The 72,089-nt window shown below is 49.4% G+C and overlaps 1 long non-coding RNA gene and 1 pseudogene across 2 annotated transcripts; both read left to right on the top strand.

Moving 5' to 3' along the window:
- The first annotated feature begins 32,708 nt into the window (after positions 1–32,708).
- On the top strand, positions 32,709–55,144 carry LOC125513459 (uncharacterized; annotated as a pseudogene). The gene is made up of 4 exons (XR_015608169.1): positions 32,709–32,955; positions 38,142–38,327; positions 38,411–38,494; positions 54,007–55,144. The product of XR_015608169.1 is annotated as an uncharacterized LOC125513459 (transcript).
- A 2,262-nt stretch (positions 55,145–57,406) lies between these two features.
- Positions 57,407–58,985, top strand: LOC125517492 (uncharacterized). The gene is made up of 2 exons (XR_007287624.2): positions 57,407–58,271; positions 58,355–58,985. It is a non-coding gene; the product is annotated as an uncharacterized LOC125517492 (long non-coding RNA).
- The last annotated feature ends 13,104 nt before the right edge of the window (positions 58,986–72,089 follow it).

Genomic DNA, 72,089 nt, shown 5'->3' on the forward strand with positions numbered 1-72,089 from the left:
ACATGACAGTTGTATTAGTACTACAAAATTTCTCGTTCATTTAAAACACCATCCGTTGCCACTTTACTCCAAATTCGTCTTTCACAGCTAATAAAAAATATGTACAACATCACACACAGTTGTTTTCTAGGAACCATTTGCAATGAAAATATCTGGGTCATTTTAAGTCTCCCTCCTTAGGCTTCGCCGGCTTCGCCGGCTCGTTTGCTCTAGTGCCAGCAACCCCCGAATCCACGAATCCCAATCCCCATTCCTGCACCCCCTTCTTGCAAAGATGACACCGTGGAAATGCTTCATGAAGGCCCGTACGATGGTCGCGTCCCCCCCCAAGCGTCGCCGCCTGCACCGAGAGCGCGATCGCCTACACCGAGAGTGTCGCCGCATCTGCATTGAGCACAGCCGCTTCCGCCAAGAGGGCGTCTGCGGCAGCCGACAGGGCAGCCGCGGCAGCCGAGATGGCTGCAGCTACTGCTGCGACGATGGCTGCAAACGCCGAGAGCACTCGAGCTGTCATCCATGCCGTCGATGTCGCCCTGGCCCGGGTCAAGGCCATCCATGCCAAGATCGAGGATGCACATGCCAAGATATTCCAGGCCACCCCGTACTCCAGCATGCAACCCACGTCTGAAAAGGCGGCGGTGGCCATGGAGCACCTGCTTCCTCATGAGGTCGCCGAGCGGGAGCTAGAGATGCAGGAGGCGGCAGAGATCGAGGAGCGCCGGGAGGAGGAGTTGCGCGTGGCCGAGGTCGAGGTAGAGAAGAGTCTGTCCGTCGAGGAATCAGCGGTGGAGTACCAACGCAAGCTCTGGCGCAGCCACTACTACGAGTACTACAACCTTGAGGGCGGCACCAAGGACGAGGACGCGGTCGAGTTCAGCAAGGGGGGCGCGGAGTCCACCAACGGCGGCATGTCACCAGGACAAGTCATCGACGTCTCATCTCACACCGGCGATGCATAGGCTGGCACGGCGGTGGATTTGTTAAAATTACACAACAAGCGGATAACACCAGGGACCTAGCAGCTCGCCCACTTGTTTTTTTAGTTTCAGAGATGGAGCTCAACTACGCGCTGTGCGGGGGCTGTGGCCCGTCTAGCCGACGCTTACGCTTTTATTTAAGCACATGACGAGCCTAGTTGATATCTTTTTTCTTTCTGAAAATGGCTAGCCCAGTTCTTTTTCTTTGGAGAACACCAAAACTGAGGCCTACTTGCATTTCTCAGCCCTCCTGGGCAGCAAAACTTTCAAGACAAGGAGGGAGGGATGTAAAGTAGTAAGAAATGGGCTTCCCAAGAAAATGGGCTATAAGTTGTAAGAAATGGGCTGTAAATTTTTAAACCAAAGCCAACCGGCAATTGCATTAACATATTTTTTCTGGATTTCTCTACTCTCTACTCTTATAAAAACCAAAGCCAACTAGCAATTACATTAAAAGATCGTCTTTTCTCCCACAAGATAAACTACTCATACAAATGCATCTTCATGTTCCGTGCAATGCACGGGCATCTTGCTAGTTAAGATTTTAAATTTCATTCATTTTTTTGCGGAGAATTGTTTTTTGAATTTTATTTTGATATAATTTTTTAAAAAATATTTTTAACGCGACTCAAAATTTCGTGATTAAAAGAGTTCGGACCCCACAGAAATATGAAAAATTTCGTCGAATTTTTTAGTAGTGCCCAGAATATATGGTCTGTAATGCTAATAAAAAGAATATGGGCTTCGAATATCCTTAAGAATTAGCAAATGGGCTGTAAATTATTGAAAATAATGGCTAATGGGCTATATGTTGTTTTCCACACATTTGGAGGCTGACTTCTGGGCCTACTAGGTTGACGATGATGATGTCCTAATTTTTTTAACGCATACGCAAGGCTTTGTTAACTTAGTCAATACAGAGCAGTGACTATTGGATGTCCATCCAACGGCCGCCGTGCTTCTTCAATCTCTGATCTTCCTACTCCAGCCGCCCAAACCAGCGCTGGCGGGACTGCCTGCTCCCTCCTCACGTGGCTGGTTGTGCTGCCGCCAGGCCATCCCTCTACCCACCCGCACATCCAGTTATTTTCCGGTGACGTCAGCCTCACCCCGCAGCCGACCAGTCAGCACTCGTACACCCCTCAGCGTGGGCATCCACTGCGGTGGCTTTGACAGCTCTGGGTCGTTCCCTTCTTGGGCCCCGCCATCGTCCACCGCGTTTGTGCTCTCGGCGAAGTGAGGTCAACATGGTCAACAAACAACAGCCATCGGAAGAGGCTAACAGTAGGGGTCCACGGAAGGAAATGCCTCCTTATTACGCACAAAATAATGATTCCTCCACCTGACAGCTGGGACCCATGGAAGGGCCTCTGTATTTCTTGAAAAAACGTTCCCCCCACTGTCAGCTCGGACCCACCAGCTATATCTTCGCACACAAGGAAGTGTTTCCTTATTACGCACAAAAAATGTATACTCCCCCTGCTAGCTGGGACCCACCATTGTGGGAGGCTGACTTGTGGGCCTCTAAGATGACGGGGACGGAGGGCTTTGTCAACTTAGTCAATATGAACGATTCTAGCTCCAGTGACCGCGCGATGTCCATCAAACGGCCATAGTGCTTCTTCAACCTCTGGTCTTCTCGCTCCAGCCACCCAAACAAGTGTCGGCCGCGACGCCGGCTCCTACCTCCCGTGTCCGGTTGTGCTGCCACCGCTGGACATGCCATCCCTCTATACTCACCCACACCTCCTGTTATTCTCCGGCGACGGCAGCCTCACACCGTAGCCGAAGCGGTCAACCCACGCACTCCCCTCCGCATGGGCATCCACTGCCGCATCTTCCCCGGCTCCGCGCCGTCCCCTTCCTAGGCCTCGTCGTCGTCCACCGTCCTGGTGCTCTCGGCGCGGCATGGTCAATGTGATCGACAAATGACTTCCGTCGGAAGAGTACTATACGTGGATAGGCTGACAGCTGGGTCCATGGCCGCAGCAAGGAAATGCCTCCTTATTAGGCGCAAAATAATGATTCCTCCACTTGACAGCAGGGACCCACCAGACGGGCCACCGTATTTCGCAAAAAAAAATGTTTCCCCCTGACTACTGGGACCCAACAGCTACATCTTCGCACGCAAGGAAGTATGTCCACATTACGGGCAAAAAAATGATTTGCCCCCCTGACTGCTCGGACCCACCAGCTACATCTTCGCACGCAAAGTAGTGCCTGACAGTCGGGACCCACCTGGTCAAAGCATACGCAGCGTTATCATTCTGGTGGCGAACGTGTACGTACATACTGGTCGATCGGTCTGCCTTCAAGCTACAGCGATGAACCATGGCTGTGTAAGGAAGGGCACGTGTCATAGTAGAGGCGCGCACGTAGCATGTACACGTACGTACAGCGGCCAGGCTACAAGAAAGGAAATACGGCCACATACGTACATACGGGCAGGGTCTTGAACGCCTACTCATGCATATATATATGGCCGGCCAGGGCTTGTGTACATGGAGAGGCAACGGACGGCAGCAACGGCGTCCTATTCATCGGGCAGCGACCGACTGGGTCAGAACAGAGAAACAGCGTCAAGTTCATCGGGAGGCAACCGACTGGGTCGGAATATGTCGTGTTCATCGGGAGCCAACCGGCTTGGACGAAATAGGCGATGGAAACGAGGCCTGGCGTACCGCAAAAAGAAGGAAACGGCCTTGTGTTCAACCGGCCACAGTCGAAACGGGATCCTGTTCATCGGGAGGGGTCTGGCGTACCGCAAAACGGAGGAAACATACCTCATATGGTCGAAACGGGGTCCTGTTAATCGGGAGGGTTGTGGCATACCGCAAAATAGAGGAAACAGACTTGTGTTGGAGCGCTACGGTCGAAACGGGGTCCTGTTCATCGGGAGGGGTGTGGCGTACCGCAAAACGGGACTCCACGGGACACTGTTCATCTCCACCATCGACCTCCTCCTGCCTCCACGGGCTACTATTCATCCACCGTCGACCTCCTCCAGCCTCCACGTGCGACTGTTCATCCACGGGCTCCTGTTCATCCAGCCTCCACCGCACGATCCTCCACCGGCTACTGTTCAACCAGCCTTCTCCACAGGGTCCTGTTCAACCACCCCTCCATGGGCTACTGTTCACCCTCCACCGGCTACTGTTCAACCAGCCCTCCACTGGCTACTGTTCATCCAGCCCTCCATGGGTTCCTATTCATCCACCGGCTCGATCGATCGGGGTACTGTTCATCCAGCGGCAACGGCCTCTACTACCATGGGGTCCTGTTCATCCAACCCCCCACCAGGAACTATACATCCAAACCCCCTCAACAACGCTCACTGTTCATCAAGGGAAGGAGGCAGCAGTGTTCGATCGGCTTCAGTTAGCAGCAGTAGCGAAGGAATCACTCGGGTTCAGTTAACAGCAAGGGATCGATCGATCGCTCGGGTTCAGTAATGTGTAGCCTGCAGTGCAATCGCTCGGGTTCAGTTAGAGCCTAACGCCTCGCTCGGGTTCAGTTAGAGCCCAATGCCTCGCACACATGCATGTACATACAAGACAAACGCGCATCGCTCGGCCCCCGACCACCCACCATAACCGGGAACTCCCCGATATTTTCCGCGCCCTCGCTTCTACCACGGTTTTTTCCATTATGGACGGCCCAAAGAATGTCATGCAGCTGCGTCTCCGGGCCGCCCAGGAGGAAAGCCCATTTTCTGTCATGATTTTTTGTCATAGAAGTAGGACCCCACCACATCTATGATGATACCAGGTTTGTCACAATTATCGTCATAGAAGTGTCATAAGTATGACAGGAAAAAGTTCGTTCGGCCTAAAATGTCACGGATGTGTCTTTTTTTTGTACTGACACAAGCTAGGATCAATATATTATCTGCTTGCCGGTTTGACCATAATGAACACTATCTTGCAGCATACTCTGTTGCCCAAGTCTGGAGATCACAGGATGATACATGGTCACTCCATCAATTTGCTTCATTTGTTTGACATTCCTGATAAGTTCAAAGTCATGAGCTTGATTGTTGAGACAATAAAGAGGACAATAGCCGACCAGAAGAGGTCTTGTGGATATGCCCCACACATCCACATGTTGATCAACTCCAAGGTGGGAACTAGGACATATCTGCTTGATAGAGAGCATCTACCGTTGAGGCCAGATTTTGAGGACAACGAGGTTGTCATGGATGCATCCCATCCTACATGTGCTGAGGCCCAGGCGAAGATTGAGAAAGCAAAGGCTGCAAAAGCAGCAAATGCAGAAGTGCTTCAAATGCTCTAGTGGTGAATCTCAAGACCAAGCAAGATCAACTCAGTTATCTGCTTGAGGACACCGTGAGGACTAAGAAGAGCTCAGCCACCTTGACTCGGAATCTGGAAACCTTAGAGAGGATAATTGAGAGCAAGATGTATGACCTAGATGTGAAGGTCACAGAGATTCAGACCATTGTGGAGAAGCTTCGAGATGATGTCGAGGATGATGATGATAGACCCACTACAAATATATTCCAGTCAGTGCCAAAGGCACAGAGGTCAGCTAGAGTACTAGTTGCAGACATGAGGCCAGCTCACTTTGCTCCTACCACCACAGCTCTAGTTGCTCCTCTAGTATCCACTCGTCCAGCTCCACAGACTTCAGCAGAAGCATTTGCAGACGTAGTCATCTCAACGCCATCTATACAAACCGGAGGTACAAGCCAAAAGACCCCTTTAGGAGCTCCTGGAGATCGTGCCTAGAGTGCCGCATAGCACTATATATTTTTGAACTTTGTGCCAAAGGGGGGGAAAGTGTATAGATCATAGGCTTCGAGGGAGAGTGCCTTTTGCCTTTTGTTGGTTTTATTTGCCTTGCTACTTGCTACTTTGGTTGTTTGGTTGTTGATTCCTATGCTACAATTTGTGTTATGCTCATGAGATACTTATGTGATCATGTGTTTGATCATAATATGCTTAATGTGTTCTTGCATGATCATATCCATGAATGTTTGTGTATGATCAATCACTTGTATCTTTGGTGATGATGCATGTTATTTAATTCTTATCATTTTGAGCACTCCACAAAGATGTATGTGACATGGAAGAGTGACCCATGATCCCAATCGATTGTGCATTTGCATTCAAACGCAAATTTTAAACAATGCACATAAGCGATGATGTATTTCATTCATATTATCATTTGTCGAAGCTTTGGTCTATATATTGTCGTCATTACTTTTACTACTATTGCCTTTTGCTACCGTTATCACTACTATCATATTACTTTGCTAGTAAACACTTTGCTGCAGATATTAAGTTTCCAGGTGTGGTTGAATTGACAACTCAGCTGCTAATACTTGAGAATATTCTTTGGCTCCCCTTATGTCGAATCAATAAATTTGGGTTGAATACTTTACCCTCTAAAACTGTTGTGATCCCCTATACTTGTGTTTTATCAAGACTATTTTCTGGCGCCGTTGCCGGGGAGCATAGCTCTATTCTTTGAGTCACTTGGGATATATATCTGCTTATCATTATGAAGAACTTGAGAGATCCAAAAACCAAGATCTATCCCTCAACTACGAGTGGAGGTAAGGAACTGCCATCTAGCTCTGCACTTGATTCACCTTCTGTTATGAGTAAGCTTGCGACACCTACACCTGCTTCTGCTATTCGTTCTGATATGTCGCATGTTATTGATGATGCCACTTCTGCTATGCATGATACTTATGATGAAACTACTTCTATGCCTGATACTACTGTGCCACTTAGTGATTTCCTTGATGAACAAATTGCTAGGGCTAGAGAAATTGAAAATATTGAATCTGATGATACTGATGAAAGTGATGATGAAGAACCACTTGTTATTCCTAAGGGTTACGTTTTTAATCAAGAAGCTTCTTTCGCTATTTTAGCTTGAGAAAATAGAAATGAACTCAAAAGGTTATTAGCTAAATGGAGTAAGCAATCTCTAAGTGCTAGAATGAAACCTGACCCTACTTTTGCTACTTCACCTATCTGTGCTACTGATAAGGATTATGAATTCTCTGTTGATCATGATATAATTACTTTGGTTGAATCTGATCCTTTTCATGGTTATGAATCTGAAACTGTTGTGGCACATCTTACTAAATTAAATGATATAGCCACCCTGTTCACTAAAGATGAGAGAACTCGCTACTTTTATATCCTTAAAATATTTCCGTTCTCATTAAAGGGTGATGCTAAGATATGGTTTAATTCTCTTGAACCTGGTTGTGTGCGTAGTCCCCAGGATATGATTTATTACTTCTCTGCTAAATATTTCCCTGCTCATAAGAAACAAGCTGCTTTAAGGGACATATATAATTTTGTGCAAATCGAAGAAGAGAGTCTCCCACAAGCTTGGGGGAGGCTTCTCCAATTACTTAATGCTTTGCCTGATCATCCTCTTAAGAAAAATGAAATACTTGATATCTTCTATAATGGACTAACCGATGCTTCCAGAGATTACCTGGATAGTTCTGCTGGTTCTGTTTTCAGAGAAAGAACACCGGATGAAGCTGAAATTTTATTGAACAATATGTTGACAAATGAAAATAATTGGACACCTCCTAAGCCAATTCCTGAGCATATTCCTAAACCAACTCCGAAGAAGAAGGGTATTCTATTTCTTGGTCCTAAAGATATGCAAGAGGCAAAAAAATCTATGAAAGAAAAAGGTATTAAAGCTGAAGATGTTAAGAATTTACCTCCTATTGAAGAAATACATGGTCTTAATCTACCGCCTGTTGAAGAAACATACAATCCAAATCCATTACCTATTGAAGAAACTCGTGGTCTTGATAACCCGACGCAGGTAGTAAAGGTAAATTCTCTCTATAGATATGATAAAGCTGAAATCCCATTTACTAAATTTGCTAGCCCATGCTTAGATGAGTTTGATAAATTTATGGCTAAGCAAGAAGATTTTAATGCTTATTTTGGTAGACAATTGAAAAATAATCCAAATATGCTTGAACACTTGGGTGATTATATGGCTAATGTTAAAGGTGAACTTAAACCTATTAGTAAACATACTTCTATGGTTACCACTCAAGTAGAACAAGTACTTAAAGCTCAAAATGATTTGCTCAATGAATTAAATAGTAAAAATAATGATTATGCTGTTAGAGTGGCTACTAGAACTAGTAGAATGACTCGGGAACCTTTGTATCCTGAAGGCCACCCTAAGAGAATTGAGCAAGATTCTCACAGAAATAATATAGATGCACCTAGTTCTTCCAAAAAGAAGAAAAAGAAAAATGATAGGACTTTGCCTGCTTCTAGTGATCCTATTATTGAAACACCTGAGAATCCAAATGATATTTCTATTTCTGATGCTGAAACTCAATCTGGTAATGAACCTGAAACTAGTGATAATACTAATAATAAGGTTCATAATGATGCTCAACCTAGTAATGATAATGATATAGAAATTAAACCTGTTGTTGATCTTGATAACCCACAATCAAAGAATCAATGTTATGATAAGAAAGACTTTGTTGCTAGAAAACATGGTAAAGAAAGAGAGCCTTGGGTTCAGAAACCCATGCCTTTTCCTCCCAAGCCATCCAAGAAAAAGGATGATGAGGATTTTGAGCGCTTTGCTGAAATGATTAGACCTATCTTTTTGGGTATGCGATTAACTGATATGCTCAAAACAAATCCTTATGCTAAGTACGTGAAAGATATCATTACTAATAAAAGAAAGATACCGGAAGCTGAAATTTCCACCATGCTTGCTAATTATACCTTTAAGGGTGGAATACCAAAGAAACTTGGAGATCCCGGTGTACCCACTATACCATGCTCCATTAAAAGAAATTATGTTAAAACTGCTTTATGTGATCTCGGAGCCGGTGTTAGTGTTATGCCTCTCTCTTTATATCGTAGACTTGATTTGAATAAGTTGACACCTACTGAAATATCTTTGCAAATGGCTAATAAATCAACTACTATACCTGTAGGTATTTGTGAGGATGTGTCTGTTGTAGTGGCAAACGTTACTACTTTAACAGACTTTGTTATTCTTGATATTCCCGAGGAAGATAGTATGTCTATTATTCTTGGAAGACCCTTTTTGAATACTGCAGGGGCTGTTATTGATTGCACTAAGGGAAATGTTACTTTTCATGTTAATGGCAATGAGCATACGGTACACTTTCCGAGGAAACAACCTCAAGTTCATAGTATCAACTCTATTGGAAAAATTCCATCGATTATATTTGGAGGTTTTGAATTTCCTCTTCCTACTGTCAAGAAGAAATATGATATTCTTATTATTGGGGATGTGCATATCCCCGTTGAGGTAACATAGTGTTATTCGAAATTTCTCCGGTTCCATGTTATTCGGAATGAGTTCGTTAACAAGACTTGATCAACCTTGTTAGTGGATTCCTTTTGATGATCATGAGATGGATGAAACTAGAAGGCACAACCTTATGTACCCCATTTTTACTTTTCTGTCTGTTATCTGATTATCCGTGCAATATAAAAATACCTTGAAAATAAAAGTTCTCCAAATGCCCTGAAATTTAAATATGATTTTTTCTAGAATATTTTAGAATATTTGGCACTAAGAACACAGCAGGGGGGTCAACCACCTGCCCACGAGGGTGGAGGGAGCGCCCTACCCCCATGGGCGTGCCCCCTGCCTCATGGGCCCACGGTGGCCCTCCTCCACTTATTCCTGCACCCACACACTTCATCTTCCTCCCACAAACACGAATATCCAGCTCAAGCACGAGTTCTAGCTCATCTTGCTGCCATTTTCGATCTCCTTGCTCAAAGCACCTCTCACAAAACTGCTTGGGGAGATTGTTCCTTGGTATGTGACTCCTCCATTGGTCCAATTAGTTTTTGTTATAGTGCTTTATTCATTGCAAAAAAATTCTACTTAGGTGACCCTGTTCTTGAGCTTGCATGTCAAATTTATATGGTCGAAAGTAGTTTTGATGCATGATATAGGCCCTAGGCACTTGTAGGAGTAGTTGCTATCAATATTATTGAGTTTGGTTTACTTTTATTTTGAAGTTACTAAAAATTTCAGAATTTTTCAGAGGAAGAAAAATGCTTAGGAAAATGTTCCAAGGTGGTTCCTCAAGGAAGCAAGGACCCAGGCTTGCAATGCGTGATGCTGACGAAGAGCCACCAAGAAACACTCCAGTTCGTCCTTGTGAATGGCCTTCTGAGAACTTTATGGATCGAGCAGGAATTAAAGAAGAATTTAACGCGTATTTGCGTAACGCTGATCTTGTGAGCTTCGAGGAAGAGAAGTGCAGTCAGTATCACAATCTCACTAGTTCCTTTGTGAGGAGGTTTGAATTTTCAACTTCACATAATTCTCCAACTGTCCTGTTTGATCTTTATGATAAATCTTACACTATGGACTTAGAGGATTTTACCACTGCATGCAAACTTCCACAATGGGGTAGTATAAGGGATCCTCGCAAATCTGAATTTAGAGATTTTCTTGCTAGCATAACTGTGGGAGAATCTAGAGATATTACACAAGCCACCATAGGGAGCATTCACTTTCCTGCTATACATTATTTTGCTCTCTTCATAGGTAGATGCATCAATGGTAAAGATGAGGCATGTCACATGTGTGTCCCTGACCTCAGTATTCTTAGGAGTGCTGTGTTAGGAGACCAATCATATAATTTGGGAGCCATTGTTGCACGTAGGTTGCACCTTAATAGATATAATGGAGATTTCTTTGGAGGAATTTATGCAACCCGCATAGCTAATTTTCTTGGTATAGACATACGCGAAGATGATATTGAATTACCACCTGCTTATTTAGATTTTAATGCTATGGTTCACCACCAGTTTGTTGAGAGGAACGAATCACCTCTCCAGTATCGACTAATCTTTGACAGACGCCGTGATGTCCGTATTACTCTCCCTGCTCCTGCCTTCTTTGATTATCAGGCAAGAGGAAGATATACTATTAGCAGAGAGGAGGCAGATGAGTACGAGAGGAGAGAGGAGGCCGCTCGTCGCCACGCCGCAGCTCAGCAGGCGATAGCCACTGCATCGCAGTACGACCCCAACTACTATTATGGATATCCGCCAGGCCAGCCGTGGCCATAGACCAACTTAGGCAAAAAGCCTAAGCTTGGGGGAGTACGTATTTCCCACCGACATTACATTCATGTTCACACACTCATTGCTAGATGTCGGTGCTCATACTTTTTCATTGTATCATCCATGCTAGTTTATTTTCCTTTTTATGCTTTCTTCTTGTGTGTTTAATAAACCATAAGAAAACCCAAAAAAATAGTTGTAGCTTTTAGCTAGTTTTAATTTACATGCTTGTAGTAGTAATTAAAAAGAAAACCCAAAAATATTTCATGTTCTTCTTTTGCTTGTTGGGAGCTTTCCCGTTGTCGGCGTTCTGGGAACGGGGGTCCCCAGACTTGCCTGCCTGCGGCCTGTGGCGTGGCTCGAAAGGGGGCCCAGCACGGCCCATCTTCATCAACACAAGACTCAAGACCCTCGCGAGGGGCCAAGCCTTGCGGGGCGGACGACACGGACCTTCCTCAGGCACGGCCTCGTCAGGCTGGCTCGCGAGGAGGCAGAGAGATCAAGGCAGGGTACCTCGCGAGGTGCCCGTGACGTGAGCCATGACGACTCAGGGCGCCAGGCGGGTGCCAGCCCGTGCAGCGTCCTCCTTTCCTCTTTGATGCAAAGGGCGCAAGCGCAGCCGCGGAGTACCGAGGCATCAGGCAAAGGCTGCCATTTCGGTGCAACAAGACCAAGACCAAGAGGACTACGAGACGGAGGTCACCGTGGAGCCCAAGACGGCGTCATCACCAGAGCTTTACGCAGGCGAAGACTGTTTTTGTCAGGATAGTTGATACTTGTTGTCCCCCTTCAAATTAGCCCGCCATTGTTGGATCCCTTCCTGCTCAATATTTGGGAAGAGGACCAGGGCCTCTATAAATAGGACCAGCCGCCCACAGAGCAAAGGGTCGACCGGCCGGCAAGTAAGAGTTGGGTAGTGAGAGAGAGAGAGAAAGGGAAAGGTGGCTGAACTCCTCCCAGCAGTTCATCGCCCCGTCCAAGAACAGACCCTCGCGAGGCTGTTCTTCCTTGTATTGTTCATCATCATCAGCCCCAAGAGGCAATCCACCCACCACACACTGGAGTAGGGTATTACACCACAACGGTGGCCCGAACCAGTATAAACCTTGTGTCTCTTGTGCAGTTCTTTCGGTAGTCTAGATCTTTGCGAGACGGAGAGGTAGAAGGCGTAATCTCCGCGCGCACCCCAGTGTTCGAACCTTAAGGGTCTGCCGGAACCCGAAATCCGACATTTGGCGCGCCAGGTAGGGGTGCACCAGAATTCGTCTTCCACCGCCCCGTTCTCCTCCTACCGTCGCATCCATATCCGACGCCCGTCGGGCCCGCGCCGAGCGCCGGGCCGCCATCGCTTCCCGCGTTGCCCAGACGGCGCCCGTCGGCGGACGTCCTCGTCGTTCCCCGTCGCCCGCCATCAACGCTGCCACCGGCCCGGCGGGGGGCGAACAGCAGGCGTCGTCTCAGCATCCATCCGTGCGGCAAGACGGCCGTACCGCCACTCCATCGCTCACACCAGCTGTTTCTTCATCCCGCGTGCTCCGCGCACCCTTGGAGGCTCGAGCTGCGCTCGTCGCGGCAAACGAGCTCCTGCGCTACCATCCCGTCGATGACGTCTACGAAGAGTGGCTCAACCGCGTCGCCGAGCTCGTCCGCGCCGCGGGGGGCTCTCCCGCGCCGTCCGTTCCGCCGCGCCGCACCCCGCCCCGCGCGGGCAACGAAGCTCCGGGGGCGTACCAGCCGCCTCCTCTCCAAGAAGATGCCATGGCTCCAAGGCGCGTGGCCCCTGGGCAGAACCCGCTCCGTCAGGTGCCAGCGCAGCAAGAACGGAGCTGCCAAGAAGTCCCTCGCCCGCAAGGAGCTGCCCGGGCGCTCCCTGCTCCGGCTCCGGCACGCCAAGACCCCGCGCTGCTCCTAGCTGCAGTGCGTGGGGACCCTCAAGACCGAGCTCTCCACCAGCCGAAGCCTTTCGTGGCCACTGCAGGCTGCCGTGCCTACACCACCGAGCTGCATAGCGTCGCGTAGCCCGGCAAGTTCAAGCCAGACCTGCCTCCTCGTTACGATGGCACGACTGACCCTACCGAGTTCCTCCAGCTCTATGAGCTGGGCATCGAAGCTGCCAGCGGGGATGAGAAGGTCATGGCGAACTGGTTTCCCATGGCGCTCAAGGAAGGAGCTCGCACCTGGCTCCTGAATCTGGCTCCAGGCACGATCTCTTCCTGGGACCAGATGCGCACCCGCTCCATCGCCAACTTCCAAGGTACTCGCAACCGGCCACCTGCCGTGAGCGACATGCACCGCATCAAGCAACAACCTGGAGAGACCCTGCAAAAGTACATCCAGCGCTTCAACAGCGGGCGCCTCAAGATCCCCAAGGTGTCTGAGGAGGCCATCATCTCGGCCTTCTCCGTTGGTGTGCGCAACGTTAAGATGAAGGAGGAGTTGGCGATGCATGAAGACCTGTGCACCTCCCTGGAGCTGTTCAACTTGGCGACCAAGTGCGCCAGGGCTGAGGAGGGACGCCTCTCCCTCCTCGAGCTGCCTGCCGCAGACCCAGAAGAGAAGAAGCCCAAGGCCAAGGACGTGAAGCGCAAGGGGGCTGTCATGCTCGCGGCAGAACCAGACACCAAGCGGGCCAAAGATCTGCCTGAGTCCTCCCGGGGCGGCCAGTACTATGTGTACCACGACCTCCACACCCACAACACCAACGAATGCCAAGAACTCCGTGCCGTGCGAGAAGGAAGGATCGGCTGTCGTCCCGAACGCGCCGATCGGGGCTACGGCCGAGGAGCAGGAAGAAACGCAGGACGCTGGGCAGACCACGGCCCGCACCAAGGGTGGCGCGATCAACCTCGCGAGGATCGCTGGCGAGACCTGCCTCGCGAGGGGGACTGGAGAGATCAGCCTCGTGAGAATCGCCCACAGGGCCACGCAGGCCTCCCTCCACTACCGCCTCAGCCAAGGAGAAACGAGGACCGCCATCAAGACGAGGGGGCCGGGGGCTTCCAGGAGCCTCGCGCCATCGCCTGCATCCTAGGCGGAGCTCAAGCCCCAGCCTCCCAACGCATCTTCAAGCAGTTTGCCCGCGAAGTGAACGCAGCCCTCCCCAGGCTTGAAGCAACGCGTCCTCTCAGGTGGTCGGCGTGCGCCATCACATTCAGCTCAGCGGATCAACTCAAGTGTGCGGCCACAGCCGGAGTCCTCCCGATGCTTTGCTCCCCAGTCATCAGCAATGTACTGGTCACCAAGACCCTCATCGATGGTGGGGCAGGGCTCAACGTCCTATCCGTGGAAACATTCAACAATCTCCAAGTGCCTTACGACCAGCTTCAGCCAACCAAGCCCTTCTCCGGAATCACCGATGGCTCCACAGTCCCGATTGGGCAGGTCTGCCTCCCTGTCACCTTCGAGGCACGCGACAACTACCGCACCAAGCTCATCGACTTCGACGTCGCCCACATCCGCCTGCTGTACAACGCCATCCTCGGGTACCCAGCGCTGGCCAAGTTCATGGCCGTGACTCACCATGGCTACAACGTCCTCAAGATGCTAGGAAGTGGCGGAGTCATCACGGTGCCCTGTGAAGAGAAGGATGCGGTGTGTTCCCTGGAGCGAGCCTTTCAGGCCGCATCACTGGAAGACCCGGATCGCGGAAGCAGGAGGCTTCCCGAGACCACCCCCAAGAAGAAGAAGACATCGTCCGGACCAGCCCCTCGGGAGGCGGGCCCCTCAGGGCCCGCATCTGCCCAGGGGGAACCTCCTTCCATCGCATAGGAAAGCACGCCCGGTGCCCTCCTCAGGCAGGGCTTGGGGGCTCTCCCTTGGAGGGCCACCGACCTGGCCAGGGTCACGAGGGAGGCGCTTGGGCACCACATGGAGGCGTATTTCGAAGCACGTTTCCCTCACGAAGGAGCAAGGCAAGGAAGGTCAGACCCGCAGGAGTTCGTCGACAAGGCCATTCAAGAACTACAGGAATCAAGAATCATGAGAGGTTGCCACCGTCTACCGGCTGTGGCTCCCCATCCGGGCGAGGATGGTGGGCTGCGCGTCTGCATCGATGTACCAGGGCTCAACCAAGCCACCACGATGGGGCGCCTCTGGCCCTCGCAAGTGGGGCGCTGCGGGGGCCCGCCCCACAGCTACGTTCGCATGCCTTACGGCTTGCCGAGCGCGGCTACAACGCGCCAGCGCCTCATGAGGGGCATCATGGAGGCTCAAGAAGACGGGCGTTCCGCAGCCTTGGCGGAGGTGGAGATGATTCGCGAAGAGCTACCAGTGCCTCCGGAGCCTCCCGAGGCCCCTGGGCCTGGGGGCTCGTGAGGATCGGCTTCCACGGCCTGCCGAGTCTGCTGCACCAACACCCCTTCGCCTTCGACACCCGTAGGTGACATCTTACAAGTTTCATTTCCAGCTGGGAGCGCCCTCCGCGGGCTGCATCGTTCCCAAGCCGCGTGGGTCCGTCCCTGCGGTATGTATCCCTTTTATTTCATGACGTTAGCTTGCTTTGTTGGGGGCGCCCCTCGGGCTACATCATCCCCAAGTCGCTCGGGCCAGGCCCAGCGGCATGTATCTCCCATGCGTTTATTTCCGGCTATGCATTCGCCCGTCATGCTTGATTACTTGATGTCTGTCCACGGCACCTCTTCTTCTCCATGTCGACCACTTGCACATTAAAGGGGGGTGCCTGAGCATCGCGACTCAGGGCTCTTACTGGCTCTCCAGCCCTCACCCTCTGGCCATGTCCACGGCATCGCGACCTGGCATACCAGCGACGGCTGAGACAAGCTCGAGGGCCGGGACCCGAGGACGTAGAGTGCCGGCATCTAACCAAATTTGCAGGAACACAGCACAAGATAAGGCCCAGTGCCAGGCGCAACCCGCCTAGAGGTAGGGCCCCGTGAGTCCCGTGCTGGCTCACGGGTGCCCAGATACACCTCACCTAGCCCTACCGTGCCGGCCACGTGTCAGGGCGGGGCTGTACACGCCCCGGGGGCTCCTCCCAGAGGGGGGCCCCCTCCCACGTACCAGTGGAAGCACCATGCTCCGCGCTGGCTGACAACACTGCCGAGGAGCGGCTATGCCCGTACACATGCAGAAGCGCTATGCTCCGCGCTGGTGATAAACAACTGAGGGTGGCCCCCGGGCCGCATCAACCTTAGGGAGCCCAGAGCTCAGTGTCTAGCCTCATCGCAACGCCTCCCCTCGGGAGCGCCGCGCGAGGGGGCTGGGCACGGGGGCTGCGCCTGGGTCACGCCCAGACGTACGCCACCCAGCCAGGCCCCTCGGGCCTGGTTCGCCGCGCGTCTCTCCCCAAGCAGAGCCAAGGTACGAAGGCCGTTTGAGCGTCAAGGGGGACCCTTGAGCATCGCGATTCAGGGGCCTAACTGGTCCCGTAGCCCCTCACTCCCTAGTTCCGAAAGGCTAGCGCTGGGTGAGGCACGCGCGGGGCCGGGCTCTGCAGACGTAGAATGGTGGTCCCACTTGCATCTCACCTCATCACTTGCTGTTTGCGCGTCAAGGGGGACTCCTGAGCATCGCGACTCAGGAGCCTAACTAGCTCCATAGCCCCTCACTCCTTTGGTCCCGTCCTGGTTTCCGGTCGGGGCTAATGCTGGGTGAGGTACGCGCGGAGTCGGGCTCTGCAGACGTAGAACGGAAGATCCACCTACATCACACCTCCCTACTTGTTATTTGTGCGCCAAGGGGGACTCCTGAGCATCACGACTCAGGAGCCTAACTGTCTCCGTAGCCCCTCACTCCTTTGGTCCCGTCCTGGTTTCTGGTCGGGGCTAATGCTGGGTGAGGTACGCACGGGGCTGGGCTCTGCCGGCGTAGAACACAAGCAAGTAGGGAAGAAAAGCATAAAATTCAAGGAACTTAAAAGCAAATATTACAGTCCATACTGTCGTCTCAATACCAAACGCGAACTTAAACGCCTCCCCGAGGCATGATGCATGTGCAGGAATTAAAAGCAGGACAGGAGCAGCAGCGGAGTCATTTGGCGGCGACAGAGCAGCGCGGGTGGCCCCGCTTCATGGAGCATCAGGACCGGAAGCATCCTGCTTCGACTTGGTACTAAAGACCCAGAACTTCCCCAGCAGAGCCTCAGCACGACCCTTCACGGCCTCGGCAGCGGCGGCAGTGCCCTCGCCGCTTACTGGCTCCAATAGGCTGCCAAGGTTGGCGCTGGGATCGCGAAGGTAGATGTGGGTGAAGACCCACGTCAGCGCAGCAGAAGACAGGACACGCGCCTCGGCCTCGGCCGTGGGGCCAAGACCAAGGGTGACATCCTCAAGAGCACGAACCAGGAAGGGAAGCAGCTTGGCAGGGCCGTCCTCGTCGCCGGCCAGCGGGCTCTCGAGGCCACTGGCGTAGAGCATCTTCAGTGAAGCACGGGCCTTCTTCTCCACGTCTGCGAAGGCCACGCGATCCTCGGCAAGAACCTGGGCCTTCTTGTCCAGCTCGACCTTCGTCGCCTCCAACTCCTCCCCCAGCGCACCCAGGCGGTCGCGGCGCTTCTTGAGCTTGGCCTCCCGGCCCTCGATGGCCACCTCGCGAGCCTTCATGCCTTCTTCCTGCTCCTAGCGAAGACAAACCTCTTTCGCGAGCTGATCCCGCAGGCCTTGCAGCTCGTCCTCCTGCGCCTTGCAACGATTGCGGGCTTCAACCACCTCCCCCAGGGCTGCGTCACGAGCAGCCTTCGTCTCAAGGACAGCCTGCCTCTCCTCGTCGCAGGCCGTCGAGGCTTGAACCAGTGCCGCCCGGATCGAGGCGTCGGAGCGAATCCACCCTGAAGCTAGCTCCAAGCGCCCGGCCACCAGGCGAGGGTCGGCAAGAAGATCCTGCGGCAGCCGGTCCAGACCAGCAACAGCACGCTCTAGGACGGCAGGAGAAGTTGGAGAAACAACAGTCGGCGAAACGGGGAAGAAGGCGGCGACGGCAAGATCACAGCGTCCTGAGGTGGAGCCTGCTGCGCCCCAGCAGCCGTGGTGGCGGCAGTGGGCAAAGGCATCACAGGAGTCACTTGGGCCATGGGGGCTGAGCTCGCCCCAGCCAGCTCAGCCAGGCCTCACGAGGACAACCAGGCGGGAGAAGCCCGCGTGCCACGGTCACCCTCCTCCACAGGCGTAGGCGCTGCCGCGGATGGAGCCTCAGGAGCCCCCTTCGGCTTCTTCGCCGCGGGCGCCAGCCTATCAAGAAATGCGAACATCAAGCCTCGGCAGCGGAACAAGAAATAAAGACAAGGGTCAAGCACTTACGGGTCATCGCCGGTGAGCTCGGGCAGCCTCCGGCCAAACTTGAAGCCTGACAGCCGGCTGGAAGGGTCAACCTCGGAAGCAGAAGGCGCGTATGCAGACTGCCTCGGGGCAGGGGCAGACCCGCGGGAGATCAGCCCGGACCTGTCCTTCTTTGGGATCAGGGGCAGGCTCCCGCCGACCTGCTCATCTCCGTCCTCGTCATCATCGCTCAAAGAAAGGCGGAGACCGCGGGGCCTGCGCCGGGAGGAGGGGGCCCTCGACTCTCCGTCGGTCGCCTCGGAGTCAGGCCCCTTTTCCCGCTCCTCTTCGTCTTCCTCTTTGCTGGAGTCGCCGGAGGGCACGTCCACCAGCCCCTCGGAAGCCGCCACGGGCACGAGCCCATCCCCGTTGAAAACGGGCATGGACTCCACCACCTGCTCCCAGTCGTCGCGAAGGAACAAGGGCTTGGGAGCGCCCTCCAGCCTTGCCACCTCGCCCCCAACCAGAGATTGGAGGACCGCGGCCAAATCTTCGTCGCCCAAGGCCGCGGGGCTCGGATAAGGCCTCCACATCGGAGGTGAGTACTGCCGGAGTGGAGCCAGCTGGTGCTCCAGGAACTCCCTCAGCAGCGACGCACCGGTCAGCTTCGCCGCCGCCGTGCTGACCGGCCTCAGGTCTGCGTCCATCTTCTCCAACACCAGTTTCGCGCGGGGGTCCGTGAGCTCCGCTCGGCACCAGTCGCTGGAGCTCGCGGGCTGCTCCGCGGGCAAGATCAACCTTGGGTGGACGCGCCCGGCATCTACCAAGACCCACTTGCTCCTGAAGCCCTCAATCCTCTTCCCGGGATTCGAGATGGCAATGGTGCCGCCATACGCAACGAAGCTCGCGCACGCGGAAGGAGAACCGCGAGAGACCCGGAGGGAGAAGTAGTGGCGCAGCAAGGCCACTGAAGGCTGCACCCCTACGTGGGCCTCGCAGTAATAAGCGAAGATCGCCAGGAGAAGGACGGAGTTGGGGTGGAGATGCAGAGCTTGCAAGTTGTAATGGCGGAGGACAGAGAAGAAAAACTCGGAGAAGGGAGGCACCAGGCCCGCAGCAATGGAGCTTACAAAGAGAGGATAGAAGGTGCTCCCTCGACCCTCAGGGGTGGCGGAGCCGGCCTTGAACACCTGCGCCCCATTGATGCCCTGTGCCGCCGCCATCTGGCATAGCTGGGCAAGGCTCGCCTTGGACACGCTCGGCGAGTCCAGAGCAGGTAAGTACCAAGCTTCGGCCGGAGACTGACGAGGCGCCATGGCTTCCTAGGTCACGCAGCCGGAGTAGATCTGGAAATTTGGAGGAAGAAGGGGGAGGCGTAAGAAAGGGGATCTGAGCAGCAACCGGAGAAAGCAAAGGGCAAAGTCTGGGCGGATGCCGTTCCTCTATCTACCTGCGCGGTTGCAGGAGCAGTTGCGTCCCATCAACCACCACGCGACGCCCAAGGCCGCAGGCTGTTAGGGCCCGCAGCGCTTCGTCCTTACCCTTTCGCCTCTCGGCACGGCCAAGCCCGGGCACGCCTTGGGCCCGGGGGCTACTGTCGGCGTTCTGGGAACGGGGGTCCCCAGACTTGCCTGCCTGCGGCGTGGCTCGAAAGGGGGCCCAGCACGGCCCATCTTCATCAACATAAGACTCAAGACCCTCGCGAGGGGCCAAGCCTCGCGGGGCGGACGCCACGGACCTTCCTCAGGCACGGCCTCGTCAGGCTGGCTCGCGAGGAGGCAGAGAGATCAAGGCAGGGTACCTCGCGAGGTGCCCGTGACGTGAGCCATGACGACTCAGGGCGCCAGGCGGGTGCCAGCCCGTGCAGCGTCCTCCTTTCCTCTTTGGTGCAAAGGGCGCAAGTGCAGCCGCGGAGTACCGAGGCATCAGGCAAAGGCTGCCATTTCGGTGCAACAAGACCAAGACCAAGAGGACTACGAGACGGAGGTCACCGTGGAGCCCAAGACGGCGTCATCACCAGAGCTTTACGCAGGCGAAGACTGTTTTTGTCAGGATAGTTGATACTTGTTGTCCCCCTTCAAATTAGCCCGCCATTGTTGGATCCCTTCCTGCTCAATATTTGGGAAGAGGACCAGGGCCTCTATAAATAGGACCAGCCGCCCACAGAGCAAAGGGTCGACCGGCCGGCAAGTAAGAGTTGGGTAGTGAGAGAGAGAGAGAAAGGGAAAGGTGGCTGAACTCCTCCCAGCAGTTCATCGCCCCGTCCAAGAACAGACCCTCGCGAGGCTGTTCTTCCTTGTATTGTTCATCATCATCAGCCCCAAGAGGCAATCCACCCACCACACACTGGAGTAGGGTATTACACCACAACGGTGGCCCGAACCAGTATAAACCTTGTGTCTCTTGTGCAGTTCTTTCGGTAGTCTAGATCTTTGCGAGACAGAGAGGTAGAAGGCGTAATCTCTGCGCGCACCCCAGTGTTCGAACCTTAAGGGTCTGCCGGAACCCGAAATCCGACACCCGTGTAAATAGTTTTATCTCTTTTCTTTTCTTTGGGGGTCGATAGGAGAAGACCATAATTAAAGTGTTGAAGTGGCTCTTATATGCATTATTGTTGATCTAACAAAAGAACCCATATAGCCTTGTCTTCTCCTGTTTATTGAATGCTTGCAGATTCTAGCTTAGTCCAATGCACGTGCACTATTATTATTATTCACACTATTCGGTCGTGCAAGTGAAAGGCAATTATGATGATATATGATGGACTGGTTGAGATGAGAAAAGCTGGTATGAACTCGACCTCTTTTGTTTTTGTAAATATGATTAGTTCATCGTTCCTGATTCAGCCTATTATGAATAAACATGCTTGCAATGACAACTAGAGATCATAGTTCCTTGTGCCATGCTTGATCAGCTATGAGTTATAATGGTTTACCTTGCGTGCCAACGTGCTATTGAAATGGTTATGATGTGGTATGATAGGGTGGTATCCTCCTCTGAATGATTTAATTGACTTGACTTGGCACATGTTCATGCAAGTAGTTGAAACAAAATCAACATAGCCTTCACGATATTTATGTTCATGGTGGATTATATCCTACTCATGCTTGCATTCGGTGTTGATTAATTTTAATGCATGTTCATGACTGTTGTCGCTCTCTAGCTGGTCGCTTCCCAGTCTTTTGCTAGCCTTCACTTGTACTAAGAGGGAATACTTCTTGTGCATCCAATTCCTTAAACCCCAAAGTTATTCCACATGAGTCCACTATACCTACCTATATACGGTATCTACCTGCCGTTCCAAGTAAATTTGTATGTGCCAACCTCTAAACCTTCAAATAAATATCCTGTTTTGTATGCCCGAATAGCTCATGTATCAACTAGGGTTGTCTGTATCTTCCATGTTAGGCGGGTTATTCTCAAGAGGAGTGGACTCTGCTCCTCACTCACGAGATAAATGGTTGGTCACCGGGATGCCCAGTCCCATGCTTTATGCAAACTAAATCAAAATAATTGCAAACAAAACTCCCACTGGGACTCTTGTTAGTTGGAGGCACTCGTTGTTTCGAGCAAGCCATGGATTGATGCTTGTTGGTGGAAGGGGGAGTATAAACTTTACCATTCTGTTTGGGAACCGCCTATAATGTGTGTAGCATGGAAGATATCGCCATCTCTTGGTTGTTATGTTGACAATGAAAGTATACTGCTCAAAATATTATTCACCCCTGTTTCAAAACCGAGCTCTGGCACCTCTACAAATCTCTGCTTCCCTCTGCGAGGGGCCTATCTATTTACTTTTATGCTGAGTCATCATCCTCTTATTAAAAAGCACCAGTTGGAGAGCACCACTGTCATTCGCATTCATTATTGTTAGTTTACATTGAGTATGACTTGACTGGATCTCTTTTACCATGAATTACAATGTCTATTCAGTCCTTGGTCTTTAAAGGTGCTCTGCATTTATGTTTTGCGGTCTCAGAAAGGGCTAGCGAGATACCATCCTGTTATATCATATTATGATTGTTTTGAGAAAGTGTTGTCATCCGAGATTTATTATTATGGCTCGCTAGTTGATTATGCTATTGATATGAGTAAACTTGAGACCTATGCGTTATTGCAAATGTGGTTAGTTATAATCTTTGCTGAAAACTTGAATGCTGGCTTTACATATTTACAACAACAAGAGCAAACAGATTTTGTAAAAGTTTTTCTTTATCACTTTCAGTTTGTCAACTGAATTGCTTGAGGACAAGCAAAGGTTTAAGCTTGGGGGAGTTGATACGTCTCCAATGTATCTACTTTTCCAAACACTTTTGCCCTTGTTTTGGACTCTAACTTGCATGATTTGAATGGAACTAACCCGGACTGACGCTGTTTTCAGCAGAATTACCATGGTGTTATTTATGTGTAGGAGCAAACGTTCTCGGAATGACCTGAAACTTCACGGGGCTACTTTTCAGAAAATAAGAAAAATACTTGCAAAAGATGGAGGCCAGGGGGGCCACCACCTTGCCACGAGGGTGGGGGCGCGCCTGCCCCCCTAGGGCGCCCCCCACCTCGTGGGCCCCCTGTTGCGTCTTCGACTCCAACTCCACCTCCATATATTGAGTTTCAATGAGAAAAAAATCAGGGAGAAGAAATCATCGCGTTTTACGATATGGAGCCGCCGCCAAGCCCTAAAACCTCTCGGGAGGGCTGATCTGGAGTCCGTTCGGGGCTCCGGAGAGGGGAATCCGTCGCCATCATCATCATCAACCATCCTCCGTCACCAATTTCATGATGCTCACCGCCGTGCGTGAGTAATTCCATCATAGGCTTGCTGGACGGTGATGGGTTGGATGGGATCTATCATGTAATCGAGTTAGTTTTGCTAGGGTTTGATCCCTAGTGTCCACTATGTTCTGAGATTGATGTTGCTATGACTTTGCTATGCTTAATGCTTGTCAATAGGGCCCGAGTGCCATGATTTCATATCTGAACCTATTATGTTTTCATCAATATATGAGTGTTCTTGATCCTATCTTGCAAGTCTATAGTCACCTATTATGTGTTATGATCCGTTAACCCTGAAGTGACAATAATCGGGATACTTACCAGTGATGACCGTAGTTTGAGGAGTTCATGTATTCACTATGTGCTAATGCTTTGTTCCGGTTCTCTATTAAAAGGAGGCCTTAATATCCCTTAGTTTCCGTAAGGACCCCGTTGCCACGGGAGGGTAGGACAAAAGATGTCATGCAAGTTCTTTTCCATAAGCACGTATGACTATGTTTGGAATACATGCCTACATTATATCAAGGAACTGGAGCTAGTTCTGTGTCACCCTGGGTTATGACTGTTACATGATGAACCGCATCCGGCATAATTCTCCATCACTGATCCATTGCCTACGAGCTTTCCATATATTGTTCTTCGCCTATTTACTTTTCCGTTGCTATTGCTATCATCACTACAAAATACCAAAAACATTACTTTTACTACTGTTGCCTTTTGCTACCGCTATCACTACTATCATATTACTTTGCTACTAAACACTTTGCTACAGATATTAAGTTTCCAGGTGTGGTTGAATTAACAACTCAGCTGCTACTACTTGAGAATATTCTTTGGCTCCCCTTGTGTCAAATCAATAAATTTGGGTTGAATACTTTACCCTCGAAAACTGTTGCGATCCCCTATACTTGTGGGTTATCATGCAACTAATCCCAGGGTGGTTTTGGTAATTCATAACAACATATAGCTCATTGAACTAACATCCATTCAAGTTTAATATTTCAGAGAGTTCAATGAATGGCATGGCATGGACTAGAGATGTGGACCCCTCAAAATGCTAAGGACACATATTGGCAAAAGCTCAAGACTCTTCATTTATATTTTAGTGATCCAAGATCACATTGAGTCCATAGGAAAGCCAATATTATAAGAAGGGGATGAGGTGTTGCTTAATGGCTTGCTTGCTCAAAATGCTTAGTGATATTGCTCCAAAGCCCTCAACCACTTTCTCATTCCAAATATGTCCAAAACCCAAAGTCAAACTCGGCCCCATCGATATTTCCTATCCGGCGGAACTGAGTTCATTTGACATAGCCACTACCATAAACCCTAACAGTTCGGTCACACCGATACGGATCTTGGTCTCACCGAGATGGCCTTTCCAAGTCTCTGTTGCCTGTTGCAATTATTTTGGTCTCACCGAAATTGCGATCGGTCACACCGAGTTGGCTTGACATCTTCTATGTTGCCTTATTGCTTCACTTCGGTCTCACTAGTAGATGCAATCGGTGCCACCAAGTTGATGTTTTCCCTAAGCCCTAGCACATCGGTTCTACCGAGTTGTTTAGTCGGTCCCACCGAGTTGTTTAGTCATGATTTTTTGTCATAGAAGTAGGACCCCACCACATCTATGATGATACTAGGTTTTGTCACAATTATCATCATAGAAGTGTCATAAGTATGACAGGAAAAAATTCGTTCGGCCCAAAATGTCACGGATGTGTCTTTTTTTTGTCCTGGCACAAGCTAGGATCAATATATTATCTGCTTGCCGGTTTGACCACAATGAACACTATCTTGCGGCATACTCTGTTGCCCAAGTCTGGAGATCACATGATGATACGTGGTCACTCCATCAACTTGCTTCATTTGTTTGACATTCCTCGTAAGTTCAAAGTCATGAGCTTGATTGTTGAGACAGTAAAGAGGACAGTAGACGACCAGAAGAGGTCTTGTGGATATGCCCCACACATCTAGATGTTGATCAACTCCAAGGTGGGAACTGGGACATATCTGCTTGATAGAGAGCATCTACCGCTGAGGCCAGATTTTAAGGACAACGAGGTTGTCATGGATGCATCCCATCCTACATGTGCTGAGGCCCAGGCGAAGATTGAGAAAGCAAAGGCTGCAAAAGCAGCAAAGGCAGCAAGTGCTCCAAATGCTCTAGTGGTGAATCTCAAGACCAAGCAAAATCAACTCAGTTATCTGCTTGAAGCCACCGTGAGGACTGAGAAGAGCTTGGACACCTTGACTCGGAATCTGGAAAGCTTAGAGAGGATAATTGAGAGCAAGATGTATGACCTAGATGTGAAGGTCACAGAGAATCAGACCATTATGGAGAAGCTTCGAGATGATGTCGAGGATGATGATGATAGACCCACTACAAATATATTCCAGTCAGTGCCAAGGGCACAGAGGTCAGCTACAGTACTAGTTGCAGACATGAGGCCAGCTCACTCTGCTCCTACCACCACAGCTCTAGTTGCTCCTCTAGTATCCACTCATCCAGCTCCACAGACTTCAGCAGAAGCATTTGCAGACGTAGTCATCTCAACGCCATCTACGCAAACTAGATCTACAAGCCAAAAGACCCCTTTAGGAGCTCCCGGAGATCGTGCCTAGAGTGCCGCATAGCACTATATATTTTCGAACTTTGTGCCAAAGGGGGAGAAAGTGTATAGATCATAGGCTTCGAGAGAGAGTGCCTTTTGCCTTTTGTTGGTTTTATTTGCCTTGCTACTTGCTACTTTGGTTGTTTGGTTGTTGATTCCTATGCTACAATTTGTGTTATGCTCATGAGATACTTATGTGATCATGTGTTTGATCATAATATTCTTAATGTGTTCTTGCATGATCATATCCATGAATGTTTGTGTATGATCAATCACTTGTATCTTTGGTGATGATGCATGTTATTTAATTCTTATCATTTTGAGCGCTCCACAAAGATGTATGTGACATGGAAGAGTGACCCATGATCCTAATCGATTATGCATTTGCATTCAAACGCAAATTTTAAACAATGCACACATTTATGGGGGGCTCTTTCTTATCACATAAGCGATGATGTATTTCATTCATATTATCATTTGTCGAAGATTTGGTCTATATGTTGTCGTCAATTACCAAAAAGCGGGAGATAGAAAATGCAACTAATCCCCGGGTGGTTTTGGTAATTCATAACAACATATAGCTCATTGAACTAACATCCATTCAAGTTTAATATTTCAGAGAGTTCAATGAATGGCATGGCATGGACTAGAGATGTGGACCCCTCAAAATGCTAAGGACACATATTGGCAAAAGCTCAAGACTCTTCATTTATATTTTAGTGATTGAAGATCACATTGAGTCCATAGGAAAGCCAATATTATAAGAAGGGGATGAGGTGTTGCTTAATGGCTTGCTTGCTCAAAATGCTTAGTGATATTGCTCCAAAGCCCTCAACCACTTTCTCATTCCAAATATGTCCAAAACCCAAAGTCAAACTTGGCCCCACCGATATTTCCTATCCGGCGCCACCGAGTTCATTTGACATAGCCACTGCCAGAAACCCTAACAGTTCGGTCACACCAATACTGATCTCGGTCTCACCAAGATGGCCTTGCCAAGTCTCTGTTGCCTGTTGTAATTATTTCGGTCTCACCGAAATTGCGACCGGTCACACCGAGTTGGCTTGACATCTTCTTTGTTGCCTTATTACTTCACTTCGATCTCACTAGTTGATGCAATCGGTGCCACCAAGTTGATGTTTGCCCTAAGCCCTACCACATCAGTTGTACCGAGTTGTTTAGTCGGTCCCACCGAGATTCCTAACGTTCACATTTTGAACTAAATCAGTCTCACTGAGTTCTTCTATTTGGTCTGATCGAGTTGGGTCAAATGTGTGTAACGGTTGGATTTTATGTGGAGGCTATATATACCACTCCACCCCCTTCTCCATGTGAGAGAGAGACATCAGAACGTGTCTACACTTCTAGTATACATTTTCTGAGAGAGAACCACTTAGTCATGTGTGGAGATCAAACTATTCCAATCCTACCACAAGATTCTTGATTTCTAGCCTTCCCCAAGTTGCTTTCCACTCAAATCATCTTTCCACCATGTCCAAATCTGAGAGAGAGAGAGAGTTGATTGTTGGGGAGACTATCATTTGAAGCACAAGAGCAAGGAGTTCATCATCAACACAACATCTATTACCTTTTGGAGAGTGGTGTCCTAGATTGGTTAGGTGTCGCTCAGGAGCCTCCAACAAGATTGTGGAGTTGAACCAAGAAGTTTGTAAGGGCAAGGAGATCGCCTACTTCGTGAAGATCTACCCGAGTGAGGCAAGTCCTTTGTGGGCGATGGCCATGGTGGGATAGACAAGGTTGCTTCTTCGTGGACCCTTCGTGGGTGGAGCCCTCCGTGGACTCGCACAAATGTTACCCTTTGTGGGTTGAAGTCTCCATTAACGTGGATGTACGATAGCACCACCTATCGAAACCACGCCAAAAATCCACGCGTCATCATTGCGTTTGCACTCTCCAAACCCTTCCCTTTACCTTCATATGCAATGTTTTATTTTCCGCTGCTACACTCTCAGAATTGCATGTGTAGGTTGATTACTTGACTTGTGCTAATTGCTAAAATCTACCCACAACTAAAATTGGCAAAAGGTTAGATTTTTATTTGGTCAAGTAGTCTAATCACCCCCCTCTAGACCTACTTTCGGTCCTACACTACCGGGCATCCCCAAGCTTAGATGCTTGAGACTTCTTGGAATATTATCTTGGGATACCTTGGGCATCCCCAAGCTTGAGCTCTTGTGTCTCCTTAATTCATCTCATATCACGGCTTCTCCTAAATCTAAGAAACTTCATCCACACAAAACTCAAAAGAACTCATGAGATAAGTTAGTATAAATTAATGCAAAACCTTATCATTCTATACTATAAAAAACAATAAAATTATTATTAAACATTGCATACTAAATGCCTCTTCATATTTAGTACTCATATCCTCAAATAGAATCTTTAAACAAGCAAACATATGCAAACATAACAACAATCTGTCTAAACAGGACAAGATGAAGAATTATTCATATTTATTTAACTCCAAAAATTCTGAAAAATTACCACACTATAGAAAATTTATCATACCTTACTGTGTAAAAATGTCAAGATTTTATCATATTCTGACTTTCCAGAAGAATTCAGACAATAATAGAAAACTTCCTATTTTGAAACAGCAACTCATGAACATGCAAACCAAGCATGGTAAAGGCTATACCTGACACTTTTATTGAAATAAAGGATACAAAAATTATTCTAAATAATAGCAAGCAAATCTCAATAAAAGAAAATGATGCTCCAAACAAAACACATATCATGTGACGAATAAAAATATAGCTCCAAGTGAGGTTGCCGATAATGTTGAAGACGAAAGAGGGGATGCCTTTCGGGGCATCCCCAAGCTTGGACGCTTGGGTCTTTCTTAGATATTACCTTGGAGTGCTTTGGGAATCCCCAAGCATCGGGTCTTGCCACTCCTTATTCTCCTCATATCTATATCTCACCCAAACTTGAAAACTTCAATCACACAAAACTTAACGAAACTTCGTGAGAAAATCATTCACTTTGGTATTATCAAGACAAGATTCATAATTTTTCTCACATAATTATTACTATACTCTATCATTTCCACAATTTATATTGACTAATATAAACAATAGAAACTATAAAACAAGCAAACTATGCATTAATAACAGAACAATCTGTAATGATCTGAACAAACACCATACTTATGTAACTCCACAAATTATGAAAAATTAGGACAACATAGAAAATTTGTATATCAATCATGTGTAAAAATTTCAGAATTTTATCACATCCCAGTGAATTATAGAAATTCCAGCACTGGATGCAAAAGTTTCTGTTTTTGCACAGAATGAAGTCAACTATCATCCACACTATCCCAAAGGCTTTACATGGAACTTTCTTGAAACAAAAGCTATAAAACATGATTACTACAGTAGCTTAATCATGTGAACACACAAAAACAATAGGTATAAGTATTGGGTTGTCTCCCAACAAGCGCTCTTCTTTAATGCCTTTTAGCTAGGCATACTGATTTTAATGATGCTCACATAAGAATAGTAATTGAAACATGCAGGAGAGCATCATGAATCAATGGCAAGCACATTTAAGCCTAAACCACTTCCTATGCATAGGGATTTTGTGAGCAAACAATTTATGGGAGTAAGAATCAACTAGCATAGCGAGGCAAAACGAGCATGACTTCAAAAATTTCAACACATAGAGAGGAAACTTGGTATTATTGAGATATGTAAAAGCATTCATTCCTCTCTCATAATAATTTTTAGTAGCATCATGAATGAATTCAACAATATAGCTATCACATAAAGCATTATTTTCATGATCCACATGCATAAAAAAATTATTACTCTCCACATAAATTTTTTTTTTCTCATCAATAATAGTTGGAGGAAACTCAACAAAATAACTATCATGAGATACTTGATTGACATAATACAATTGAACATTAAATTCATGATGACAACTTTCATGGTTATCATTACTCTTTATAGCATTCATGCCATCACCATAATCATCATAGACAACAACTTCGTTCTCATAATCAATTGAAACCTCTTCCAAAATAGTGGAATCTTCATTACATAAAGTCATGACCTCCCAAAATCCACTTTTATCATTATTCCAATAAGATTCAACACCCTCCAAAATAGTGGGATCATTACTACCTATATTTGACACTCTTTAAAACCCACTTTCATCATTGTAATCATCATAAATAGGAGGCATGTTATCATCATAATAAAGTTGCTCATCAGAACTTGGGGGACTAAAAATATCATCTTCATAAAATATAGCATCCCCAAGCTTATGACTTTGCATATCATTAGGATCATGGATATTCATAGAAAGCATACTAACAACATTGCAATCATTCTTATCATTCAAAGATTCTATGCCAAACATTTTATTGAATTCCTCTTCTAACACTTTGGCACAATTTTCCGATCCATCGTTTTCAAGAAAAACATTATAAAGATAAAACATTTGAGGCAACCTCAATTCCATTTTTTGTAGTTTTCTTTTATCAACCAAACTAGTGATAAAACAAGAAACTAAAAGATTTAGTTGCAAGATCTAAAGATATACCTTCAAGCACTCACCTCCCCGGCTACGGTGCTTGAAAAGAGCATGATGTCTACTACACAACTTATTCTTGTAGACTCGCGTTTGGCCTCCAAGAGCAGAGTTTTGTAGAACAGTCACAAATTTTCCTCAAGTGGATAGCCTAAGGTTTATCAATCTGTGGGAGATGTAGGATGAAGATGGTCTCTCTCAAATAACCCTGCAATTAAATACAAGAAATCTCTTGTGTCCCCAACACACCCAATACAATGGTAAATTGTATAGGTGCACTGGTTCAACGAAGAGATGGTGATACAAGTGTAGTATGGATAATAGATATGGGTTTTTGTAATCTGAAATAATAAAAACAGCAAAGTAGCAAGTGATAAAATGAAGCACAAATGGTATTGCAATGCTTAGAAACAAGGAATATGGTTCATACTTTCACTAGTGCAATCTCTCAACAATGCTAATATAATTGAATCATATAAGAATCGCTGAACATGGGACGAAGAATCGTCCAAAGTTTCTATCGGAGAACGTAGGACAAAAATGTGTATCAATCCCTATGCCTAGATCACCGCAATGTCTCCATGGAAACCCGCAAGTTGATTACCAAAACATACATCAAGTAACTCAATAGAACACCCCATTGTCACCGCGGGTATCCACATGCAAGACATACATTAAGTGATCTCAGATCCAATATTCAATCCAACATAACGAAACCCCAGAGAGCAAGACTCAATTCATCACAACAAGAGATAGAGAGGGAAGAACGCCATATGACCCAACTATATTAACAAAGCTCGCGGTACATCAAGATCGTGCCAAATCAAGAATATGAGAGAGAGAGATCAAACACATGGCTACTAGTATATACCCTCAGCCCTGAGGGTGAACTACTCCCTCCTGGACAAGGAGACCATCAGGATGATGAAGATGGCCTACGGTGATGATTTCCCCCTCCTGCAAGGTGCTGGAACAGATATCCGGATGAGATCACTTCGGAACAGAGGTTTGCGGCGGCGGAGCGGAAGTTCTAGGTTTCTTTTTGGGTTTTTCTATATTTATAGGAATTTTTTACGTCGGTTTCATGCCAGGGGGCCCACGAGGGAGCGACAAGCTCGATAGGCGCGCCCTGAGGGGGGGGGGACTTGCGCCCCTTGAGCTTGTCGCTTCCCTGGACATCATTTGGTCCTCCTCCCAGGCTTCGGGGGTCTCTTTTGGTCCATAAAAAATCACCGTAAGTTTTTAGCCTAATCTGAGAACTTTTATTTCTATACAAAAAACAACATCACGGTAGTTCTACTGAAAATAACGCCAGTTCGGGTTAATTCCATTCATATAAAATTGTTGTAAACATGGCATGAATACTTCATAAATTATAGATACATTGGAGATATGTCAGTGCTCCTTCTGGTTTGATAAACGTTGGTTCTCACTGAGAAAAATGAACAAATGACTCCAAACATCCCAACAAACAAACAACCCAAACAAGGGAGCGAACACTTCATTTGTGAAAAACGATGTGAGAAGGTGCACGTCAGGTAGTCTTGATCCATGCATGCAGAAATAAACAAGTAAATTGTAAAAAATCAGCACAATTGAGGACCCTAAGTAAAAAAGTCACCACCTTTTTTTCTTTCCATTTTTTGGTTTTTTACTGACAGTTTGGAGAAAACACTAAACAATAACTAAACGCATGTTGACACTGTTCCGGTGGATGGGACCCACTATAAGTGCTGACATGACAACAAAACTTGATGTCGTTTGACTAGCTTGTAGGCTTCGATCACTTGTTTCACTGTGAGTGCATCGACCGAGCTCTGCCCATCATCCCCGCGGCCAATGACCACCCGCTCCCTACAACCTTTCCCGTAGGCGCCGTCTCATCAAGGTGAAGCTATCCATTGAAGGAATTGAAAGGGGATCCCCAAACGTCAACCCAATTTTCTTCCCCAACTTCGATTTTGCCGTTGTCGCGGTTGATTCAACGCCTTTGCGAGCCCCAACTCCTCTTTTTACCTGGGGCTAGGGTGAGGTTTGGGAGGAGTTGGGGAAGAAAATTTGAGCGCTGGCGTTTGGGGGTTTTGCCCTCTGATTCCTTCAATGAAGAGCTTCACCTTGATGAGACGGAGCTTAAGTGCAACATTATAGTGAGCTTGGTGGCTGTTGGCCGCTGGGATGTCGAACGGAGCTCGGTTGATGTACTCCCGTTCAAACCCGTGGTCGAAGCCTACCGGCCGATCAAACAACGTCAAGTTTTGTTGTCACGTCAGCACTTACATTGGGTCCCATTCATTAGCAGCAATGTTAAAATGCATTTAGTGATCAATCAATGCTTTCTGCAAATTGTCAGCAAAAAATGCATTCGGTTGATTTTTTTTTTGCCGCAAAAAAAACCATATGCTTTAAAAAAAGGAAATATGATACTAGTGTTTCTTTTAATTAAAATTTAGGGTTGCCAATTGTGATGTTTTATTGCAATTTACTCGAAATAAACAAACTCTCCTACTCTGCCTGCCCTGCGTCCGCGACGGGAGCCCGACCGCACCCAGGACTACCAAGCCCCACGGGAGCCCGGCGACTACGGCGGCTCACGCCGGCCGGCTCTCTGCCCTCCTCCTGGCCTCTCGTCCGCCGGCCTTCCTCGTTCCGGACCGCCCTAACTTTTGCCGCGACTGGACAACGCGACCGACGGCGGTGCTCCGTCTTGGCGCAGCTCGTACCGGTGAGTTTCTCCATTAATTTGTCACCCAATTGCCCCCCCTCCTACTTTCTGCATCAGTTTTCCATCGATTCATTCCTCGCCCGCCTTGCACCTACCGCCGGGGGGCTCGCCCTGTTCCTGCCGCACTCCGCCGTGAAGCCTGCCGAGCCGCCGCCGAGTTCGCCTGCCGCAACTCTCTTGCCGCTAGGGTTAACTGGCGGAGCGGGCGAGGGAGGCGTGGCCGCCGGCGTCTGTTGGGCTTTGCGTGAGGTCTAGCGTGAGTCAACCAGGTAGGAGTCATCACTTTGATGAAATGCCAAAAGGGTACAGTATGTTCATTTTCCTTGGTGATTACTTACCGTTAAGCCAAAAAGTATAAAAATACGCAGATATAATATGTTAGCAAAGTCGCAAAGTACAATGTGTCATTTATCTGTTACAGTATATAGTTTGTCTTCGCAAGTGGCATTCTGCAATCTGGCATTTTATCAAATTCCCTTCCAGAGAACGGAGATAAATCCTATAGGAATCGGTCTGTTCTTCCAAGGCAGAACCTGCCTCTTAACCGCCATCTCGTGGCATTGCGGTTTCCTCCCTTCTCTCCTTGTCATGATTGTTCGTCGTTGCCGCTCGTCGCTGGCATGACACCAATAAGCTACGGCAGAACATCTCAAATTGACTGGCTACGGCACCAGCCAACACAAGCCTACCACTTACTTCCGTGGTAGGTTTGAGGCTTGGAGACGAGGAACTAGACAGGTGGGCTGTATGAACAAAGTTCTCCAATGTGAATGCTTATATTCTACTGAAACCGGAATCCTGCATTGCTACGTGCTTATGGTTCCTGGAATAGGACCCAAAAGATAACAGTTTAGCTGTTTAGGTGATTCCTTTGTGTTAAGTGTAGTTAACACCTATCATGGTTATTGATGTTGAACAGTCCCTCAATAAGATCCCATGCTCAATAGCTATACCAAGGATTGAATACTGTAATACCGTATTGTTATGTCCTCTATTTCCTACTCCCTCCGTCCCAAAATAAGTGTCTTAACTTTAGTACAATTTTATACCAAAGTTAGTATAAAGTTGAGACACTTATTTTGGGACGGAGGGAGTATATGTTATGTGAAAAAAACTAATCTCGTATGAAGTTGCTTCATTTGTTCCAAAATTTATTTTTTCCGTGAAAGGCAAGAGCTCTGCCATACAATAAGGGGAAATAATATGTTATGTACAGGGAAGCCCAAGGCCAAAGAAAGACAAGAACAACAAGAACCAACAACAACAACAACAACAAAGCCTTTAGTCCCAAACAAGTTGGGGTAGGCTAGAGGTGAAACCCATAAGATCTCGCAACCAAGTCATGGCTCTGGCACATGGATAGCAAGCTTCCACGCACCCCTGTCCATAGCTAGCTCTTTGGTGATACTCCAATCCTTCAGGTCTCTCTTAACGGACTCCTCCCATGTCAAATTCGGTCTACCCCGCCCTCTCTTGACATTCTCCGCACGCTTTAGCCGTCCACTATGCACCGGAGCTTCTGGAGGCCTGCGCTGAATATGCCCAAACCATCTCAGACGATGTTGGACAAGCTTCTCTTCAATTGGTGCTACCCCAACTCTATCTTGTATATCATCATTCCGGACTCGATCCTTCCTCGTGTGGCCACACATCCATCTCAACATACGCATCTCCGCCACACCTAACTGTTGAACATGTCGTCTTTTAGTCGGCCAACACTCAGCGCCATACAACATTGCGGGTCGAACCGCCGTCCTGTAGAACTTGCCTTTTAGCTTTTGTGGCACTCTCTTGTCACAGAGAATGCCAGAAGCTTGGCGCCACTTCATCCATCCGGCTTTGATTCGATGGTTCACATCTTCATCAATACCCCCATCTTCATCACATCTGCAGCATTGACCCTAAATACCGAAAGGTGTCCTTCTGAGGTACCACCTGGCCATCAAGGCTAACCTCCTCCTCACACCTAGTAGTACTGAAACCGCACATCATGTACTCGGTTTTAGTTCTACTAAGCCTAAACCCTTTCGATTCCAAGGTTTGTCTCCATAACTCTAACTTCCTATTTACCCCCGTCCGACTATCGTCAACTAGCACCACATCATCCGCAAAGAGCATACACCATGGGATATCTCCTTGTATATCCCTTGTGACCTCATCCATCACCAATGCAAAAAGATAAGGGCTCAAAGCTGACCCCTGATGCAGTCCTATCTTAATCGAGAAGTCATCAGTGTCGACATCACTTGTTCGAACACTTGTCACAACATTATCGTACATGTCCTTGATGAGGGTAATGTACTTTGCTGGGACTTTGTGTTTCTCCAAGGCCCACCACATGACATTCCGCGGTATCTTATCATAGGCCTTCTCCAAGTCAATGAACACCATATGCAAGTCCTTCTTTTGCTCCCTATATCTCTCCATAAGTTGTCGTACCAAGAAAATGGCTTCCATGGTCGACCTCCCAGGCATGAAACCAAACTGATTTTTGGTCACGCCTGTCATTCTTCTTAAGCGGTGCTCAATGACTCTCTCCCATAGCTTCATTGTATGGCTCATCAGCTTAATTCCACGGTAATTAGTACAACTCTGAACATCCCCCTTGTTCTTGAAGATTGGTACTAATATACTCCGTCTCCATTCTTCTGGCATCTTGTTTGTCCGAAAAATGAGGTTGAAAAGCTTGGTTAGCCATACTATCGCTATGTCCCCGAGACCTTTCCACACCTCAATGGGGATACAATCAGGGCCCATCGCCTTGCCTCCTTTCATCCTTTTTAAAGCCTCCTTGACCTCAGACTCCTGGATTCGCCGCACAAAACGCATGCTGGTCTCATCAAAGGAGTCGTCCAGTTCAATGGTAGAACTCTCATTCTCCCCATTGAACAGCTTGTCGAAGTACTCCCGCCATCTATGCTTAATCTCCTCGTCCTTCACCAAGAGTTGGCCTGCTCCGTCCTTGATGCATTTGACTTGGACAATATCCCTCGTCTTCCTCTCTCGGATCTTGGCCATCTTATAGATGTCCCTTTCACCTTCCTTCGTGCCTAACCGTTGGTAGAGGTCCTCATATGCCCGACCCCTTGCTTCACCAACAGCTCGCTTTGCGGCCTTCTTCGTCATCTTGTACTTCTCTATGTTGTCTGCACTCCTATCCAGGTATAGGCGTTTGAAGCAATCTTTCTTCTCTTTAATCGCCTTCTGGACATCATCATTCCACCACCAGGTATCCTTATCTTCGCTTCTCCTTCCCCTGGACACTCCAAGCTCCTCCGAGGCCACCTTACGAATGCAAGTCGCCATCTTCGTCCACACATTGTTCGCATCTCCTCCTTCCTCCCAAGGGCCCTCCTTAATGACCCTCTCCTTGAACGCTAGAGCTACCTCCCCCTTGAGCTTCCACCACTTCGTTCTAGCGACTTTGGCACGCTTATCCTGCTGGACACGAATCCGAAAGCGGAAGTCAGCAACCACCGGCTTATGCTGGGGTACAACACTCTCTCCAGGTATCACCTTACAGTCTAGGCACGCACGCCTATCTTCTCTTCTCGAGAGGATGAAATCAATCTGGCTAGAGTGTTGGCCACTACTAAAAGTCACCAGATGTGATTCTCTCTTTCTAAAGAGGGTGTTAGCTACAATCATGTTGTAGGCTAGAGCAAAGCTTAAGACATCTTCTCCTTCTTGATTCCTGATGCCATAGCCAAAGCCCCCGTGCGCCCCTTCAAAACCTGTGTTAGATGTACCCACGTGGCCATTGAGGTCTCCTCCTATGAAGAGCTTCACACCAATCGGTACACTCCTAACCATGTCTTCCAGGCCTTCCCAGAACTCCCTCTTGGTGTTCTCATTGTGGCCTACTTGCGGGGCATACGCGCTGATAACATTGAGAACCAAGTCCTCAACTACCAGCTTGACCAGGATAATCCGGTCCCCACATCTCTTGACGTTACCACTCCATACTTGAGGCTCTTGTTGATCAAGATTCCTACGCCATTTCTGTTTGCAGCCGTCCCTGTGTACCACAGCTTGAAGCCGGTATCCTCCACCTCCTTCGCCTTCTGTCCTCTCCATTTGGTTTCTTGGACGCAAAGGATATCAACACCTCTCCTCACCGCTGCATCAACTAGCTCCTGAAGCTTCCCTCTCAGAGACCCTACGTTCCAGCTACCTAAGCGAATCCTCCTAGGCTCGGCTAGCTTCCTTACCCTTCGCACTCGTCGAGTCAAATGCGAAGACCCTTGCCCATTTTCCACTACATCCGGGCGCCGATGTAGCGCGCCACTAAGGATGCGACGACCCGATCCTCGCTCACTTGCCACCGTATCCGGATCAAGATACAGCGCGCCACCTTGGGGGTGACGGCCCGGCCCTTGCCCATTTTCCACCACACCCGGGTTCCGATGTAGCGTGTCGCTGAGAGGGTCACGCCCCAACGAAAATCTTTTGGGTTTCATCTCCATAAGAGTGGCTGAGTTTTTACGTTGGCTCGCCAAGCCTATCACAACTCTCCTCCTTTACCCGGGCTTGGGACCGGCTATGTTGAGACAACATAGGCGGACCAAAATAGGAAAAATAAAAACCTCTGAAGGACACAGCCGGCTAGGTGACGCGAGACAAAACAGCAGGCCTAGGTCGTATACTCGTAACTGAAGGAAAGAGCATCAACCTGTGGGAGGTGATCGTGTCTCAAGTGATGAGATCTTGTTATGTCTCTTCGACCTCTAATGCAAAACTGACTGCAGTTTCCAACCATAATATGTCATAAAAGATAACAAAAGGTGCATAAAATGCAAGAAAAATCTAATGACATACTTATCAGCCCTTCGATGTATTGGTCATTTTAGGCTGCCAAAGGTTCACTGAGTGGATCCCATGGTGACATGCACTTGAGAAGTGAGGTAGTGATGCATTTTTAGCTTTCACTGGTTGTTCTGCCAACGCCAAATTTCCGTATTGTATCTGCTTATTCATTGAGGCCATATGTTATACTAACTTTTTTAAAACAGAAGGTTATTGTTGTTGAGAAATAAACTACCGTGGAGACCCATATGCTGCATGTTTTGGTAGGTTAGATATTCTCTTGTCTGTACCGATATGGGAGCCGTGGTGCTGAAAACATTGTCATACATGTGTCAAGCTACTGCATTTATACATTTGGCTGAATAAACTGGCTATCTTAGGAGTTAGGATGAAGTCTAAGACGAATAGGGGCATACAGAAGGCAGGAAGAGTAGATCATCTCGAAGGAGGAGGACCAAACTGGATTCTTGTTGCCGGAGGAGTTTTGCTAAGCACTCTCTCCGTCAAACTTGGATGCAAATTAAAGCAAATGTTTGATACGAAGCAGCAGAATAGCTTTTCCAAAGGTCTAACACTCCCATTTTCAGTTGTTACCTTTATCCCCTTTCATACTCTTTATATGCTGTATGCTTACTATGCAAAACTGCAGCCGAAAGTAGGTCCGGAGGATGTGAATTGCACTCAAACGTATGTAGGTTTCGTGGCCAAACTAGCTGCTACTATTGTATTTCAGGTACTTCTTCTATAACTTTGTATATTCTGTTGCCTGCTTCTCATTTTCCACCGACCTTTTAGTCAAATTGTAAATTCAAGGTTTTAGTTGTTTGTTTATATCTGCGAGTCTCTGTACTAAAGGACATCAAATAGGGCAAGAGCATATTGGTTTACCAAAAGGCTTAGTTATGATCAAGTCGTCATCTTTGCCTTGCATTGATCATGATCTTGGTCTCTATCAGTTTCATGTCCATTCGGAGATGATAACTTACACACATTTGCATAATAATATATATACATAAAAATATGGAAATTTCGGTACTCTAGTTTGGTATCAAAGTGTGACGTAGCGGCACAAAGATCTGGCACTATATTGTACTCCCTCCGTCCCAAATTTCTTTTCTTAGATTTGTCTAAATATGAATGTATCGAGTTACGTTTTAGTGTTAGATACATCCGTATCTAAACAAATTTAAGACAAGAATTTTGGGACGGAGGGAGTAGTTGCTTTGTCTTATCTGGAAAAAGTGTAGTTATATGCCTGGCAATTTCTATACATTTGTGGTTTTGTCATGTGCGCAAACAAAGTTCTACCTTATAGTCTCGGATTGTTATTAGCATTTCCGCATGGTAACCATATAATTTTTGGTCAGTTACCTGTTAAAGATAGAAATACAACCCGAAAGCTCAGTTGAGTTTGTTAGATCGTATCAAGTGTGACAGAGTTCTAACTTAATTGGTGATGATATGCACAATTTGATCACTAAATTTGTTAAACACAATACAGGGAGCAACGGTGAGATGGCACGGACATTTTTCCTATGAACATATGGCTTTTAAATCTGTCAAGAGTTAGCACCTTAGGTTCAACAGTGTACGGAAATCTACATATCCAGAAACGATAGGAATAGTCCCCAGGTCAGAGTTCAGGTTGCTACTTAACAAAATCATTCTGTTGTAACAACTAACCAGCCAAACAAGTTCTATTTGGCTAGTAAATCACTTCGAGCAAAATCATTCTGCTGTAACCACTAGCCAGCCAAACAAGTTCTCCTTGGCTAGTACAACCTACAAATCTAAGGATATTTGATTTATTTTCCAGAAATGCAACTTGAGCGGTTTGGACAGACTCTAGGGCATTCTTGTGTCATACAACTCGCTGGATTTGTCCTTCCGTACTGGCCACATGGTGGAATGTTACCGACAAGTTATCATAAACCTGCACCCTCTGTGTTAAGGTTCATGCACTAGCCAATGTGTTATGGCCGGCATATACTACAGCTCAGCCCAGTTATCTTATCGTTATTAGGGGCTTAGCTCAATTATCGTATTTGGAGATTATATAAACTCATGTAAGGACTCGTTTGAAGTTAAGCAGAAGCAATCATATTTACTCGGCTTCCTGAAGGGAGTCGGGAGACATAACTCTAGCTGCCGCCTCCTGCGCCCTCTCTCTCGCGCGCGATGGCGCCCCAGCGCCGGCGACCTCGCCTTCCTCCACGCCAAGCCTCCTTCCACCCCTACAACCGACCCAGTAGGAACCCAACTCCTATCACAATGCAACCAAAAGTTTGAACTGATGGAAAGGGCCAGGTATTCCACATGTATACTTCAACACCCCCTCTCACGTGTGATGTGGGAAGTCTAGACTCGAAGGTATGGCTCAAGAGGCCTATACGTGGACACATGGTATTAGAGCCTAAGGTCTTAGTTCAAGTCCTGGCTTTTGCAATTTGTCCAAAAATTGCTGCTGCTCCCCTCCGTGTCCACGTATAGGCCTCTTGAGCCATACCTGAGTCTATTCAAGTGCTGACTTCCCGTGTCACATATGAGAGGTGGTGTTGAAGTGTATATGTGGATTGCGTAGCCCTTTTCATAGTTTGGACTTTTAGTTGCATTGGCTAATGCATGAAGCTTAACATGGTATCAGGGTCTAAGGACCGGAGTTCAAATCCTGGCTATCGCAATTTATCCAAAAATTGTTGCTGCCCCCCCCCCCCTCTGCGTCCATGTATAGGCCTCTTGAGCCTTACCTTTGAGTTTATTCACTTGTTGATTTTCTGCGCTGTCGGTGTCCTGGTAACGGGGGTCCCCAGACATGCCTGTCTGCGGCCCACGGCGTGGCTCCGCCAGCGGCGCCGTGCGGCCCATCTTCATCAGCAAACACTCAAGACCCTCGCGAGGGGCCCAGCCTCGCGAGGCGGACGACGCAAGACCTCCTCAGAGACGGCCTCATCAGACTGGCTCGCGAGGGACAGAGAGATCAAGGCAAAGGGCACCTCGCGAGTTTCCTGTGACGCGGGCGTCAGGCGGGCGTCAGCGCGCACAATGTCCTCATTTTCTTTTTGGTGCTAAAGAGGTAAGCGCAGGTGAGGAGTCCCGAAGCATCAGGCAAAGATTTTCATATCAGCGCAACGAGACCAAGACCAGCAGAACGGCAGGACGGAGGTCACCGTGGAGCTTAGGACGACGTCACCACCAGAGCCTTTGGCAGACGAAGACCACCTTTAGTCAGGATAACTTGTACTAGTTGTCTCCCTTCAAATTTGGCTGTTGTGGCATCCCTTCCCACCAGCATTTGGGAAGAGGATCAGGGCCTCTATAATTAGGGCTAGCCACCACAGTTGGAGGCAACGGATCCAAGGCCATTCAGATCATCCTCATCCACACGAACTCACCAAGCACAAAAGCATCTCTTTTCAGGAGGCTGTTCTTCCCTTGTAACTGTTCATCCTTAGCCCAAGAGGCAATCCACCACACCACACTGGAGTAGGGTATTACACCACATCGTTGGCCCCGACCAGTATAAATCTTGTGTCCCTTTGTTCTGCGAGTTCGACGCGCTGAACCTTGAGATCGCGGTGAGGGAGAGTGCAAGGGGGAGGAGAGATCTTCGTGCGCACCCCAGTGTTCGAACCTCAAGAGTTTTGCCGGAACCCGAAATTCGACATTTGGCGCGCCAGGTAGAGGTACGTCGAAGCCTTCCTTCCGTTGATCCACGCTTCGCCATCACCGCGCCTTGCCCCTATGGCCGGCGTTGCTCTTCCGGCTGCGATGACGGATGCCCATGGTGGGGCCAGGGGGCTCCGAGCCTTAGCCCCCGCCTTGCAACGGGTGCAGTAGCCATCCAAATTCAAGCTAGAGATGCTGCCGCGTTACGACGGCGCGGCGGACCCGTCGGCCTTCCTGCTGGCGCATGAAGAGGCCGTCCAGGCTGGGGGCGACAACAAGGTCATGGCCAACTGGCTTCCCATGGCCCTCACCGGTGCACCGTGCGCCTGACTGCTCAACCTCCTAAAATCTACGGAGGCATCTTGGGAGGAGCTGCGCAGCCTCTTCGCTGCGTGTTTTACGGCATCGGCGCCCCTCGCTGTCGCGGCCCTCCTAGGCGGCTTGCAAGCGCTGTCCTTGGGCCGTCACACCAAACCGTTTCTTCGCCAGATCGACGCCGCTTCAGCGCGACAGGGAGCTCCCCCGGGTTGGGCGGCGCCCAAGGCCGACCTGACCTTCGACTCGGGGGATCACCCAGTCACCACCGTCGGCTCGGACATGCTCCCAATGCTTTGCACGCCCACCATCTGCAGCATAGCTGTCATCAAGACCCTCATTGACGACGGCGCTGGCCTCAATGTGCTCCCTGTGGAGGCTTTTAGCCTCCTTCACGTGTCGCTCGAGCGGTCCGCCCTAGCAAGCCCTTCTTCGGGGTCGTCGGCGGCTCCGCCAGCCCCCTGGGGCATATCCGTCTTCCCGTGACCTTCGGCACCCGCGACAACTATCGCACTGAGCTGATCGACTTCGACATCGCCCGTATTGGCCTCTCGTACAACGCCATCCTCGGGTACCCGGCACTGGCTCAGTTTATGGCGACAACCCATCCGGCCTACAACCTCATGAAGATGCTTGGGAGCAAGGACGTTTTCACCGTGGTCGGAGATACCAAGAAAGCTCTGGTAGCGCTCAGGCTTGCCCTCAAAACCGCCGTGGCAGCATGACCGGCCGATGAGGTCACCTCCGGAGTCAAGGAGGCAGCACCAGCTAAGAAGAAGCAGTTGTTCACTCAAGATCGGGCAGAAACCAAGCAAGTGCCGGTCAAGGAAGATGGGTCCTCTGGAGCCGCCTTCACCATAGATGCCAACCTCGACCCGGATCGAGAGAAGGCATTGGTGAAGTTCTTGCGCGCAAACAAGTGTTCGCATGGGAACCCAAACAACTGGTAGGGGTCCCAAGAGGGGTGATCGAGCATCACTTGAGGGTGTGCCCCAATGTGCGCCCTGTGAAGCAGAAAGCGCGGCGACAATCCATGGAGAAGCAGTCCTTTATCATTCAGGATACCCGCAAGCTGGAGACGGCGGGTGTCATTCGCGAGGTTCGGTACTCCGAGTGGCTGGCGAACCCCGTCGTCGTGCCAAAGAAAGGTGGGAAGGAACGCATGTGTGTCTATTTCACCAACCTCAACAAGGCTTGTCCCCAAGATCCGTTCTCACTCCCACCATCTGCAGCATAGCTGTCACCAAGACCCTCATTGACGACGGCGCCGGCCTCACTAAGACCCTCAAGGTGTCATTCGTTGGTGGAGTCAACGATCTTGGGAACGCATCCAGATCGTTGACTCCGAATGCAACCTGCTATGCTTCCTGGATGCGTTCTCGGGCTATCATCAGATTAAGATGGCGGTAGAGGATGTGGAGAAGACGGTCTTCTTAACCCCGTGCGCGGTGTACTGCTACACTTGTATGCCGTTCGGGTTGCGCAATGCAGGCGCGACCTTCCAACGACTGATGCACATCACCCTGGGTCAGCAGCTCGGGAGGAACGCTGAAGCATACGTCGACGATATTGTGGTAATGTTTCGGGAGGCGAGAACTTTGATTCAGGACCTGGAGGAAACCTTCACGAGCCTGCATCAGATGGACTTGCGGCTCAACCCGGAGAAGTGCGTGTTTGGTGTCCCTTTCGCCAAGCTGGGATCAAGGCCAACCCGGAGAAGGTCAAGGCAATCGAAGACATGAACCCACCGCAAACCCTCAAGGAGATGCAGAAGCTTGACGACTGCGTGACTTCGCTAGGGCGCTTCATCTTCAAGCTGGAAGAGCGCGCCCTACCATTCTTCAAGCTGATGAAGAAGGGCCCATTTGAGTGGACCCCGGAGGCTGACCAAGCGTTTCAAGACCTCAAAAGATACCTGACCAGCCTTTCGGTGATGGTGGCGCCCCGCCCTCTCGAGCCCCTGGTGCTCTACCTTGTCGCCACTTCTTACTCCGCCAGCGCAGTTTTGGTGGCGGATAGGGATGAGAGCCAGGCCAAGGATACGTCGCGCCGAGCTACGCCCCCAACCGGAGCGACACAAGACCCGGAGGGCACCGCAAGGGCTGCAGCAACGCCAACGGATGACCAAGCCCAGCAAGACGACGTCCTTGGGCCTGCAGAGGCCCCAATGAGCGACCGGGCTTCGGGGGTCCCATCGCTTTCGGAGGCGCCTCAACCTCCGACAGACGTAGGCCCCGTCGGCGCGCCCGCCCACGTCGAGCACCCAGTGTATTTCGTCAGCACGGTACTGCGGGACGCAAGGGCATGGTATCTCATGCTTCAGAAGCTCTTGCTCGCATTCTTGGTGGCCTCGCGTAAGCTACGACACTACTTTCAAGGTCATCCAATCAAGGTCGTCTCGGCTTACCCGCTGGAGAGGGTACTCAGGAGCCCCAACGCTGCTGGAAGGGTCGCCGAATGGAACGTCGAGTTGCAGGCATTCCAGCTGGAGTTCAGCACAACCAGGGTCATCAAGGGAGCCGTGCTCGCCGATTTCGTGGCAGAATGGACGGATGCCTCGGGGCTTGAAGTAGGCGAGGACCGATCCCTCTCGTCGGGAAGTGAAGCGCCCGACGGCTGGGTTATGTATTTCAATAGCGCGTTTGCACGCCAGGGCGCGGGGGCTGGAACGGTGCTCATCTCGCCCACTCAGGACAAGCTCTATTATGCCGTGCAACTCTGCTTCCAGCAGGACGAGAAGGTCTCTAACTACATCACGGAGTACGAAGGCCTCATAGCTGGCCTTAAGGCTGCGGTGGCCCTAGGGTGAAGCGCCTCACCATCAGGGGTGACTCGTAGCTCCTCGTCAACTTCTCCAATAAGGTGTACGAGCCAAGGGACGAGCACATGGGGCCATACCTCGCGGACGTACGCAAAATGGAGAAGCAGTTCCTAGGTCTAGAATTGCAGCATGTGCCCCGTGACACCAACAAGGAGGCCAACGACATCGCCAAAAGAGCATTCAAGCGACTACCCCAAGAGCCTGGTGTCTTCGAAGAGCGGCTCTTCAAGCCGTCGGCAACACCTCCGCTTTCGAGGCCGGCGCTGCCTCGGGAGCCCCGCTTGCGGCCCCTCGGGAGCGCGCCTACTCTTGGCGCTCGAGCCTCAGGAGAGGTGCTGGACCAAGGAGTTCAAGGAATACCTGATGTAAGGGACGATGTGTAACGCCCTGAGACCGATGTGCCAGGTGTACTCCAGTTATTCGTTGTTGTGCCTTGTCATTGTTTGCGTGTCATGCATTGCATATCATGTCATCATGTGCATTTCATTTGCATACATGTTCGTCTCATGCATCCGAGCCTTTTCCCCGTTGTCCGTTTTGCATTCCGGCGCTCCGTTCTCCTTCGATGGTCATTTCTACCTTTCTTTCATGTGTGGGGGTTAAACATTTTCGGATTGGACCGAGACTTGCCAAGCGGCCTTGGTTTACTACCGGTAGACCGCCTGTCAAGTTTCATACCATTTGGATTTCGTTTGATACTCCAACGGTTAACCGAGAGACCGAAAAGGCCTCGTGTGTGTTGCAGCCCAACACCCTTCCAAAGTGGCCCAAAACCCACCTATCTCCCCTCCATCATCTCGGTCGTTCGATCACGATCGCGTGGCCGAAAACCGCACCTCATTTGGACTCTCCTAGCTTCCTCTACCTACAAAAGAGCACCCCTCCCCGAAATTTCGGATCATTTCGCGGTCCAACCCTATCTTCTTCCTCCTCCCGCCGACGGACACGTCCACCCTCTCGCCCGGACATGTCCGCCTCGTCCCGCGCCTAATCGCGCGCTGCCACCTGTCCATCGCCGCCCTTCTCTCTCCTCCCCATCGCCGCGGCCCGCCAGGCCCATCGCGGGCCCGCGGGACCCAACCGCCGCCGCCCCGTGCCTGTCATCCCCGCCGCCATGCCCGAGGCGCCGCCTCCGCGCCAGGGCGCCACGCCGCCGTGCGCCTCCCACCGGCGACCGGCCCGTCACCTCGTCGCCGGGCGAGCCTCGCCGGACCGCGCCACCGCGCCACCGGCCGCCGGCCACCACCGCTGCCTCGGTTGCCGCGCCGCCCGAGGACCGCGGCCACCAGCCATCGCCGGATCCGCTCCTCGCCGACCCCTCCGTGGCCTTCCTCGCCGGAGAAGGCCTCCCCCTCGCCGGAGTTGCATCAAGCTCGCCGGAGTGCCTCGGTTCGCGTGTGCACGAACCCTAGATCTGAGATCTGAGAAAGGTTGACTTTTTCCTAAGTCCCCGAAATTTCCACGTTTCATATGGCCATGTTCATCGTGCCGTAACTCCGCATCCGTAGCTCTGATTCATGCATATAGCATATCAAAATGTTCGTCTCAGAGAGTACATCATTTCATTCCATTGCATCATTTTCATTTGAGTTTATTTTGATGCCCGAAATGCTGTTAGAAGAGAGCTACTTGAGATAATTGTCAGATTTGCTACTCCATTTAGATATTTGTCATTTTTGCCATGATTATTGTGTGCATGATATGCCCATGAGCTCTACATATGTTTTGTTAAAGGTTTTGCCAACTTTCCAGATGTGCAACCCATGTATTTTTGTGATGTGTGTGGTGTCTAGCACAAGCTTCCAAAGTGAGGCACTTGGTAATGCTGATTTCAGGGATTTAGCATTTCCACTAAGTCCTTGAGCTGTTTATCTCATTATGTCATATGTTCATGTTGTTTTCTAGTGATCCGTATCTCTTTTGAGGATGATCAGTAAGGATATTTTGTTAATCTTGTAGTGCTCTATCCATCCATGTCTTTATTTGCATTTATGGAGCACCCTAGCTTGAGTCAATCGAGCTCTACTTTTACTATTTCGTGAATCTGAGCAGATTGTCTACTTGTTAACGATTTTGCCGAGGATGTTGTAGTTGATCCGTGCATACTATGCTATTATTCTTGCCAGGTCTAGCTTGCATTTTGTGTATTCTTGATGGGTGTATGCTTAGATTGTCATGCCTTACTCTGTAGTGAGTGCATCGAGCTCGTTAACATGCCTACTTGATATCTGTTTCAGCATGCTTCAGTTTTCACTAAGTCTGAGAACTGATTATGTTTTTGCCATGTTCATATGTTTGCAATTGTATTTTCTGATCCCTTTTGGCTCAAGGTCACTAAGGGACTTTTGTTAAGCTCTTTGAGTAGCTCCATGCCATGCTTTACTTTGCCATGTTCAAGTCCTGTAGTATATAGTTTTGTTACTCCGAAGAGTGCTATCTGATCTGGAATTTCAGACAAGTGTTAATTTTACTAAGTCTGAGATCTGTTTATCATATGCATTTTTTGCCATGCTTGTTTGAACCTGTTAATGGATGAATTGGCCGTAGCTCAGTGCTAGACTTTTGTTAAGCATCATGAATGCATCCCTGTCATGTATTTTGTTGCCATGTTTGGGTGCTGTAGCATGTTCATCTCATTGCATTTAGATGGCTACTTGCTGTAAATCGCAGACCGGTGCCATATTTGAATTGCTTGCCATTTTCAAACCGTAACTCCGATTCCGGTGATCTTTATATCGTTTTCAAGCGATTTCATCTCATCTTTCCAGTGGCATACTTGGATTTTCAAGTTGAGGCCAGATTCATGCATTCCCTTGCAAATCATGCATATGCATCGCATACCGCATCTCGCATATCATACCATGTTCATGTGTTGGTTGTTTACTATGTTGTGTGCTTCTTTTCGGTGTTTGCTTCTTCGGGTTGGTTCCGGTTACGTCGCGTTTGTGAGGACCCGTTCGTCTACGTCCGTTTGTCTTTTTCATGGACTCATTCTTTTTCTTTGCGGGTTTTCAGGCAAGATGACCATACCCTCAAAATCACTTCTATCTTTGCTTGCTTAGTTGCTCGCTCTTTTGCTATGCCTATGCTGCGATACCTACCACTTGATTATCATGCCTCCTATATTGTTGAACCAAGCCTCTAACCCACCTTGTCCTAGCAAACCGTTGTTTGGCTATGTTACCGCTTTGCTCAGCCCCTCTTATAGCGTTGTTAGTTGCAGGTGAAGATTGAAGTTTGTTCCTTGTTGGAACATGGAGATGTTGTTCCTTGTTGGAACATGTTTACTTGTTGGGATATCACAATATATCTTATTTTAATTAATGCATCTATATATTTGATAAAGGGTGGAAGGCTCGGTCTTATGCCTGGTATTTTGTTCCACTCTTGCCACCCTAGTTTCCGTCATATCGGTGTTATGTTCTCGGATTTTGCGTTCCTTACGCGGTTGGGCTATTATGGGAACCCCTTGACAGTTCGCCTTGAGTAAAACTCCTCCAGCAATGCCCAACATTGGTTTTACCATTTGCCACCTAGCCTTTTCTTTTCCTTTGGGAGTCGCGCTCCTGAGGGTCATCATTATTTTACCCCCCCGGGCCAGTGCTCCTCTGAGTGTTGGTCCAACCTGTCAGCTGCCGGTGACCACCAGGGGCAACTCTGGGCTGGCCTACCCGTACCTAGGACAATCTGAGTGTGCCCTGAGAAAGAGATATGTGCAGCTCCTATCAGGATTTGTCGGCACATTCGGGCGGTTGTTGCTGGTTTAGTTTTACCCTGTCGAAATGTCTTGTAGAACCGGGATACCGAGTCTGATCGGAATGTCTCGGGAGGAGGTCTATTCCTTCGTTGACCGTGAGAGCTTGTGATGGGCTAAGTTGGGACATCCCTGCAGGGATTTGAACTTTCGAAAGCCGTGCCCGCGATTATGGGAAGATGGGAATTTGTTAATGTCCGGTTGTAGAAAACCTGAAGTTGACCTTAATTAAAATACATCAACCGCGTGTGTTACCGTGATGGTCTCTTTCCGGCGGAGTCCGGGAAGTGAACACGGTGTTGGAGTTATGCTTGACGTAGGTTGGAGTTATGCTTGACGTAGGTTGTTTTAGGATCACTTCTTGACCATACTTTTATCGACCGTGCTTTGCCTTCTCTTCTCGCTCTTATTTGCGTATGTTAGCCACCATATATGCTAGTCGCTTGCTGCAGCTCCACCTCTTACCTTTACCTTACCCATAAGCTTAAATAGTCTTGATCGCGAGGGTGCGAGATTGCTGAGTCCTCGTGACTCACAGATTCTTCCAAACCCAGCTTGCAAGTGCCGATGAGTCCGTGCAGTTGACGCAACCAAGCTCAGGAGGAGCTCGATGAAGATCTTATCCTTTGTGTTGCTTCGTTCTAGTTGGTCAGTAGTGGAGCCCAGTTGGGGTCGATCGGGAACCTTGTCGCATTTGGGGTTCTTCTTTTATTTTGGCTCCGTAGTCGGGCCTTGATTGTATTTGGATGATGTAATGCTTTATTCATGTATTGTGTGAAGTGGCGATTGTAAGCCAACCATGTATCTCTTTTCCTTATGTATTACATGGGTTGTGTGAAGATTACCTCACTTGCGACATTGCTTTCAATGCGGTTATGCCTCTAAGTCGTGCTTCGACACGTGGGAGATATAGCCGCATCGAGGGTGTTACACGCTGCCGGAGAAAGAGGAGGATGCGGAGCGCGTAACCCGACAGGCCACTACGTACTACATCCAGGACGGTGAGTTATACAGGAAGTGGCCGAATGACGTTTCCTTGCGTTGTATCTTCAGGGAACAGGGGAACGAGTTGCTAGCTGACATACACGGCGGAGACTGCGGGCACCACTCGTCGCCACGAACCCTCGTCGGCAAGGCATTCCGCAGCAGGTTCTACTGGCTTACGTCGCTCAACGACGCGACTGAGCTGGTGAAGTCCTGTGAGGCCTGGTAATTCCACGCCAAGCAGATCCATCAGCCAGCTTAGGACCTCCAGACCATCCCGCTCTCGTGGCCATTTGCAGTCCGGGGCTTGATATTTTAGGCCCGTTCCCTCGAGCGCCTGGGGGCTACCGCTACCTCTACGTTGCCATCGACAAGTTCACCAAATGGGCGGAGATAAAAGCTGTCTGCACCATCCCGACCGGATCTGCGGTCAAGTTCATCAAGGGTCTCGTGAGCCGGTTCGGGGTCCCTAATCGCATCATCACCGACAACGGCTCGCAGTTCATTAGCAATCTCTTCAAGACATATTGTGCTAACCTTGGAACGGAGATCTGCTATGCTTTGGTGGCACACCCTAGGAGCAATGGTCAGGACGAACGCGCCAACGCGAAGGTCCTGAGAGGCCTCAAGACCAGGACCTTCAGGAAGAAGCTCGAGGCTTGCGGCAGGGGCTGGCACGATTAGCTCCAGTCTGTGCTGTGATCCATCCGCACCACCGCCACCAAGCCAACAGGCGAGACCCCGTTCTTCCTCGTCTACGGAGCAGAAGCGGTTCTCTCTCACGAGGTCAAGCATCGCTCCGCGCGGGTCCTGGCGTTTGATGAGGCGCAACAGGACGCCATGTGGGGGATGGACCTCGTGCTGGGGGAGGAACGCCGCCGCGAAGCCACGCTTCGAGCGGCAAGATACTAGCAGGCGCTGTGGCGGTATCATTGTCGCAGCGTCCGCTCCAGGACGCTCGAGGTGGGTGACATCGTCCTAAGGCAGGTGCTCTTCAGGGAAGGGCTGTATAAGTTTTCACCCATGTGGGAGGGCCCGTTTAAGGTCGCCCACGTCTCCAAGCCTGGCGCCTGGAGACGCAGGATGGGGTCCCCATCCAGAACGCCTGGAACATCCAGCACCTCCGGAATTTCTACCCATGAAGCAAGGCCCGACGCCTGTGAAGGTCTCCGCTCGTGACACTCTCACGTAATAATAAGTGGGGCTGTACACGCCTCGGAGTCTCAGAAGTGCCGCCCTCGGGCCTCGGGGGCTCCCTCCCGCGTCCTAGTGGCAGCACTTAGCTCCGCGCTGGTGAGAAGACTAGACTAGGTGCCGGACGCAGCTTTTCATTTGCTTTCTGTAGTTGGCTTGCCCCACTTTAATGAAAATTTGCTTTCTGGTGTAACTTGCCGGCTTGGTTCCATGCTTTTTGCCTCCGTTTCTGTCCTCGGTTCCTTGTTTTGACCCGTGCTCTCCCTCGCATGCCTTGCGAGGGGGCTGGACAGGTGCCCTCATGAGCGTTTTTCCTGTTCTTCGCGAGGCACCCTCACTCGAGCTCGCAAGCTGGCGCAGCTCTCTCAATCCGTGCCCCTCGGGTACCGTGATGCGAAGCGCTGGGTCGTGGCCGGCTGCGCCTGCGACCAGGGCTTGGAAGAATAATAGTTTCCTAACGAATTTTTGCAGTTCCTAGACGCCTCCCGAGCCAAGGAGGCCTCGCCAGGCACTGGAAAATGCGCGCCTCACGAGGCGGAAACTACTTTGAGCGGGCCAAGCTAAGTTATTTCTACGCGCCTACATAAAACGCCGATACTGCAACGCGACATAGGAACGATAAACATAGCATAGCAACTTGAAAATCATGGTTCGTTGCACGCCCTTGCGGGGCCCCATACTTGTCTTTCTCTTAATGCAGGAAGAAAAGGAAGAACGAAACAAAAGTGGTGCGTGCCCCCCCAACAGTTCGCAAGGATGGGCCCATGGCGCTCTTCTGGGCTCAGCCATTCCCCTCCTCGCGCTTCACTGGAGCGCGACGACGAGACGATCCGCTGCCACCCTTGAAACAGGCGCGACGGCTGGTCGTAGCTGCCGCTGCTGGAGTTGTCGCCGGAAGAAGAGCCGCCGTAGCTGGACGAGTCATGGCCGGCGCCAAGGACAAGCCCGCCTTCACCCTCGTCGCGGCCGTTGCCGAGGCTGAGCACCTCACCGCCGTCGTTGTCCTCAGGGCAGCACCCGACGCGGCGACCATATTCACCGAACACCCTCACATAGAGGGTCGCGTTGCCATCGTACTTGAAGTGGAGGGTGCACCGCCGGCCCAGGCCGCGCGCACGAGCAAACGTCTGCCAGCCGCGGGCCAGGGCTGCGTTGCCCGCAACGGAGACCTCGACCGCGACCCATGAAGCCTTGCTGTAGCAGCCGTCCGCCTGCAGTCAGAGACCGCCTGGACCCGTGGCTGGCAGCTCACCGACAAAGAAGCGTGGAAGCTGAAGCCAGGTGCCAGCCGGGTTCTCTGACCACACGACGAACTCCGGCAGCACCTCCGTCGAGTGGAAGCACGGCCGGGGAGGCCGCGCGATCATGGCGCGCCTCCCTTCATCGACGGGGCTGCCACAACCTGGGCGACTCCCACCGCGCGAAGAGGCGCCGCCGCGGCTGCGAGGGGCCACAGCGGGGGCCGCGGTGTGCTTGCGGGGACGGCCGCGCCCCCTCTTAGGCGGCGGTGAGCCTGGCCCCTCCTGTCGGGCCTTCCCCTTTTCTGCGGTCGAGAACCTCTTTGCAGGAGCCATGAGTGTCGCTGCTAGCGATGAAGCAAGGGAGAAGAAGCGAGCGGAGCAGGAAGGGGTGAGCGACGGGGGCTCCGCCCCTTCCTCATTTATAGCGGGAGAAGGCCAACCGGCGATCCCCACGATCACAGGTAATGATGATTTTTCTCTGCATGCAGCAGGGACTCGTCAAGTCGGGCAGTTGCCGAGACAGCGTGGGGAAGCGGAGACGCCCACGTCCCATTAATCGCCACGCGTCAACTGAGACCGCAGGCTGTTGGGGCCCGCGGCGCTCCGCACTTGCCCCTTGGCCAAGTCCGAGCGCGCCTTGGGCCCGGGGGCTACTGTCGGCGTCCTGGGAACGGGGTCCCCAGACTTGCCTGCCTGTGGCCCACGGCGTGGCTCCGCCAGTGGCCCCGTACGGCCCATCTTCACCAGCAAACACTCAAGATCCTCGCGAGGGGCCGAGCCTCGCGAGGCGGACGATGCAAGACCGCCTCGGGGGCGGCCTCACCATGCTGGCTCGCGAGGGGCGAAGAGATCAAGGCAAGGGGCACCTCGCGAGGTTCCTGTGACGCAAGCCATGACGACCGGGGCCAGGCGGGCGCCAGGCGGGTGCTAGCGCACACAGTGTCCTCGTTTCCTCTTTGGTGCTAAAAAGGCAAGCGCAGGCGAGGAGTCCCAAGGCATCAGGCAAAGTTTTTCATATCAGTGCAACGAGACCAAGACCAGCAGGACGGCAGGACGGAGGTCACCGTGGAGCCCAGGACAGCGTCACCACCAGAGCCTTTGGCAGGCGAAGACCACTTTTAGTCAGGATAATTTGTACTAGTTGTCTCCCTTCAAATTTGGCCGTTTTGGCATCCCTTTCCACCAACATTTGGGAAGAGGACCAGGGCCTTTATAAATAGGGCCAGCCACCACAGTAGGAGGCAACGGATCCGAGGCCATTCAGATCATCCTCATCCACACAAACTCACCAAGCACAAGAGCACCTCTCCTCAGGAGGTTGTTCTTCCCTTATAACTGTTCATCCTCAGTCCAAAAGGCAATCCACCATACCACACTGGAGTAGGGTATTATACCACATCGGTGGCCCGAACCAGTATAAATCTTGTCCCTTTGTTCTGCGAGTTCGATGCGCTGAGGCTTGAGATCGCGGTGAGGAAGAGTGCAAGGGGGAGGAGAGATCTTCGTGCACACCCCAGTGTTCGGACCTCAGGGGTTTTGCCGGAAACCGAAATTCGACACGTGCCACACATGAAAAGGGGTGCTGAAGTGTATATGTGGATTGGCTAGCCCTTTTCATAAGTTTGGACTTTTGGTTGTGTTGACTAGTACATGAAGCTTAACACTTCGTTTGTTGTTCATGCTCAGTACATTGTCTTGCAAACGACAGACATTTAGTGGAGTTGGGTACTTGGGTAGTTGCATTGCTAGCTTTGTCATATGAGTATTGTATCAAGATAAAGCCTCAATCCCGGTGGATACTGGACACTCTCGGAGCCTCTCCGCCAGCTGTGTGGCTGCCAGGCAGGTCCCTATCGACAGTAGTCCATTTGTTTTCACGTGTTGCTTTGCAGTCATACCAAACCCTGCACAGCACGCCCCCACCTTGGTGGTGGCCTTTCTTCCTCCTTACTCTCGAATACCTATGATTGTCACAGGTTCAACTTCCCTATTGGCTGTTGAGCACCGGGATCTGCAAAATTAGTCAGGATGATTACATTATTGTATTTATGTTATTTGCAATTTCGGACATGAGTTCAGCATTTAGAGACACAGAGATGTCATCTTCCTACTTGGTTGTTTGTTCAATTATATTGAATTAAAGTACCTTGGTCACATTGTATCATTACAGTTTGGCACCTTAATTTGGCGTTTGAAACCCAACCCTTTCTTCGTGGTGTAACAGCTTTTCCAAAACGTGGAAAATATTAAATGCTGATTGTAATATGCAGGGCATTCAGATGGTGGAGTGGAAGTCAAGCATCCACCTGCAAGTCCTTCATCGAAATCAGCTGAACCCTCACTTCCACTTGTGAAGATACCAGTGCAAGAATCAAGCAAGGACAACAGCGGCGTCATGTGGATATCATCACCTGACCGCCTTGAAGATCCTCGCAAACCATTTCAGTACTCAAACAGTTCTGGCTCTCCACGTGTTTCAGAGTCAGGATCTGACATTTATAGCAAGAGAGAGGTCATACAGAAGCTGAGGCAGCACCTGAAGAGCCGTGATGAGATGATCATGGAGATTCAAGCTCAGATTGCTGACCTTAAGAACTCTCTTGTCATCCAGGAGACACAGTCGTCCAATTTGCAGTCTCAGCTGGAGTCTGCTAACCGAGATTTATTTGAATCTGAGCGGGAGATCCAGCATCTGAGGAAGATCATCACGGACCATTGTGTTGGCGAAGCACTCTCTCACGATAAGCTGTTGCATGTTGGACACTGGCAGTCAGATGCCACCAATGGCCATGCGCAGCGTCAATGACCCTGAGCTGCATTTTATTGGTATTGGGAAGAAGAAAGAAGAGTTGGAGAGGATGGAGATGCTCAAGAGGGAGGTGGGTGAGCTGAAGGAAGTTATCGGAGGGAAAGACTTCTTGCTTCACAGCTACAAGGAGCAGAAGGTCGAACTCTGCTCTCAGATCAGGGAATTGCAGGAAAAACTCTCCTCGCATGTGCCGAGCATATTGTAGGATCTACTGGTAATGTTCGTTTGCCAAAGGAGCAGCAGCTGTAGCCCTGTTCCCATGCGGTCTTGCACCACTGCTTTGCAGGAAAATCTGTCGGTGCACAGGCCGAACATCCTAGGATATTTGCAGAATGTTAGGTTGATTGGTTTCTTTCTTTCTTTCTTCTTGGCCATATTGTTAGCTTGGTTTGCTTCAGTTCCCGCCCTCTGTTGCTTGGCATTACAAAGGGTTTCTTTGCTCAGTTGCTGGACCTAGGGTAGCTAAATTAATGGGAAGTTGATACTCCAGACTTACGGTGCTGTACAGTTTTTCTTTTCTTTTTTGGTTTGCAGGCACCTCTGTGTGATGTTTAGAGAAATATCCTTTCCTTTCTAATGTGTGGTTGGTGACATTTCTATGTACTCCTGTAAAGTTGGGTCATCTATTTTGAAACGGAGGGAGTAACTTTTTTCAACAAAGAGTGGATTTTTATTAGCTTAAAATGGAGCATCAAAGGGATACAAACACAATTGACATACACCTGGACTAGGATGCACACAACCAATACCAACACATGCACAAGAACACACTAACAAATAGCAAAATTATGTAAGATTAAAGTTATGGGTAGGCGAGGAAAAAGAAAAAGAATACAAAGCAAAATTATATAAGATCAAAGTTATTTGTAGGCGAGGAAAATTATACGACAATGATCATATGTGCAGCACTTATTTCTTGACACTACATGGACGACGAGGTTCTTCAACAACACGTAGCGGCGCTTAGCATCGATGTCACCCGATTCAACCACCCAAGGCCAGAATCTAGGCTCTCTCCGTGAAGAACCAAACCCATTATATTTGAGCAATGTTTTCAACAAGACAATGACTTAAAAAATTGTCATTGTTAGGTATAACCAACTCGGGTCAGACTTAGGTTTTCACCCTGTCGAGACCCGGTGCTCGAGTAGCACTATCGTGGATGCCACTCATGTGTTATCGCCACCATTTTTTCTAGATCCCAACAGCTACATGTGATTTGTAATTGCCGCCACTTCACAACCGTTCATTTCCGTTAGGTCGTCATCCATATTTTGCATCTCTCCACCGAAGTCAACTACCAGATTTGGAGGAAGAAACCCTCATGAAGACCTATCAGTGGCCACTACAATCCGCGGCGGCATGGTCACCACAAGGACCAACACTGACGGGAGAACACACCACCATCGACTACCACCATGCTGGATAGAGCCCTACCCAGGCCCTTCGGTCCAGGGGACGACATGGCCAAAACTGGAGCACGAAAGGAAAATCACCATTGCCGACTCACCCCCGCGGTAAGCGCAACCACTGCTGCACACAACCGACAAATCACCCCCGACCAGAGCATTTTGCCCGCCCCCGAGCACGCCCACCATCATACCTCCTGATGAGAAGCTGCACATAGGCCTGCCGCATCCGACAAAGCCTCCTCCGCGCCTCCCATCTCCACACCGCGCAGGCCCACCAGACTTGTTGTCTCCTCCCAACATGCAACCATGGTGGTCGCCACCGAGATCAATTACAATGCGTCACCCTGGCGCCAAGCATTGCAAGAGATTTGCCCAATGGCACACATGCAGCAATGAGGGGAGGATACATGTTGGAGAGGGCTCTAGTGACGTCAGCCCATAGGCAATGCCCGAGTCACCAAGAGTGACACGAGGTGCGATCTAATATTTTCAGGAGATGGGGTTGACATCCTGGAGTTTTCCCCAAAAGTAAAAAATGTTTTCATTAATTAAATAATTAACTTGACTATTTTATTTTTGCCATTTTTTAAACAATGAATAAGTAAACCCATTTTCGTGTTGCGATTTGAGACTCACCCCGAACCGCTGGGCACGACCTCGTTGTGAGATTTGGGAGGTACCCAATTTTTTTCGCAACGTTTACAGAAGGCTTGGTATCACCTGTTATGCGGACCCTCCGTTTATTTAGTAAGTGGAGATATTTTCTAAATAAATGTCCAACGGTCTCTGATCAATTTGGGATGATTTGTGTGGTCTCAAAATTTTCTAGTGTGGTTATGTTTCAAATTTCATCCAAATCGAAGTTCGTGTGGTGCCCTAACTATTAATTATGTGAGGTACTATAGTCGGTTTAATTAATAAATGATTTTGTAGATAAAAACTACCTATTGGCTTCCTTTGTTCTCTCCTCTCCGACCCTATCTAAAACCTCTCTAAATTCTAGCCCAAAGCCCTTCTAATCCCCTGCCTATATATGGATAGTCTCCTACTTCCAAAAATGAAACCCTATCATCTAGGGGATAAATCCCTTGAATTTCTGCTCCCAACCACCGCCACTTGGCAATAGCCAACCACCACCTCCATCCAACCAGTGCCACAACCTCAATCGTCGATATGAGCTGCCAGATCTTAGATCGGACAACCAGAGAGCCTCCCAGCCATCCCCCATGCAGCCCTGCATTCGCGCCTCCCGTGCCACTCGGGAGAGGAGCTCCCGACGCCTGTAGTTGTAATCTCTCACACTTTGTGTTTCATGAATATATATATATATATATATATATATATATATATATGATAACATCCCTTAAGACCTTATTCTAATAATACTTTCACTTATTCTGATAACAGTACCCGGTAGCTATCAATTAACCCTGCAAAAGGAAAAGACCGAGCTGCACCGGGCAAAAAGAGAATTACGCCGCTCACTCTCCCCATGACCTCCAAACTCTCTGCTCCCCTTCCCAGACAACCACCTCCCCACGCCCCGCCCCACTTCCATCCCCACCTTCTCCGGCTGCGCCGCCCACCACCTCCTCTGGCCGCGTCGCCCACCACCTCCTCCGGCCGCGCCCGACAACACCACCTTCTACGCCGGCTGCCACCCTCTTCTTTCTCCCGCGCCATTGGCGCGGCAACAAACCACGGATCCGGCCGCCACCGACCCCTCGGCGTGGAAGCCGTCCGCTCGCGCAGCCTGGCGCCTGATCCGGCGAGGTCCACACCGGTGCCTCTATACCGCGCCGCCGAGGCCCGGGTTGTCCTCTCCCTCTCCGGCAGGGAGGCCCCGTCGAGCAACTCCCACGCTTGCCACCGAGAGGAGGCCGGCCAGGAGGCAGGCGCTAGCGCCCCCCTATTGCCCGCGGCAGATCCGACGAGCCAACCCACATCCTCATCTCCCTCGCGGCGGATCCGACGAGCTCTATCACCACGCGCCGGCGGGCGGACCCCCTCCCTCCTCCACTCACGGCGTCGTGCGCAGGCGGCGGCGCCACCGTTTCTCCCAGCCATCCTCCCCCCAAGCCACGTCTGGATGGATATGGTCTGCCCACCGCCGGATTTGGCCACGCCTTCAACCACCGCGACGTGATGGGGTGTAGGATCCAGGGAGGTTTCAGGGGTCAAGAAGCCACCGACCTCGCCGAAAATCGCCCTTCCCTCCTCCCGGCCAATCTCCTCCACCGGATGCCTCGCGTGCTGCCACGCCAGGCGCCGGATCCATCGGCCATTCATGCACCAGGGATGAGCTCGGCACGCGGTTCGTTTGTGACTTGCATCTTCTCATTGCTTCTGCATCTCCCCCTCATGTCCTCTGACGAGAAACCACATCTTGGCGTGCAGACTACTGGGAGAAACTGCATGGAGGAAGGCTCGCTCCTGGGAGAAACTGGGTGCACTATGGTCCTGGAGCAGATCGTTGTTTTGGTGTTTTTCTTATCAAGTGTAAATGTAGCCCACTATTGTTTGCTCATGAGGTTCAATTTACTTGTTCTTGCAGGAAGAAAGTGGTAGAGTGCGGTTTGATGCAGCATTGCATTTTTTCTGTTTCCCTGATCATACAGTTTGGACAGCGAGCCTCCCTCCATGAAGTCCGCTGGCACATCCATGCAGTACAACGCGTGTGTTGCCGGTGGCTGTTGTGAAGTTGATTGTTTTTTCATTTTCAGAAAAATTGCGTGAGGCTGTCTGGTCGTTAGTTTTATACTTAGTCACGCGGTGCACTCGTAAAAGTGGTGCAGTACTCGCAAAATCGTCGTTAGTTTTCTACTTAGTCATGCAGTGCACTAGCAAAAAGTGGTGTAGTACTAGCAAAATTATTTTGTTTCTTCTCAACAACGACAAATGGTGCAGCACTTTAGTCCAAAACAGTGGTAGCACACGACCATCGTTTACTCCAGAAAGCAGTACACTTACTGTGAGCAGTTGTGCAAAAGAAAAAGGAACCGATTGTATTTGTATTTTAGTTTTGAGACCTGTTGACTAAAATCCAGCGACCTATTTGTCAATAATGTTAAAAGATAGATGCAGTTTGATGTAAACCCTCATGTGGTTTACTTGGTGAAGAAAAACAGGATAATAAAAACTCTTGAGAAGTTCACATCCCCTCTAAAAATGCAATTCATTTTAAAGAAAAACTACTAAAATCTAACTATTTTTTGAAACAAAAAGTGGTGTAGTACAAAAAATTGTTACGGGGACAAAAAAATAAATAATGCGGTTCACTTCTTGATAGTGTTGCGGTTCACTTAGGCCCGACATGAATCGCACTCCACATTCTCGCTTGGGAAAAATTTACGTCCGACAAAGGAAATTATGCAGTACACTTGTCCGTTTTGATGAAGTGCGGTTTTTAGTATGAAGGAGTGCACTCCACCTCGTCTGGGACAATTTACGTCCCACAAAAAAGAAAATCATGCAATGCACTTGTCTGTCCAATGAAGTGAGGTTTTTTGTCTGATGCAGTACGGCCCGTTTACGGTAGTCTGGAGGTTCACTTTTCATAGTCTTGCGGTTCATCAACACTCGACATGAAGTACACTCCACCTCGTTTAGGAAAATTTACGTACCACAAATAAGTAATGCGGTTCACTTCTTGATAGTGTTGTGGTTCATTTACACCCGATGTGAAGTGCACTCTACTTTCTCGTCCTTAAAAAAATTACGTTTGAATAAAAGAAACCATGCAGTTCTCTTACCCGTCTGATGTAGTGCGGCTTTTTCGTCCAAAGCAGTGCGGTTTTCAGTCGGATGAAGTACCCACGTCGATTTAGGTGTCGCGAAAAACAGAGTGTCCGCATTTCGGTAAAATCGAAATTCCTCTTAAACCGTAAAGAATTAGAGAGAGTGTTCTACATGAAAAAGTTGCGGCTCGTCGATATCTTTCCAATGGCGTATTGTTTGAATCATTCCGACCAGCGGTTTGTAAAAATTTCACGAAAAACGGCCGCTGCCTCTCGTCATCAGCCGCACGATTTTCGAAATTAACTAAAAACCGTAAAGAATCTCAAAACCATTTCTACATATGAAAGTTGTGCCTTGTCCATAGATTTCCGACGACATATTACACGCCTCGTTTTGACAAACGGTTAAAAAACTAGAGCGAAAACAGTACCGAAAATTTGAATTCTTTTTGAAAAACAGAATTCCGCGATTTAGTAAATTTGAAACTGCTCTTAAACCGTAACGAATTAGAGAAAGACATAGATATGAAAAAGATGCACCTCGACGATATCTATCCAACGGTGTATCATTTGCTTCATTCCGACGAGCGGTTTAGAAAAAAATGCGAAAAAACGCTCGCTGCCACTCGTTGTGGGCCGCACCATTTTCAAAACTGCTCTTAAACTGTGAGGAATCTCGAAAAGTGTTCAACATGATGAAGTTGCGCCTAATCCGTAGCTTTTCAACGGTATATTAGAAGCCTCGTTTCGATAAACGATTAAAAAATTAGAGCAAAAACAGTACCGAAAAAATACTACGCGCAGTTTTTTCCGACACGAAGTTCACTAGTCTGTGTAATGCAGTGCTCTTGTTAAAGAAAGTGCAGTGCTCTCGCATTGAGCATGCAGTACGGAAGTGTTATCAGAATAACTATTCTGATAATATTATCAGATATATATATCATCGTCGTCAGCTTTGATTCATGAAGCAGCAGTCTACAATGATTCATGATAAGCACACAGGAATTGCAAACAAAACCAGGAACTCCAAACCGCACAGAAATACGTTAGCAATAAAATGTCACCGCAGGGAACAAACGAAAAACAAGTCATTGTCCATCAAAGAAGAAGTCTCGATGCAAAAAATAAAACATACTGTGCTAGCCACATGCTGCGAAACCAATAGTTTCCAACAACTCACTACTGTCGTATCTACCGCACGGACCAAAAATGAAATTAGGCGATATGAAAAGCACGAACCAAGATAGAGGATAAAGAATGCCATCATGATCTCTACTGACAAAAAAACACGAGCCCACCTCAAGCAACAATATAGCCGCCCATCAATGATAATAAGAGCTTGAAAGACCTAAAAGAATGAATGAAGAGAGAGCGCAATTAAATAAGAAAAGAAGACCGAGATAAAGGAAAGAAGAACAACCTCAATCGACATGAAAGACGAAGGCCACACCGGCAGGCAAGAAAAGCATGAAGAAACAACCAGATGGAAGGGACGAGCTCGAAGAGCATCTCCAACAAAGGGAAGACAGAGATCCGCGGAGCAAAAAGTAAGGCAACGACGACGTTGGGAAGAAGAAAGGAGGAGAAAAGCAAAGGCAACCACATGCTTTTATTGAGTAGCGTGACAGTCACAAGGACACCGATCAATGGGCTCAACTGACCTAAACACTAACCAAAGCCACTAGCATAGGGGCAACCGGGAGGGGCCACTACCGGGCATCGTTTGCATAAGCATGCAAACCGTCCACCGACCAAAGGAGCATATAACAAACACAAACCACGTGAGCACCGGACGGATACGACCAACTGAATGGAACGAACACATCTCCACGCGGACGTTGGCCGTACAAAACCAACCAGATAAAATGAACACAACTCCATCCGAACTTTGGTCGGATAGGACCAGACGTTTGGATCGAAAGAGATAAAGTAAAATAGCCGAGCATGGTTTACCCAACCAAAAAAACAGTGGCCCCACAATGTGCCCGAATGCGCAGGCACGAAGAAATCGGTGGGGTGATGGGTGGTGTGTTGCGTGGGATAGCCATGCGGGGTCCAAAAAACATATGCGAGCACGAACAATTGGGCAAACCCCAAGCAAGATGGCCGCCTGTAGCTGGTAACCCAAACATCATACGCCCTGAACAAATGAACGAAACGGCACGCGTTGGTCGAGGGCGACGGGGGCGAGAAGGCAGATAGCGACCACCCAATGCCCAACATCCAAACAACCCTCTCCTACCAGACAGCGCCCTACAGGCCCTAGCCAGAGCCCGCGCTAGCAAGGGCTGTCTAGGACACCTCTCCACGCGCAACTAGGCTAAGCCCCTACGCGTTCGGGTAGACCAGACACCTCTGCGTCCTGACTGACTGAGCCCATACATGAACTGACACGCAGGCGGAACAATGCATGGGAAGGCACACGTTGGCTCGACATAATACCAACACAAAGAGGTGGCCCTGGCCGCTCCCGCGGACCACACGTCATGGACCCCTAAGGAAAATATGCCTTGTGCGACGCGTCCATCGATATCAGACGATCGCGAGCGCATCACGCAGACTCCTGACGCGAGGAAAAGACACTGATAGGCAGGTTTGGCTAGAGGGCCACGCGCAAGCCGGCGGTGCGACGACATGCATGACTCACCTGTCGTGGCCGACCCAGTCCAGCGGGGTCCACACACTAACACATGGGTCTGGACTCCCCTTTGCGCACGTGCGGGTGCGTGAGGCCTTGCTCACGAGCACGATTGGAGCCTCCCCATGATCGGTCACCCCAGGCGCGCCCGTAGTGCACCCGTCATGGACCACCAAGGAGGGCCTCCCGGGTCTGTGCCGTCCTGGGAGATTGAATGGCACCGAGAGCCCTTGAGAGGCCCCCATGGCACGCCCCATGGAAACAGGTGGTGTGGAGGGCGTGCTCACACACAAAGCCCCCCAAGAGGCTGGTACTCCATCATCCTTTGTGGGAGTAATTAATGGTGAAAACGTCTCATTTGAGGGGGTTATAGATGGGATATGGTAATGGCTACCGAGGTGTCAACTTAGCGTCAGATGCCTTCGACTTACCCCTTGCCTCTCCATATAAAGGGGGATGATAGCTAGGACTACTAGTTTCATAACTGACCTTGCCTCTGGGTTGGTCGAGGGGACCTTGTGTAGGATCAAAAACAAAGCTTCACTTGACAACACATCTTCAAGGCTTGTGAATGTCGGACCTCTTGCCTTTGGTGCCTTTTTTCTTAGTGCCTGATGTTTGCCCAACATGAAACAAAGGTAATTCGGTATCACCCAAGTCATAATGTATATGCCCTTGACCTTCATTCATCATGTATGTGTCCTAAAATATGCATCACAATGAAATAAATATCATAAAATTGATCGGATTAAAGCATACAGGACAAGAAAAATACCTGCATCTGTGTGCCTAGGTCGGCTGTTTCATCGAACAATACGTGGGCATGCCCAGCGCCGGTGTTTCCTGATGTTGGTCGTGACCGTTGTAGTTGCGGTGACTCATACAATGCGACTGTTGGATGCCCGACCATTGCAAGGTCAGAACGACATTGGGCACGGCCATGGGCCGGTACCTTCTACCAGGCGGGGCAGATGGAGCGGACACAACCAAGTCTATGTCGACGACCTCTTTTTTCGTAGCTTCCCTCTCTACGACTTCCCTCCTCATGGATTCATGGGCGTGGTGCCTACGCGTCGCTCCCTCTGGCAATGGTTTCCGGGTTTCTCATGACAAAGGACACCCACAGACTCCTCTGAGCCATGGCGGTGACCGATGAGGTAGTGGGCATCCACATCTAGGACAATGGTCAAGGACAGTGCATACGTAGAGTGAGGGTGGAAGAGGCGCTGACTCAGAGGTGAGAAAGGGAGGATAGACACCGGAGTGGCAGTCGATTTGGTTAACTTGGTCAAATTGCAAGACATGGAGTCGGACCTACGTGTCGGATCCGACATGATGGACGCATCTCGGCGTCCCCATATCCACCCCACATATGAGCTCGATATGAGAGGTGCCGGACAACCCAAACATTTGGGCAGTGTCTAAAGGTTCCGATTGAGTGACTTTAGAGCATCTATAACCGGTGTAACGCCCGGATAATCACGCTACAGTGATCTTACGTTAATGGTGACACGTCACCTCTGTTACTGTAATTAATCTCAGGTTAATTCAAAACCGTTTCAAATTTAAATCCTAAATAAGTCAAACGACAAAAGTTTTCAAATATTAAAATAAAATGTTCGGGCTATGTCTATTATTGCATCGGTAATTATGGTGAAGTAAACACATTTTTATAAAGTGCCTAAATACTTTTAAGTGAATTAAACAGAAAAGAAATAATAAAAGAAAATACAAAAGGGGAAAACAAAAAAAACAAAGAAAAGGAAAAGTGCCCCTGGCCCGACTGGGCCAACCGGCCCAGCTGGCCACTTCCACCGGCCCGTTGAACCGGCCCAACCGGCCACCCCCTTTTCCCCACGACTGAACCCTAACTCCACCCCGTCACCCCCACTCCCCACGCCTCTCCTCTCCCCTTCCCGATCCGATCTGGATCAGGGACGAGCCCGCTCCCCTCCCCACCTCGCGACGCCACCGCCCCGGATCACCGTCGCCGTTGCCTTCTCGCCCCCCTCTCCTCGCGCGACCCCCCACCTGAAGCCGGCGCCACCCGTCTCCGACCCCGTCACCCTCGCTCGCCGCGACGACCGCACGCGGGTGCCTCGGAGCTCGCTGACCCCGCCCCGCACCAAGACGCCACCTCGCCGGCCTACCTCCTCTACGTCGTCGTCGCCATCTTCCTCCTCAACCCCCGTTGCCTAGACCCCACGAACTCCGGTGAGGACCCCCGCCGCTGCTCCCACTTGCCCTGCCTACGCGCCGCCGATGCCGTCCCGTGCCTGTGCACGCACTCACGTGGCCGCGTGTGCGCCCGTGCGTCGCAGCCACCACGCCCCACCCGCGGTCACCGCGCCCTGAACCCCCCTCTCCTACGGCGTGTCCGGGCCGTGCCCCGTGCGCCCGCGCCGTGGTCGGCCGCCCGTTGCTCCCTGGCCACGAGGCCTGCCCCGTCCTGGCCTCCCCCCCGCACCCCCACTCTGGCGGCGCCTCCCGCTGCACCTCCGGCGGCCATCCGACCCGCGGCACTCCTCGTGCCGTGCTGCCACGGCTCCGCTGCCCCAATCGCGCTGCTGGCCCGCGCCCGCGGCCACCCCTCTCCGTCGACGCCCCGTCTCCGGCCGCTCCGGCCGCCGCGACCGGCGTCTCCCCTGGCCGACGCCCTGCTGCACCAGGTCATGGGCTCCGCCCGCTAACGGGCGCCCCGTAGCCCCCCTGCGCCCACGCGCCCATGCGCCCGAAACCCGCAAAGCCCCTCTGGGCCAATGACAGGAGGGCCCCGCCTCCAGAACGAATTAAAAAAAACAAAGGAGTTAAAAAATACATAAATAAATAAATAATTAATGATAAAAATAATTAATTAATTAATTAACTAATTAGTTAACTTATTTAATTCTGATTAAATTAACTAATAAAGGTTAATTAACCCAATGATTAATTAACCTAATTAACTACTGTTAATTAGTTAATTAATTAGTATGACAGTGGGGCCCACCTCCCTAATTAATTTTGATTAGTTTAATTAATTTGTTTAATTAAAATGTGTCACTGACCAGTGGGACCCACTGGTCAGGTCAGGTTGACCAGTCAACCCCTGTTGACTACTGACGTCAGCATGACATCATGCTGATGTCATAATTCCATTTTCGAAATTAAATTAAATAATTAATTAAATTCTAGAAATTAATAAAATCTTTAGAAAATCATATCTTTTAATCCGTAACTCGGATTAAATTATTTTCAACATGAAAGTTGCTCAGAACGACGAGACGATTTCGGATACGCAACCCGTTCGTGCGCCACACACCCCTAACATATCAAACTCGCAACTTTCCCCTCCGGCTCCTCTGCCCGAAAACGCGGAACACCGGGCATACTTTCCCGGATGTTTCCCCCCTTCATCGGTATCACCTCATACCGCGTTAGGACACCCCTAGCACCGATACTTGTCATGTCATGCATCGCTATGCATCTGTTTGCTTAAGTATTTATTGTTTCTTCCCCCTCTTCTCTCGCTAGACACCGAGACCGACGCCGCTGCTACCCAGTACGACTACGGTGTTGACGACCACTCTCTCTTGCCAGAGCAACCAGGCAAGGCCCCCCCTTGATCACCAGATATCGCCTACTCTCCTCTATACTGCTTGCATTAGAGTAGTGTAGCATGTTACTGCTTTCCGTTATTCCTATCCTGATGCATAGCCTGTCCTTGTTACTACTGTTGTTACCATTACCTGCTATCCTACTGCTTAGTATAGAATGCTAGTGTTCCATCAGTGGCCCTGCACTCTTGTCCGTCTGCCATGCTATACTACTGGGCTGTGATCACTCGGGAGGTGATCACGGGTATATACTATATACTTTCTACAGGATACATGTGGTGACTAAAGACGGGTCGGCTCGTGGAGCACCCGCGAGTGATTCACGGATTGGGGGCTGAAAGGACCTTTGTCCCAACGGCCCTCTGTGTGGATCTTTGTGGCGAAGCGACAGGGCAGGTTGAGACCACCTAGGAGAGAGGTGGGCCTGGCCCTGGACGGCGTTCGCGGTTATTTCAAAATAACACGCTTAACGAGATCTTGGTATTTGATCTGAGTCTGGCTACTGGCCTATACGCACTAACCATCTACGTGGGGACAGTTATGGGCACTCGACGTCGTGGTATCGGCCGAAGCCTTCGTGACGTCAGCAACGGAGCGGCGCGCGCTGGATTGGACTGGAACGCCTACTAGGCTAGGTCTGCTTCCGGCCGCCCACACAACGTGCAGGTGTGCTAAGGGCGATGGGCCCAGACCCCTGGGCGCTTGGGTTTAGACCGGCGTGCTGACCTCTCTGTTGGTCTAGGTGGGGCTGCGACGTGTTGATCTTCCGAGGCCGGGCATGACCCAGAAAAGTGTGTCCGGCCAAATGGGATCGAGCGTGTTGGGTTATGTGGTGCACCCCTGCAGGGAAGTTAATCTATTCGAATAGCCGTGATCTTCGGTAATAGGACAACTTGGAGTTGTACCTTGACCTTATGACAACTAGAACCGGATACTTAATAAAACACACCCTTCCAAGTGCCCGATACAACCGATGGTCGCTCTCTCACAGGGCGACGAGGGGAGGATCATCGGTTAGGATTATGCTATGCGATGCTACTTGGAGGACTTCAGTCTAATCTCTTCTACATGCTGCAAGACGGAGGCTGCCAGAAGCGTAGTCTTCGAAAGGACTAGCTATCCCCCCTTTATTCCGGCTTTCTGCAGTTCAGTCCACATATGATACCCTTATTCCATTTGATACCAATGCATACATATGTAGTATAGCTCCTTGCTTGCGAGTACTTTGGATGAGTACTCACGGTTGCTTTCTCCCTCTTTTCCCCTATCCCTTCTACCTGGTTGTCGCAACCAGATGTTGGAGCCCAGGAGCCAGACGCCACCTTCGACGACGACTCCTACTACACCGGAGGTGCCTACTACTACGTGATGCCCGCTGACGACGATCAGGAGTAGTTAGGAGGATCCCAGGCAGGAGGCCTGCGCCTCTTCCGATCTGTATCCCAGTTTGTGCTAGCCTTCTTAAGGCAAACTTGTTTAACTCATGTCTGTACTCAGATATTGTTGCTTCCGCTGACTCGTCTATGATCGAGCTCTTGTATTCGAGCCCTCGAGGCCCCTGGCTTGTAATATGATGCTTGTATGACTTATTTTATTTGTAGAGTTGTGTTGTGATATCTTCCCGTGGGTCCCTGATCTTGATCGTACACGTTTGCGTGTATGATTAGTGTACGGTCAAATCGGGGGCGTCACAACCGGGCACCCCAAACCCCCCTCAAACGCTCGCGCGTATGACCCGATCAGTGACCGCTAAAAAAACTAATCCAGACGGGCACCTCAAGTGGGCCTCAAACGCCTGGGCTGGTTGGCACCCCTCATATCTAGCCCTAATGTAGGGCGGATATGGGGATGCCTAGGCACACCCGGGCGCATCCGCCACGTCGAACTCGATAGGCCTACTCCACCACAAATTGCACCAAATCCACCAAACATTTCCCCTCGTCCCGCCTCCCTCCACACTTTCCCGCTTTCGAGCCCTCGCTGTCCGCCACCCTTGCTCCCCATCCTCGCCGCCGGTCTCGATCCGCTGCCCTAGATGTAGTTCGGTCCATCCCCGCCACCGTGACCGAGGCTGCATCCTCCTTGTCCATCGGCATCCCGTCCTCGGCTTCGTCGTGCAAGCCAAAGAACATCACCCGGAGGGACCAGTGATGGAGGCAAAAAGAGAGGGAAGCGACGATGTTACAGGGAGTGGATGCGGACATCGATAAGCAGCTGCCCCCTGACTCGCCCGGGCCCCACTACCCGTCCATCCAGCCGCCCACAAGGATCACTCCATCAGATCAGGTTGGGACAGAGGAGGATCTGATGACTAGTTGGGGCATTCTGGAGAGCTTTCCGCCTATGCACATGCCGTCGGTGGGAGTCTGTCACTCACCGCAGCTCGCTCGGGTGCGGACAAGCATGGACACCAATGGCACGTAGGCTGCCACGATCTATTCGACGAAATGAGAAAACAAGACTCGGTATGTTCTTGTTGCTCCTATCTGATCAACTTTGCATATGCCTGGTTCAGCGTTTTGCATGATCCATTCTTGGAAACAATGATCATTTAGGAGTTTATCATGTCGGACATGATCAATGATAATCAAGATCTGACCCAAATGCACTACGAGTAGGGGGAACCAAGTTGCCCTTCATTTGAAGTTGGGACAACATAAAATCCCAATCTGAGGTAAGAGGTCCGAAATTATCAACTTTTGAGGATATATTGTTTGTCAAATCTTGGTTGGACACAACATTGGACCCAATATGCGGCACGGACAAAAGGGATACCATGAACAAAACCAATATGTGGATTCACATCCTATCGCCACTAACCTCAATGTGGCATCTCTCCAACATTGATGGGGGGTCATTCAAGGAGGAGTAAACAAGTACGTCCGCTACTATTCACAAGTGCTTGGCCGCCCTCAAAGTGGGATGGGAGTGGCAACTCACGTAAGCTAAATTACTTCATCTTGTCATCATTGCATATGCATGTTTTTGTTGCATTCTCATGCTCATACATTTTTTTGCTTGATGGTGGTGGCGGCCACTATGTATTAAGAAACAAAAAAGAAACCATTTAGTTTTAGCCACAATTGGGTGATATTGAATGGCAAATCAAAGTGGACACAACTTGTGGCCGATCTCAAGGCCAGTAAGAAGAGGAAGATGGCTCAAGCTGTCACCAATAAATTGGGTTGGACGAAGAAGAGGAAGATGTTGTAGTGTAGAATGGAAGAGCCACTGTACCAAAGGATAGCTGACAAGTAATGGGAAACAAGTAGGGGAAGGCAAGTGCCTTCCGTGACGCCGTGGCTACAAAAAAGTCCTCCATATCAACATGCATTTTTTCCGGTTAGGGAGAACAAGAAAGAGGAGAGGTACAAGCTCATGTTGGATGCTCAAAAGAAGAGGATGGATTGGGACCAGAAGAGGGTGGAGAAGAAGCTGGAAATTGGGAGGGATAATATCGAGTTGGAGACAAAAGAGGCGGCGATCAGATGGGAGCTCGATAAGGCCAAGAGCTTGAGCTTGAGAAGGAGAGACTGAGCTTGAGTTGGAGAGACTGAGCTTGAGTTGGAGAGACTGAGCTTGAGAAGGAGAGATTGCAAATTGCACGGGACATTGAGGATGCGAAGATAATATTAGCGGATGAAAGCCTCTTGGATGAGCATGCAAAGAAGTGGCTTGTGGGGATGAAGAAGGAGATCAACGACCATAGGTAGTACGAGGCGATGAGGGCGGCTATGGCAGCAACAGAGTAGGTGGAGCAGGAAGCGAGGATGGCCGCAGGGCAGGCGACATGGATGGCGTCTGGCGGGTGATCTGGCAGCAAGCGAGTGATCCATCATGCTCGGACATTAATATCATTTTGGTATGTCCGGATTGTTGAAAAATGATTTATTTTGATTTGTTGTATTTGTTTCGAACTGTTGAATTGAGATGATTTTTATGATTTGATCGATGTGCATGGATTTGAGAATTTGCATTTAGGGTGCATGGATGTGCAACAACTCAAATGAGGGATTGTCAGGCGCTATCCGCGGACGCACCCGTAGGCGTATCGAGACCGAATTTGCCAAGTCCGACCCGCTGTAGATGCTCTTATGTTCTCAGCCCTATTCAAAATGCGTGCGTGAACATTTAGAAGGAGAAGGGTTTTGGTTGTAGATGCTTCTATAGTCCATGCAAGAGTTGCCACATTTCTGATCTAGATAGATGATACAAATTAGCCGAACATACCCCACGTGCACATCCATGCACAGATGCGCTCATTGTGTAGTCTGGTCAAATGGCTCTCTCACATGGCATGAGGAATGATCTATTTTGTCCCATGTGAAGACGAATGGTCGATCAGTTTGCAGAATTCACAAGATTCATTTAGCACATTTTCCAGGACTTTTTGTTTGTACACAACTCCTTCTATTCTTTCAATTTCTCGGGTTTAGGATATCCATTCGTCCTTTGTCACGTGTCTTCCTTTATTGCTAACTAGCAAAGAGCCCATGCGTTGCAACACCAGAAAAATAAATATTACACGCCCTTAACTCAATAACCATGACTCAAGACCCAAATAGGTCCACGTGCATCCCATCTGTGTTATCGCTAATCCTCCTTCCCACCCTCGCCTTAGTGCTCACACAATTACAATGCGTTTGAATGTGGTTAATCCTAAGGTGTGTCTCTCTCAACATAAGATGAGAAATCTACTTTCTTTTTCCCTGCAAGGTTTTGCCGAGGCAAGCATGCGTGATTATAGATGATTTCTTTCATCTCCAATCTGATTTTGCTGAGGTGTTCATTTTGATTCCAGATCTACACCGGTACAAAAAAGTGGATCATGTGCTATTGATTAAAGTTGCACCCAGTACCAGTCCTGGGATTTCGAGGCCCAGGGCAAGACAATACAAGGGAGACCTAAAGCCACCTAAACATATACATATATTTTCTAGTTTAATTGCAAACAAATACTCTGCACACTAAAATTTAGGTTGCCTTGTCATCTTGAATATTATGAGAAAACCAGGAATCACAAACATTCGCACTGAAAGTTGGTCGCCCTTGTCAATCCACAATTATATTTTCTATTATGTGAATTAGTATCACGTCCCTTGTAGCGCCCAAGATGCAATTCTATCTCGATCACGTGAGTAATTCATGATTGGGGCAAAATCACATTTCAAACGCATAGCAAGGTGGATATCATTACAACATACGATATACTAAATAGATGAGAATACCAGATAAAGGCTTACACTCGCCACAAGCTACAACATGAATACCTCAATACATACATAGCAATCATCATATAGAAGAGCAGGATCCGAATACGGATGAAATCAAATGAAAAATAAGAACAACACTCACCTTGCTAATCCCAGGCTCCTGACCCATAACCCATCCCTTGATCAAAGAAGAAGAATAAGAAGTAGAAGAAAACTCCAAAACAAGCAAGCATCGCTCTCATGTGAGATCATCGCATTACTTGTACCTGCACCTGTTGTTGTAGTAATCTGTGAGCCACGAGGACTCGGCAATCCCATTACCATGGGTTTCAAGACTAGCAAAGCTTAATGGGTATGGAATGGATAAGTGGTGAGGTTGTAGCAAGCACTAAGCATTGTATGGTGGCTAACTTATGAGTACAAGAATAAGAAGAATAAACTACACATAAGATAAAAGCACTAAGCATTGGACAAAATAAACTTGATTCCTTGTAATAGTTTTGCGATATGACAATATAATATGTGAGTCATGTTGATGAGTAATTATGCTTTAGTAAGAATATTGGTGTTAAGGCTTGTGATTCCCTATGCAAGCATGAAAGTCAACAGTTATGCAATGAAATTACATCCTACTCGTGGTGCATTATTCGGTGTTAGTTATGCTTAATGCTCGCTTATGTGATTTTTCGTTTGTTGGTTGGATGCTTCTCAATCTTTTTGCTAGCCTTCCCTTGTACTAAGTGGGATTACTACTTGTGCATCTAAAATCCTTAAACCCAGTTTTGCCATATGTGTCCACCATACCTACCTATATGCGGTATTTTCTTGCCATTGCAAATTTGTATGTGCCATCTCTAATTTTCAAAATAATTTCCTTTTTGTGTGCTTGTACTGCTCATGAAACGGTAGGGGGTGGCTGATATTTTTCCATGCTAGATGTATTATTCT

The sequence above is a fragment of the Triticum urartu genome, chromosome 6A (genome assembly GCF_056163025.1).
Source record: "Triticum urartu cultivar PI428250 chromosome 6A, HENAU_Tu73, whole genome shotgun sequence".
NCBI classification, from domain to species: domain Eukaryota; kingdom Viridiplantae; phylum Streptophyta; class Magnoliopsida; order Poales; family Poaceae; genus Triticum; species Triticum urartu.